Source organism: Pinus tabuliformis, chromosome 5_1 (assembly GCF_031772625.1).
Source record: "Pinus tabuliformis cultivar Carrire ecotype Pingquan chromosome 5_1, CPIR1, whole genome shotgun sequence".
NCBI classification, from domain to species: Eukaryota; Viridiplantae; Streptophyta; class Pinopsida; order Pinales; family Pinaceae; genus Pinus; species Pinus tabuliformis.
Genome location: NC_142305.1, coordinates 604,540,271 through 604,612,359, shown reverse-complemented (window position 1 = coordinate 604,612,359; position 72,089 = coordinate 604,540,271).

Sequence of the window (72,089 nt, the reverse complement as noted above, 5' to 3'; positions counted from 1 at the left end):
GAGACAGACTTCACGCGGAAGCCCTAGATCTGGAACCAGATGGGGAAAATACCCCATCTCGAACTTCAGAAGAAGCAGGGAGGGTGAAGGATGTGATAGTCAGAGAAGGGATTCAAGGAGAAAATCCCAGGGTAAAACGGAAAAATCAGAAAGTGGTAAAGCAAGCCCCAGAAGCAAATTTGATTCTTGGAGTGGACATTCAGATCGAGGAGGCAATGGAGGTAGCAGAAAGCACAATGGTGGGTCGAGCAAGAGGGAAGAGCTTCTCGGTACAGTTCATTCAGAATTGGGCCGAACAGCAGTGGCAAAAGAATTTGGGAGAATCGTTCAAAGTATCGGGCTTAGCGAAGGGTTGGTTTATGATTCAATTCGACAAGAAAGAAATGGTGGATTGGGTCTTGGAGCGAAACTGGGCTTTTTGCAAGCGACCCGTGCTCTTTAGGCGTTGGACTCCATTGTTTGATGCTCAGAGAGAGAAGGTAGACACCTTTCCAGTCTGGGTGAGGGCACTGGGGCTGCCACCTTCCTTTGGGTAGACTCTGTTTTCAGATCGATCGGCAATACTCTGGGTACTTTCCTGGAGGCAGACATATCGTTTGTAGAAACCAGGAATAAAGCCATGGCAAGGATCCTGGTAATGCTCAACTTAGAGGGGGGTCTCCCGGGGAATATGAAGATTCATTACAAAGACCTTGTATATGACCAGCTCCTGGACTACGAGCATTTGCCATATAGGTGTCATATCTGCCACGAGCATGGCCATCTGGCAAAGGATTGCCCATCCGGTTATCGCTGCAGGAGGAGACAAAGGAAATCTGATAAAGGGAAGATTTTGAAAGCTGATGAGATAGCCCCCAGTGTAAAGGGGAATCAAACAGGAATCGGGAAAGAACAGGAACAGTGTGAGAAGATTTCAGAACAAACGCAGAGTCCCTGCCAAAAATCAATTGAAGTCCCGATCACGAATCCAATAGAGGAGGACCTGGATGCCCCAGAAGAACTCGAGGAAGGCTCGAAGGGTACGCATTTGGTCTCTAACCCTTCTCCTTCGCTTTCTCAAAACATTGGAAATGAAAAATGCATTTCATCCAAAGTGCAAAATCTTCCATTAAAAGACTCTGAAGTGGTCGATCCCAAAATGCATTTTGTCCAAAAAATGATCTGAACTGTGATGGGGAAGCATTCAAAATCAGCAAAATTGAGACAAAAATCCCGTCCAAAATTTCCGATAGCCACTATAACCTCCGCTCCCTAGATAAAAGACCTGAGGCAGGAGATTCGATTGGGGGCATAGGAATGGAGATCCCCCAGGCCTCGAGAAAAAAGACAAGGGGGCGGAAGTCTTTATTATCAAAAGCTCAGGTTAAGGCAAAATATGATATGAAGGATGGGAATAAGATGTCAATCTCTGGGGTGCTTAGAGCGGTGAAACCCTATGAAAAGGTATCAAAATGATCTGTCTCTCATGGAACTGTAGGGATTTAGCCAGTAAACCCAAAAAACTGGCTCTAAAGGAGTTGATGCAGCGGTACAATCCAGATTTCATTATGCTGCAGGAAACTCTAGGATCAAGCTCAGAAGTAGAGAGGTCTTTAGGCGCTCTATTCCCGGGGTGGCAATTCCAAGCTTTGGACTCCCATGGTCATTCTGGAGGAATGGTTGTCGGGTATAGAGAAGGGAAAATTAAGCAACTGAACTCGTGGGGTTTTGCCAATGGATTGGGGATGGAGGTCTTAAACCCTGATCTAGATTGGCCATTGACCATCTTAAACATTTATGGGCCCTGTAAAGAGAGGGTTACGTTATGGAACAACCTTCTGGAAAAACCCATGTTGAAAATCCAAAATCTGGTAATTGGAGGAGACCTGAATTTCTCTATGGGGAGAGCGGAAGCCTGGGGTCCCTCAGCTAGGGAAGATCCTCTTTCAGAGTTTTTTCAAAACTCCCTCTCCTTTCATAAGCTGGTTGATGCAAACTTGCAAAAACTTAAGCCTACCTGGAGGAATCGAAGGATGGGGGAGGGCCGGATTGCAAAGAGGTTGGATAGATTTCTCTTAAGTGAGGACCTTGCTTACAGAGCCCCGATGTTTAGATAGTGGATTGGCAAAGGAGGAAATTCGGATCACTTCCCTATCTTTTTTGAACTTGCCACACCCCCAAAAAAGCCAACAGCCCCTTTCAAATTCAACGTTGCTTGGATGCAGGAGGAATCTTTCAAGAAGCTCTTCAATGAAACATGGCAACATCCAAACAGGGAGGCATTGGAAGACAAGGCCTTCCTGTTCATGGAAAACTTGAAAAGACTGAAGAAGGCCACAATAGAATGGGCGAAAAAAAGGAAGAAGGATCAAAATGAAGCCCTATTCAATATTGATAGGGAACTTGGGGGCCTTGAAAACCCCGCCGTACCTGGATACGAATCACAGGAATCAAAAGATAGGATTATGAATCTAGAAAAGCAGAGAAGCAAAATTTTATTGGACAAAGAAGAGGAATGGAGGCAGAAGAGCAAGGCGGTATGGTTGTTGACCGGAGACGAAAATACAAAATTCTTTCACAACTACGCAAAAGGCAGAAAGACTATGAATACTATATGGAAACTAAAAGATGAAGAAGGAAGAGAGGCAAATTCGTTTGAATCACTTTCTTCTTTGGGGAGGAACCATTTTCAAAATCTTTTTTCTGAACAGAGAGGGACTTCGCTAGCGGAAATAATCAGAACAGCGTTAAGCTTCCCCAGATATGTAGAAGAAGAAGAAGCAGAAGGGTTACAGGAGGAGGTTACTCTGGAGGAAGTGGAGAAGGTAATAAAATCCATGGCAAAAAATAAAAGCCCTGGCCCTGATGGTTGGCCAATATACTTTTTCCAACAGTTTTTTGAGCAGATAGGCTCAGAAATTACGGAGGTGGTGGAAGAATCCAGAAGGAAGGGTCAGATATATGCTCCTTTCAACGCCACTTTTATTGCCCTCATTCCAAAAAAGGATGAACCGGAATCCTTTGAAGATTTCAGACCTATCTCATTATGCAATTGTGTCTACAAGATCATAGCAAAAACTATAGCAGCTCGTCTTAAACCAATTCTGTCCAGATGTATCTCAAATGAACAGTTTGGGTTTTTGGATGGCCGACAGATCCACGAAGCTATAGGAGTGGCCCAGGAGACAATTCACAGTGTTAAGTTGTTGAAAAAGAAAGGAGCTGTGGTAAAAATTGATCTATCAAAAGCTTATGACAGAATCAGCTAGACCTACATCCGGTTGTTGTTGACCCACCTGGGCTTCAAAATAGATTTTATAAACTGGGTAATGGGTTGCATCAGTAGTGTCAGTTTCGCAGTGCTCATTAATGGGGCAGCCTCTCCTTTTTTCAAAGGGAAAAGGGGATTAAGGCAAGGATGCCCCCTGTCCCCTCTGTTGTTTCTCCTAGTAGCTGAAGGTTTAAGTCAGCTACTGTTAAAATCAAAAAGAGAAGGATCAATAAAAGGGCTGGAGGTGGCAGGAAACCTTTTCATCACACATCTCCTGTTTGTTGATGATATACTCCTTTTTTGCAATGGAAGTCTGAATGAATTCAAAAAGATAAAGGAGGTTATAGAGCTGTTCATGAGGGCATCTGGTATGCTTGTAAACTATAGAAAATCTCAGCTTATAACAGAAGGCCTAACTAGGCGAGAGATTAGCCAGCTTGTGGCCATTCTCCCTCTAGAGACTTCAAAACTGGGGGACCCCTTTAAATACTTGGGGTTTTCGCTGAAGCCTGACAATTACAAAAAGCAAGACTGGTCATGGCTAGTAGCAAAGATAGAAGACAGAATTACTCACTGGAGCTTCAGATGGCTTTCTAGAGCGGGGAGATTAACTCTGATAAAATCAGTCCTTCTGGCCACTCCTGTCTTCTGGGCCTCTTTGTCATGGGTACCCAAGGGGATCCTGGGAAAAATAAGAAGAATTTGCAGTTGATTCCTATGGGCAGGAGCAAAGGAGGAATCTGTTTTACCATGGATCGCCTGGGACAAATTGGCAAGACCCAAGGAATGGGGAGGATGGGGCATAAAATATTTGAATGCCTTTACAACATCCCTGGCAGCAAAATCAGGGTGGAGAATTGTAAAGCTCGAAAATCTATGGTCAAAAATTGTAAAAAGGAAATACATTGATCCATCCCCTTTGGAAGACTGGATCAGAAACCCAGAGAAAAAGGGTGGAAAGGTGTCCACCATTTGGAAAGCAACGATTGAGGCCTTCAAAGTTATTGAACAAGGACTGTCTTGGAAGGTTGGAAATGGGGAAAATATTCAAATCGGAAGGGACCCATGGGTGGGGTGCAGTGAGAATTATGCACTATCCCCAGGCTTGATAAGACACCTTGCTTCAAAAGGCATTGTTTATTTAAAACAGGTGGAAAAGATAGGTGCTTCATCTATATGGGGTCAAGCATGGAAGTTGGGCGAAGAACTGAATATCCACCCTCGCTGGTGGGATGAATGGGAGGCTTTCAAGATAGAACTCTCCAGGACAAATGTAAGAATAAAGGATGAACCAGACCAGTTGATTTGGGCCTATGCGGACACCGGAAGTTATTCTCCAAAATTTGGATACAAATTTCTCATGTCCAAAAAAGGATGGGGTGATCCGGAATGGTGGGAAAAATCGCTATGGAAGTTAAAATTCCCAGCAAAGGCAAAATTATTTTTCTGGTGCATCCTTAAAAAGAAAGCCCCAACCTGGGACATTCTCCAATCCAGACACAAACAAGGTCCAGGGAGGTGTGCTTTATGCAAAAATGTTTTGGAAACTGCGGATCATCTTTTCATTGAATGCCAAACAGCAAAAAAAGTATGGTCTGAAGTGTCAAAGCATATGAATTTAACTATCAAATGGGAAGGGCAGTCTCTAGCAGAAGCATGGAAAAATTGGTGGAACAAAATTTCTGATCAGAAGTTAAGGAATATGCCTCCCATCATCTGTTGGGGAATTTGGATAGCCAGGAACAGAAACATTTTTCAGGAGAAAGAAACAGAGGCAGTCCAAATTATGAATCGGTGTTTATCCATATATTCAATTATCTCAGATGCTGAGGATGAGAGGCAACCTCGGAAAGTGGCAGAGGAGCAAATTAAGGAAGGGGTTCCCTGGGCATATTTTGATGGTGCCTCCCAGGAAAATAAAGCTGGTGTAGGATTTGTTATACATTTAAACAATTCCCATACTATTAAAGTATCCATTGGACTAGGAAGTGGATCAAATAATTTTGCTGAATTATCTGCCCTCAAATATCTCTTATGCTAGTTGATTCATAAAAACACCCTCACAGTACAAATTTTTGGAGACTCACTAAATGTAATCAATTGGTTAAATGGACGTAGCAGATGCCAAAATTATGTATTACAACCTTTATTTGAAGAAATTCAGAATCTGAAAATGTCTTTTAATTCCTTGTCCATTCATCATATTTACAGGGAGCGAAATGATATGGCAGACAAACTTTCTAAAGACGGTATTGAACAAGCTGTGGGCAGCTGGAGAATAAGGGAGGAAGTGAATGGAGAAAGCTACGTCTCGGACCAGCCTCCATATGCAGAAAATCTCTAACAGAAACCAGTGGATCAGCATACTCTTTTTGGTTTTTTTGTTATTATAAAATACTGTTGAAATAGTATTTATGGTTTTTACAGTCGATTATGGGTGCGAGGTATATGTTTCCCTTTTGGATGCCTTATGATACAGCCAGCACAAAACAGGAAACAGGATGGACACATGAAAATCAAAGGAAGTAAATGACAGATCGTTGGAGAATTGATCTCTTCTCGGGAAGAGAAGTTTCACTCTTTTTTGAGCAATTTGTGCAAACAAAACTGTTATAACAGCAATAGAGCTGTGTATGTACATGCAACTTTTTATAATATAAAAAGTTCGTTTTTTTCTTTGGAAAAAAAGTATAAACACAATATAAATTTAAAATATAAAGAGGTTTACGAATACTCGAAAAAGAGGTATGGTAAATAAATATAAATATAAATAAACCAGAGGTATGGTAAATAAATAAGACATTTTTTTTTATATATTTGGTAAATAGCTAATAATTTAAATAAACTAGAGGTATGGTAAAAAAATAAAACCTCTTTTTATCTTTACCCACTAACCTCTTTATATTTATGAAAACTCAAAAAAAAAAAAGTATTTAGGAATCCTACTGGACAAATAATTAATAATATCATGTGCCAAATACCATATTTGTAAAAGAGATATGATAAATAAATAAATATAAAAGAGGTATGAAGATGTATGGGGTAGTAAGCTAAGTGGGCTTGATTGTGGGGAACACTCCACAGTTAAGCGCGCTTGATCCAGAGACGATCTGGGATGGGTGACCTCCCGGGATGTCCTGGTTACTGGGTGCAAGCCCCAGAAGTGATGATTGACGCTATGTGGTTCATTTCACTAGTTTCAATCCCACTTCTTCACCCCTATGAGCATCACCCGATGTAATGAGTGTTAAGTGAACTATTCAAAAATCATGAGAAATTAGTCAGTTACGACTAGCTCTCATGGAAATGGTCATACATGAATGCCTTACTTAACACAGTTGAATCCCAAAATAATATCTAAAATAAAAACATATCAAATAGGATTAGAAAATCAACATCTAATTATATACCAAGTCTATGAGTCAAATACCATGGTAAATAAAAGAGATATGATAAATAATTAAAGATATTATATACCATGTCTATGGGTCAAATACCATGGTAAATAAAAGAGATATGATAAATAATTAAAAATATAAATAAACAAGAGGTATGGTAAATAAATAAAACCTCTTTTTATATTTACTCCATAAACCTCTTTACACTTACTAACACTCAAAAGAGAGGTTTTATTTAGGTGAAGCCTATGGGCCAAATACCATGGGTCAAATTATTATTAATATCATTAGCCATAATATTAATATTAAAAGACTATTATTATTATTATTATTACTATTACATCTAATATTCATATTAATATATCATAATATTAATATTATTAAATTTAATAACTTTGTTTTAATCCAATATTAAATTTGTTATATTATAATATATATTAATATATCATGATATATATTAACTCTCTATATATGGAAGGGAAGAACAAAGACATAGAGTGATAGAGGTGGAGAGATGGGTGGAGTGACAAGGGAGAGATGGAGATAAACTAAAGGAGAGGGGAGAGGAGGAATAAAAGAGAGAGATGGAGAAGAATAAGAGAGGTAGCAAAGGGTAAAAGTGGGAGAGGGAGACACAAATATGGGGATGGGGGACGGAGAGAAGGGAGGGGGGCAGATAGTGAGAGGATTGTAGGGAAGAGAGAGAGAGAGAGAGTGACAGGGGAAGAGAGATAAATTTAGGTGATTAAGGGAGAGAGAGGAAGGATGAGAGAGAGGACTTGCGAGAGAGGAGGAGAGAGGGAGGGGTAGAGATATGGAGTTGGAAGGGGAGAAAGGGAGGGATGAAGAAAGGAATAGAGAGTGAGAAGTGGAGAGAGAGAGGGAGTGACAAGGGAGGGATGGAGAGAAAGAGTGTATGTTTAGGGGTGAGATAAAGAGACTTGGAAGGAGAGATAGAGAGAAGGGGGGAGAGAAGGAGACAAAAGGATAGAGGGAGGGATATAGTAACATAATTAGAGAGAGAGAGAAAGAGATAGAGAGAGATGGGGGAAGAGAGAGGGAGGTAGGAGAGAAAGGGGGAGAGAGGAAGTACGAGAGAGGAGGAGAGAGGGAGGGATAAGGAGATGGATTTGGAGGGGGAGAGGAGGAGAGAAGAAGAAATACATAGAGAGTAAGAAGTGGAGAGAGAGAGGGAGTGACAAGGGAGAGATGGAGAGAGAGTGTGTATGTTTGGGGGGTGAGATAAAGAGACAAAGAAGGAGAGCTTGAGAGAATGGGGGAGAGAAGGAGAGAGGAGGGAGGGAGGGATATACTAATAAAGTTGGAGGGTGAAGAGTGTGTGTGTGAGAGAGAGAGAGAGAGAGGATGTGAGAGAGTGGAGTGAGGGAGGGAAAGAGAGATGGAGTTCGAGGGGGAGAGAGAGAGGTAAGAAGAAAGAAATATAGAGAGAAAGGTGGAGAGAGAGAGAGGGAGTGATAAAGAGGATGGAGAGAGAGGGAGAGAGGAAAGAAGTAGGGAAGAGAGATAGAAGTGGGGGGGGAGAGAGAGAGAGAGATAGATTGAAGAAATAGAGTGTATGTTTTGGGGGTTGTTAGTGTCAGTCTTTGTAGCCTTCCTCCAGTGATCAAACTTGCTCTTACAAAGTGATTTTAAGGTTTCAAGGTCAAATTTTGTCATTTCAATGAGTTTGCAAGTAAAATTTGGTCACTAGGTATTAGGTCTAGGGTTTGCTTTTACCCCTTTCAAAGTTGTCCAAATGCCGGTCTATGTCACTATTCAGCTGAGTCTACCATCATTCAAAGGGTTTTCTTTATCATGTCAAGTTCCAATGGGTCATTTTACACCTTGTTCATGCTTTAGTTGCGCCTAGGTAAGGTCATTTCCCTCTCCTAGGGTTTTTAAGGCAATTTCTCTTGGACAGTCAAATCATCAGCAAAACTTGTATCCTGATGTTCATACACCTTCCCCTATCCTTAATGTACCTTATTAAACACTTCCCATCACTGAGATCCCCCAAATTCCTCATTTTCGCACAAACTGTAGTTTCTTGCTACAAACCCTATTTTCTAGGCTAGGCCTGTGTTTTTCCCTTTTGGACCCCTTCCCCTCACTCAATTTCAGAAATTCCACTTTCCCCTACTTCCTAACATCCCTCCCTACTTCCAAAAATTTTCCCAAGAATTTAGGAGCCCCTTATCCCCTTCGTTTCGCTTCATTTCGACAAATCCCTTGTTCCACACATCGGGGTAGGTTTTACTCAAATGATATTTATGAGCAATAAAAGATGAATTTTGGAAAACTGAGAGATTTTTTTGTCCACAACAGGCCAAGGAAGAAAAACCTCCTTCACTTTTTACACAGGTGTCATGGTTTTATAGAAATGTCAAAAATAAAATTGCCTCGGGAGAATTGATTCACCTCTGAAGTGACCTTGGAAAAATCAAGTTTTCTCCTAGCTTGGTTGGTCAAATGACTTTCTTGATGAGTAAAATGATAACTAGACACAAAGAGCTTTCCAATGAGCTATCATGAGCTCAATTTGGAGTTGAGAAAGGCATTCAAAAGTTGACTACAACAACACTCTACCTTGAGGCAGCCTCATTTGGCACATTTTGACCAGTCTTGGGAGATTTGGTTTTTGACAGGGAAAATGAACTCTAAATTGAAAACTTTTGGTTGGGTTGGAAATTAGACCAAATACCTTTCCAACGAGCTATCCTGCACCCAATTTGGACACCAGGAAAGCGTCTAAAAGTCACCTGAAAAAAAAGCGCGGCACACTGGGAAGGCGCGGCGCATTGGGCAGTAATTTTCAGTGTAAATTTACACTGGCGCGGTGCACTGGGAAGGCGCGGCACATTGGGCTAAAAAAACATGATTTCTCTCAAAAACTCCCTCAAATTTCCAAAATCACTCAACTCTTCTAGTGTGCAAGTAATTTAAGCCCTCTTCCTTGCTATTGAAGGATTTTTTCATGCAATTTATGGTGGTTGTGTAAAAGAAAATTCAAACCCTAATACCTTGCAATTTGTGCTCACAAACAAGTGCTTAGGGTTTGTAGTTGGTGTTTTGTTGCCAAATTCCATTCCCTCACTTCCACACTCTTTTTTTCCCACATTCATTTTCTAGTTTCATCCCCATATCCCTAATTCCCATGTCCCTAAATTCACTAACCCTATATTCCTAACTCCCACTATCCCAAACCCTAGCTGTTATCCCTAAAGCTCCCTCATTCACTCCTAAGCCCCGTTTTCCTATCCCTAAGTCACATCATTCCCTATCATTCCTATTTCCCCATCTCATTTGTAAAATTCCAAGTTACTCCAGCATTCAGTGGTTGTCCCCTCCGCCAAAGTTTGTCAAATCGTCAAAGGGCAAACTACCACTTGGCAAGACTTCATTGTTCCCACTGTCCCATTTTTGCCACAGTCCCTCATTTCCCTTTGGCACACATTTGGCATTGAAACAAGACACCAAGTTTTCATTTCTCATTCTCAACAAACCAAACATACACTTGGCATAGACTTTCAACACCATGGACGCGGGCACCGATACATTATATGACCAAGACAGTGACTTTACAACTGAAACTGCATGCACCAGGAGGACACTAAAACGTCGAAAAAGAGGATGAAGGACTTAAAATATTGGCTAAGGCTTCCTTGGCCTATCACAGCACTTGATAGAGATGACTCAGCCCAAATTTCAAGAAATTTGGAGCAAATTTTGCATTTTGGAAATTTTTTGCACAAAAAACAGGGTTTTTCTCCCTATGCGTCGCGCCACGTGGCGCGCGCTTTTGCTAGGGAGCTCCAAATCACAAAAAGTTTACATTTCTATATTTTTCATGAAAAATCATGGTTGCTGGTGCATGTCCAAGAAATTTGGGCAGGTTTTGAGTCCTCAGGAGGTCAAAAACACTCAAAAAATGACCTTTCTGCCCCTATTTTGACACACAGGAAGCAATCCTGGGAGATTGAAATTTTGGAGGGGTAAATGGACACCAAATTCAGGAATTCCACTTGGGTTGGAAAGTAGATAGGCCGGGATTTCCAACAAGCACACTTGGGCTCAATTTGGACTTCAGAAAGTGCCTTAAAATCAGCTCCAAAGTGTCGCAACGCATACAGATTTTGGCGCGGCGCATAGAGAATTTTGGCTTGTTTTTCACTGTTCAGCTCAGCAATTCGCTCAGTTTTGACCAGTTTTGCTTCTTGAAGCTATTCTTGACTTTTCATGATGTAATTTGACAACCATGATGTAATATTGGCACATTTTTACTTGTTCTAGAAGATTCATTCACCAAAAGGTGAAATGTGAGTGAATGAATCAGTTTCCTAACATATAGGGGTAAGTTGTTTGACTACCTAGTTTTAAGTTCCTTGTTTAGAATTGGTTCAAACAGCTCCTAGAATGATGAGCTTGACCCCTAGAGGCAAGGGAATAGGTTTGGCTTGTCTATATCATGTAATTCCTAACTCATTTTCAGGGTTGGACACTTGGGATTGCTTTGGCATATCATCGTACATTCTATCTCTGCATTTTGGCTAAGGAAAGACCAGGGTTTTGCAGCACTGTTTGGGATCCATGTGGCTTTATGTTTTGATGGTGTTCTTCTCTAAGTAATTGTAAGTTCATTAGTGTTATGTGTATCATTTTCCTGTCTCTTCTTCTCAATTTGAACAAATGAGTGATTAAGGTAGAATCCATTAACTGCTATGCTCTGCCTTTGAATTTGTTTAAATTTCCATGTTTTCATCTGTTTAAGGAGAATTCTTGAGACTCTCTTGCTCTCCTTAGCTCCTCACCAGTTTGATCTATCCATTCACTCAATTTAAAGCATCAAAACGACTGCCTTCCTTGCCCCAATCAGAACTCTGCAGAAACTGTGCCTCATCCACGAGGCTAATTTGCCTTTCCCTGTTTCCAACACAAAACCCCCAAAAACTCAAATCAAACCCTTGTACTTCATACCTAGCCTAAAATTAGCTTTTATTTCAGTCATCTTGAGCCCCATCGTTTGTCTTTTGCCGAGATCGACCCGGAGAGAGCCCTCTCCTGTCCTTGTAGGGCTAGCTATGAGGCTGAGCGTGGTTTGATGTGGACCTAGAACCTTGTCTTTTCAGCCTGAGGCAAAACTAGGCTCTAACAAGGGTGATATAGAGAGACAAAGGGAGATAGAGATATAGATGGAAAGTGAAGAGAGGGAAGAAGAGAGAGACAAAGAGAGGGAGGGAGGGATAGAGAGATTGATATATATGGAGTGAAATAGCGTGTGTGTTTGGGGGGTTGATATAGAGTGGAAAATAAGGAGAGATGGAGGGAGATATAGATATATATGGAGGGGGGAGAGGGAAGAATATTTCTTGCACTAGATGGATTGATTTCGGTGTAGATGGTGATTTCTAATCCAATTTGATTTCTTGCACTGGATGCATTGATTTTAGTGTAGATGTTGATTTCTAATGATATTTGATTGTTTTCACCAGATACATTAATTCCAATGTAAATGATTTCTAATCCTTTTTTATTGCTTGCACTAAATGCATTGATTTCAATGTAGATGGTGATTTCTAATCCTATTTGATTGCTTGCACTAGATGCATTGATTTCAATGTAGATGCTGGTTTCTAATCATGTTTGATTGCTTGCAGTAGATGCATTGATTTCGATGTAGATGTTGATTTCTAATCTTATTTGATTGCTTGCACTAAATACATTGATTTTAGTGTAAATGGTGATTTCTAAGCCTATTTGATTGCTTGCACTAGATGCATTGATTTCAGCGTAAATGTTGGTTTATAATCCTATTTGCTTGCTTGCACTGGTGCATTAATTTCATTGTAGATGTTTGTTTATAATCAAATTTGCTTACGTGCATTAGATGAATTGATCTGAGTGTAAATGTTGATTTCTAATCTTATTTGATTGCTTTCATTAGATGCAGTGATTTCAGTGTAAATGTTTTTTTCTAATCTTATTCAATTGCTTGCATTAAATGCATTGATTTCAGTGTAGATGTTGATTTCTGATTTGATGTAATTGAATGTATGATGGTACATTAATTTTAAAGTGATCAGATTAACATTGTGCATTGATTTCAGTGTAAGCACAAAAAATTATTGACAATGTACATTGATTTGTGTTATAATAATTCAACCCATTAATATTGGAGAGAGAGGGAGATATGGTATGATGTTTCCTATACTAGATTGAGCTAAAGGTTTAAATGTTTACGATTTAACTTATCATTTTCATATAATCGATATGAAAATATGACAATCGATATGAAAAGATGACAAAAGTAACAAGAGTGACAACAAGAATAATAGAAGAAATAGTTTGAGATTAACCACAATGAAGACTATTTGTAATTGACTATATTCTTATTATTCACATTTTCTATCATTCAACACTATTACATTGTCCATTTACATTCAAAATCTATATTTCATCATTGTTCACCATTAAAGTTATTATCATCACAACAAACTGAGGTAACTAAGTAAATTTAAAATTAAAATTACCAAATTAATCTGAGACATATTTTGCATATTTAAAATGATTATATTAATATTAGATGAATTTACATATTATTGATAAAATTAATCATATGTTTGGTAGATTTTCTTTGGTCGCACATGACTAAAACCAGCCTAGATCCATCTTAACTCCAGATCTATCAAGCACCGAGATGGATCAAATCTCTCGAGGTGCAAACCTTTCCTCAAGTTTTGCACTCAAAAAAGAGGTTTGCACCTCGAGAGATGTGATTCCTCTCGACGCTTGATAGATCCGGAGTTAAGATGGATCTAGGCTGGTGTAAGAATAAGTCATCTTAAATTGAAAATATAGAAGAAAAAAATTATAATTCATGAAAATGGATATAATAATAATAATAACAATAAAACAAAAAACAAAACAAATAGTAACTAACAAAAATGGAAGTTACTAAAGAGCCCATAATAATACCTCAATGAATCACCTTACAAATAAATAAATTTAAATAATAATAATAATAATAATAAATAACATAAATTAAATTCCCAATCTTAAACTATGGATAAGTGGCAGAATTTTTTTGTTGACAAACTAATACCCAGTGAAAGCAAAACTCAATTACCACTAAAAAATAATAATTTTAAACATTTGAAAAAAATAGACTTTTATCAAATAGATACAATTAAAAAAATGCACATTTCAGGACCTTTTCGCTAAAAATGACATGTCAAATATATAATTTTTATGGAAAATTTTGAACATGAAAAAAAATCAAATTTTACAAAACTTTTAAGAATTTTATGTCCAAAATGATAATATTTGAACTTTTTTTCCAAAAATAATAGTACACATAAAATTGTAGGTAAAAATAACCCAAAAAAATAAATTGCTTAAAAAGAATTAAAATAACTTCAACTAAAAAGAATCAAAATAAGACAATTAAAATAAAAATAAAAAGTGGGAAAAAAGTTATAGACCAATTTAAAAAAAAAAAAAAAAAAAATTAAATTAAAAAAAACAAAAAACAAAAAACAAAACATTTAAAAAAAAATTATTAAAATTTACCATTACCAAAAAAGGGAAAAACAAATAGAAGCATGACAAATTTTTAAATAAAAAACTATTAAAAATATTAAAAAACAAACCCATTAAAAAAAGGTACATATTAAAAAAAAAACAAATTAAAATATAAAATAAAGTCTAAGCCATTTAAAAAAAAGAGTAAAAATATATAATTAAAAAGAATATAGAAAATTAAATATTATATATATATAATAATTAAAAAAAAAATCTAGTTAATTGTCCCTTGCTCAGGTGGCACCAAGGGGTCGCGGGTTGGGTGGCTAGAGCAGCGGCCCACTCCAACCACCCAACCTATAGCACCTTGGGTGGCAGGTCAATTCCCACAATCAACTCGTCGCTCGCCCAGGTGGCGAAAAGGGGTCGAAGGTTGGGTGGTTAGAGTTACCCGCAGTTCCAGCCGCCCGGCCCGCTGCCCCTTGGGTGGCAAGTTGATTTCAAAAATTGACCTAGTCCATGGACAAGGTTGATTCCCTTAATCGACTCGTCGCCCACCTATGCAATGAAAAGAGGTCGCGGGCTGGGTGGCTAGAGGTACTTGCAGCTCCAGCCGCCCAACCCACAACCCATTGCAACAGCTTGCCTGAGTGGTAGATGACTTGGCCCTAAATTTTTTTGTTTAATTGTTTTTTTTCAATTTTTTTTAAATTATATATTTTTTATTTTCTTTAAATGGTTTTAATATTTGTTAAATATGTTTTCTTTTAATTATTTTTAATTTTATTTTTTTTAATTTGTTTCATATTAATTTTAAATTATTATATATATAAAGGTGGTTAAAGTCTATATATATATATATATAATTTTGTTAATTTTTTTTAATTATGTTTTATTTTTAATTTTCTATTAAAATGTGTTTGTTTGTTTGTTCATTTATTGTTTTTGTTTTTGGTTTTTATTTATATAAAATATTTTCCACACTAAATCACATACAAATTTTCAAGTCAACGCGTTTCAACCACTCACTGTGGTTCATCTAGTTCATTATGAGGACATAGATGGATAATTGAACTAGGGCTTAATATATAATAGAGATGCAACGAATAATCCCAAGAGTCAAAATATTTTATTAATTTATTTATTCAAATATCTATTATTTAATCATGATGCTCTAATGGCTAACCCAACAGGAACAATATTTTATTTAATTATTTATTCATTTATCAAAGGTAAATGAATAAATAATTTAGTAAAATATTATGAGTCTTGGGATTAGCAGTTGCATCTTTATTATATATGAATTCTCTAGTTCAACTCTCCAATCTTTATTATATATTAATTCTCTAGTTCAACTATCCATCTATGTCCTGGTGATGGACCAGAGTAAGTGGTTCGAAAGGTGTTGACTTGAAATTTATGTGTGATTATAAATCACAAAAGTCTGCATTATGTGGTTTTTATTTGTTTTGTTTTATTTTTATTATTTTCAAAAAAATGTTTTTGGTTTTCTTTTCTTTTTTTGAGGAAAAAAATATGCTTGAATTTTTTTCCCTTTACGGGTTATTTTTTTGTTGATTCGAGGAAAAAACTATGTTTATTTTCAATTTTTTAAGGGTTTTTCTTTCTTTTTTATTAAAAAATGTTTGGTTTTTTTTTCTTAAATTTTTTTTTGATTAATATTTTATTTTTATTTTTTTCATTTTTTATTATTTTTTTGTTGGTTGCATTTTAATTTTAACTTTTAATTTTTTGTTTTTTTTTTTTAATTATTTTTTTTTTGTGCAAGGTTTGTGTTGATACTCGACTAGCAACCTGGCCCCACTATGTGTTAATTTGATAACTAAATTTTAAGTTTATGTTACAATGAATCAAATCTGCCTCCATTGTGTGTCAATTAGATTGTTGATTTTTAAATTTTCATTGCAATGGGTCAAGTCTTCGCCCACTCTATGTCAATTTGATGGTTGATTTTTAAGTTTACTTTGCGATGTGTCAAGTTGTCATAGAGTAAGATTTAAAAGGAGTTATACTTTTAGCATTTAAAAGAAAAAAGTTAATCTTTATATAATGACACTTTGTTTTAGGAATTCATTGATGTAGTCTAACTTATAGACGAAATAGTCTTTTACACTCGAATCCGATGATACAATTTCAGGCAAGAATGTGATTTTTTGTTATTTAAAATACATTTTTAATGCATAAATGGATTCAGTGCCCTAAAGGACCCCTTGGGCACTTGAATTCTACATATTAAACAACATAAACTCAAGTTTTTATAAATATTTGACGGATTTTTTTTATAAAATTAACCAGAAAAAAAATGTCATGAAAAAGGTCATTTCGTCTATAAGTTAGACTAGGCCATTTTTAAGGTTTTTTTAGTCATAATATTTGGTCTCAGAATATGTTGAAAATTTAAGGTTTTTATTGTCATGATATTTTATATTTAACGACGTGATTGAAAAATGTCAAAATTTTTAGGTTTTTTAGAGTCATGATATTTATCTTTAACGTCATAGTTTAAAATTGTTGAAATTTTTAGGTTTTTTGGAGTCGTATTATTTTATCTTTGGCACTATCATTGAAAACTCTTGGAATTTTGCAGCTTCTCGAAGTCATGATATTTTATTTTTAATGTCATTGCTAAAAAATGTTGGAATTTTATCTATAAAAAAATGTTGATGCAGCATCAACACTTTCAGATTTAAGGGAGTTTTTCCATGTTTATTGCACAAAAAAAATAGTTTTTAATGTCATTATTATAAAAAATTAGATTTTCACACAAGGAAATATATATATATATATATATATATATATATATATATATGATGCAGCAGGAACAATTTTCATTTTTGGGGTGTTTTTTCATGTTGATTGCACAAAAAATTTTGTTTTCAATGTCGTTGCTAAAAAAACTTGAAATTTTAACCCGTTAAATAATAATAATAATAACAACAACAAACAAACAAAAAAACGTTGATGTAGAATCAACACTTTTCGTTTTCAGGGTGTTTTTTCATGTTTTTTGGGGCAAGAATAGGGGTTTTGGGGGTTAGAGTCCTCGTTTTGAGGTTACAGTTCTCGTTAAGATGGTAACTTTGTTAGAGTCAGTGTATGTTAAATTAATGCATTGCACATCTACAAAATAGGTTTCAGATAAGCTCCAAAACATATATGAAGGGGAAAAAAAGGTCAAAGAGGCCTAGATTCAAACTTTCAAAGGACAATTTGAGCAGCTAAGAATGAATGAATATGAAAATATTTCAACATATTTTCTCCTAGTTTATGAAGTAGTAAACACCATGCAAGGATCGAAAGAAAACAAGGTAATTGTTCGAAAGGTACTGAGATCATTTCCAATGAGATTTGACTCTAAAGTCTCTATATTAGAAGAAAGTTCTAACTTATAAAATATCAGCATGGATGAAATGCATGGAATACTTACAGCCTATGAAATGAGAATAGAGTAGGAGAATCCATCTAAGAGAGAAGTAGCTTTTACAATGTCTAAGAAGATATGGAAGAACAAGCAACAATCAAAGCTAAGCTCTAGTTTCAGTTGTCGCAAAATTTCAGATGAAGAAATAGCCAACTTTATGAGGAAGCCTATTTTATTGCTTGGACTAGATGCATTGATTTCATTGTACATGTTGATTTCTAATCCTATTTGATTACTTGCACTAAATGCATTTATTTCAATGTAGATGTTGATTTCTAATTCTATTTGAATGCTTACACTAGATGCATTTATTTGAGTGTAGATGTTGAATTCTAATTTGATGTAGCTAGTGTATGATGTACATTAATCTCAAAGTAATTAGATTAGTAGTGTGCATTAATTTCAATGAGTACATAAAATTTATTGATGATGTGCATTCAACGAAGAGAGAGAGAAGGGGAAGAGAGATAGAGAGAAGGGGAAGAGGGAGAGAGGGAGAGTTAGATAGATATGGAGAGATAGTGTGTATGCTTGGGGAGTGAGATAGAAAGACCAAGGAGAGACATGGGAGATAGAGATATAGATGGGGGGGAATGGAAGAAGACATAGACAAAGAGAGGAAGGGAGGGAGAGATAGATAGATATGTAGAAAGACAGTGTGCGTGTTTGGGGGTGAGATAGAGAGGCAGAGAAGGAGATGTGGAGGGAGATATAGGTATATATGGAGAGAAGGGGGGGGGGAGAGAGAGATGGAGGGGGATATACAATGTTACTCACTGAAATAGATGCATTGAGTTCAGTGTATATGTTGATTGCTAATCCTATTTGATTAATTACATTGGATGTGTTGATTTTAGTGTAGTTGTTGATTTCTAATCTTATTTGATTGTTTGCACTAGAGACATAGATTTTAGCGTAGATGTTTATTTCTAATCCTATCTGATTGCTTGCACTAGATACATTGATTACAATGTACATGTTGATTTCTAATCCTATTTGATTGCTTGCACTACATGCATTGATTTCAGTATTAATGTTGACTTCTAATTCTATTTGAATGTTTGCACTTGATGCATTGATTTATGTGTAGATGTTGATTTTTTATTTGATGTAGCTAGATATATGATGTGCATTAATTTCAAAGTAATTAGATTCATAGCGCGCATTTATTTCATTGTAAGTACAAAAGAAATTATTGATGATGTGTATTTATTCTTGTCTTACAATAATTCAAACATAAATGAAGTACTTGAGTTTTCATCTTAAATAAAATGTTCAGTTACCTTAAATGTTTTCTTCTTGAAGTTGTAAACTATTTGAAACTGACCACATTTTTATTATTCCATTTTCCATCATTCAATAGTGTTAGTCACTTCGCATTCAAACTAGGTAATAGAAAACAACCACTATTGAAACTTATTTGGGGTTTAACACTCCGTAAATCACAATGATTAACTTTGGAGAAAGATACTATTAATATTGGAGAGAAAGAGAGACATGGAATGGTGTTTTCTATAATAGCTCTAATTTGGGTTTATGAAGGAACAAAATGAAATAAAGATTTAAACAAAAACATAGATATATCACAAAACAGAACTTCAATTAATAAATAGCAACTGTTGAAAATTGTTTACATGCATAAAGGAAACAAACTAGCTCAAGCAACGGTAGCTTATCTCTGAGAAGAGATGTGATGGCTACGTGTCTTCTGAACTGAGTTACAATGAGACTCTCGGACCTTTTATCATCAAGAAACAATGGAAAATCCTAAACATCCAAAAACCTAACCCTAGGATATGAAGCGCCAAAAGTTGGTGGGCCCCACTAGGGTTAGTTGGAACGTCAACTTCACGAGGTTGTAACTTTGGCATGTGATCTTTGTTTTGTGTGCACAATAGACTATTATAAATTTCTATCTAAGGTCAACAAATTTCACCCACAAATGTATGCCACAATTCTTATGTTTTCCCGTTTCCACAAAAAACTTTGTTTAGCGCCTCAAAAAGACTCCAAAAGTTCAAGACCCAAAAAACTATCAAAAATAGAAAATTTCCGAAATAGGAAATTGTGTTGGAAATTAGGAAACTAAAAGGAAACAATGTTGGGGGTCCATAGATATGTAGAGGGACTGTGTGCGTGTTTGGGGTGAGATAGAGAGGCAAACAAGGAGATGTGGAGGGAGATATAGATATATATGGAGAGAAGGGGGGGGGGGGAGAGAGAGATGGATGGGGATATACAATGTTAGTCACTGAAATAGATGCATTGAGTTCAGTGTATATGTTGATTGTTACTCCTATTTGATTAATTACACTAGATGTGTTGATTTCAGTGTAGTTGTTGATTTCTAATCTTATTTGATTGTTTGCACTAGATGCATAGATTTTAGTGTAGATGTTTATTTCTAATCCTATTTGATTGCTTGCACTAGATGCATTGATTAAAATGTACATGTTGATTTATAATCCTATTTGATTGCTTGCACTAGATGCATTGATTTCAATATTAATGTTGATTTCTAATTCTATTTGAATGTTTGCACTAGATGCATTGATTCCTGTGTAGATGTTGACTTTTTATTTGATGTAGCTAGAAGTATGATGTGCATTAATTTCAAAGTAATTAGATTAATAGCGTGCATTTATTTCATTGTAAGTACAAAAGAAATTAATGATGGTGTGCATTGATTCATGTGTTACAATAATTCAACCATAAATGAAATACTTGAATTTTCATCTTAAATAAAATGTTCACTTACCTTAAATGTTTTCTTCTTGAAGTTGTAAACTATTTGTAATTGACTACATTTTTATTATTCCATTTTCCATCATTCAATAGTGTTAGTCACTTTGCATTCAAATGAGGTAATAGAAAACAGCCACTATTGAAACTTATTTGGGGTTTAACACTCCATAAGTCACAATGATTAACTTTGGAGAAAGATACTATTAATATTGGAGACCAAGAGAGACAAGGTATGTTGTTTTCTATAATAACTCTAATTTGGATTTATGAAGGAACAAAATGAAATAAAGATTTAAAAAAAAACACAGAGATATCGCAAAACAGAACTTCAATTAATGAATGGAAATTGTTGAAAATTGTTTACATGCATAATGGAAACAAACTAGCTCAGGCAACGGTAACTTATCTCTGAGAAGAGATGTGATGGCTACATGTCTTCTGAACTGAGTTACAATGAGGCTCTCGGACCTTTTATCATCAAGAAATAATGGAAAATCCTAAACATCCAAAAACCTAACCCTAGGAAATGAAGCGCCAAAAGTTGGTGGACCCCACTAGGGTTAGTTGGAACGTCAACTTCACGAGGTTGTAACTTTGGCATGTGATCTTTGTTTTGTGCGCACAATATCCTGTTAGAAATTTCTATCTAAGGACAATAAATTTCACCCACAAATGTATGCCACAAGTCTTATGTTTTCCCGTTTCCACAAAAAATGTTGTTTAGCGCTTCAAAATGACTCCAGAAATTCAAGACCCAAAAAACTATCAAAAATAGAAAATTGTCGAAATAGGAAACTGTGCTGGAAATTAGGAAACTAAAAGGAAACAATGTTGGGGGTCCAAGTGGAATAGGTGAGTGGCCACTAATATTCACTTGGATCAGTCCTCCCCCCTTAGGAAGTAATGGCCCCCTTTTGTTGAGTGCCTCCATGAGATGGGGAAACTTCTATTGAATTTGGTCCCTGGTGAGCCACTTGCCATGGTGCAAGAGTTGGCTAGCTTTGACAACCCGATACATATAGATCCTATGTTGGTGATTGTTTTTAATCTGTGTGTCCATGATCCAATTAGTTTTGGCATATTCAATGCAATCTAGATTAAGCTTTGTTGGTGTTAGTTGCTCAACAATTTCTTATGTGTCCAACAATGGTGGAAATTATAGTCAAAGACAGTCCACATTGAATACAGGGTGCAGGCCAAGGAATGGAGGAATACTTAGCTCGAAAGCATTGTCACCCACAACCTTGATGATAGTGTAAGTTCTATATCGAAATGGTTGAAGCTTCTAATGGGCTCCAACAAGGCATTCCTTCTATAGATGCAACTGCACCTTGTCACCCACTTGAAACTTATGTGGCACTCGATGTTGATCATGTTGTTGTTTATGCTTGGCATTGGCTTTATCTAGGATATCATGAACCTATTGGAAGATCTGTTGAATTCGTTCAATAAACATGGTGGCTTTATTAGCTTCGGGTTGTATATGTGCAGATTCTACCTATGTAGTCACAAGAGGCATGGCGACATTAATCAAGCACAATGGTTGAAATCTCAGGCTCGCTTGAAAGGGCTTGTGTCCAATCGAGCTATGAATAGCTCTATTATAGTTATGTTGCACATAGGGGAGACTCTCATCCCATGTATGTTATTATTTGGAGTTGTACACATGTAGTATGTGCATTGTCATCCTATTGATGACCTTTATCTCGCCAATAGTCTGGGGATGGAATGAGTCGACTTGGTGAGCTTGGTGTCCAATAATGACCAGAGGCTCAACTAGAATGCACTGAGGAACCTATTGTCTCGATCTGATATAATGGTTTGTGGGATCCCAAAATGTACTCACACTTTTTCGAAGAAGAGTTTGACATTGTCTTCTGCTATGATACTCTTCTTACAAGCAACCAATATAGCCAGCTTAGAAAATCTATCAATGACCACACATACACAATCATTACCATGCTTGGTAGAAGGAAGGCCAGTCATACAATCCATGGAGATTGATTCCAAAGGATGGCTAGGGGTAGGTAGAGGAGTGTACAAGCCTTGCTTCTTAATGGTTGGCTTGGCGATGGCACAGGAAATTCAAGATCTGATATATTTTCCAACATCCTCTCAAAGTTTTGGCAAATAAAAATACTTCTATAGTATTGCCATTTTTTTTTCCAAACCAAAATGTCTTACGACCTGATTGTAGTACGCCTCCAAAATAAGCTTGGAACGCTCGCTTGAAGGAACACAAAGGTTCCCTATGTAGCATAATAGTGCATCTTGGAGGTGGAATTTTGTTACTTTCTTTCCATCCATCAACATCTGGTATGTGGTGGAATTTGTTTTATCATTTTTATACAATTGCGGTCATCCAGAAGTCTCGTGCCCATAAGAGTTGAGAACACTGGCTAGTGCCACAACCGCGGACCGACTGAGGCAATATGCAGTGTTATTGGTGTTATCCTTCTTGTATTTAATGTTCAAATGAAATTGTTGCAGATATGTGCACCATTTATTATGGCAATCATTCTGCAACTTCCCTTCTATATGTATAAGCTGAATAGGTTGGTGACCTAAGGGATGATCGTCTCCTTCCCCAAAATGTAATGTTTCCATTATCGGCAGGCATTTACGATGGAATACATCTCCTTATCGTAGGTGGGTTACTTTTGAATCGTATCAGAGAGTGTCTCAATATGACAGCCCATTGAATGCCCTTGATGTGTGAGAATTGTTGAGAAATCTAGGGCAACGTATAGACTTGGTTATTTAGCTTGATTTCTCTTATACTTTGAGAAGTTCTTGTGATTATTATATTTTATCTTCATTATTATTATTATGTTATTTTCATCATCAAGAAAAATGCCAAATAATAAGGTCACAAAGACACCAAAGATAGGCACTCAGCCAAGGAAAAACCCCTCTTTGTGGGGAAAACCTGGTCAAACTTCTTCTTCAAACAAAATCATATCAAGTTTTCACAATCCAAGACTCTTTGACTTAGACCAAGACCTCCCTCCATCCATAAAGTCACCTAAGAAAATAAGTCATCTCTAGATTCAACATCAAACAACTCCTCTAAGGTCTCAACCCTTTTTGTCATTCAAATCTTGTATCCATAATTCAGTCTTGCACTCGTAATATACTTTGGTCCTACATCCATGCTAAACTTTGGTCCTACAATATTTAGGAAATTTCGGTCCTCCTCTTTTATTCTTTTCATAACTCTTCCTTTTATGCTCCTTCAAACTTCATTTTTTCTTACTCTTATAATGGGTTGAATCCATTACTATATATAGTTGTTGGAGGCTCCACTAATATGCCAACATGAACAATTGAAGAGGTTGACTTGATATGAGGCTAGGCTAACTTGATGGAGGAGAAACAGGGCCTAAAAATATTTTCTTTCTTTGTCATAATGAACGTAAGAAGGGCCCTTTTCATAATAATTTTGACTTTGACTTAGTACAAAAGTCTTAGAGCACACAATGTGTGCTTTGACCCATTGACCAATGACCAAAGCATGAAACCCATGCTTTAATAAGTCAATTTTCTTTCACAATAAATTTTCTTTTTCTTTATTTTGATAAATACAATTATGAAGACCAACACTAGTTACATTCTTCAACAAGAACTACACCAATAGCATAGTTGGAGGCATATGTCTCAATTGAAAATGGTTATTGAAGATTTGGCAATGTGAGTGCTAGCACAAAGCAAAGGCAATGTTTCAGGTCAATGAATGCCTTTTGTTGGGACTCGAAGCTAAAAATCTTTGCTTTTGCTCCACCCTTGGTAACTTGAACCAAAGGCCAAGTGATATGAGAGAACCCCAACATGAACCTTCGATAGAAATTGGCAAGGCCCAAAATATGCGAAGCTCTGTTAGAGTTTTCGGGGCTGGCCAATCCTGAATGACTTGGATCTTAGCTGGATCCACATGCATGCCTTTCTCATCAATGATCTAGCCTAGATATTAGACCTAGTTCATGCCAAAGGAATATTTATCCAAGTTGACACATAGTTTGTGTTGTCGCAGGGTTTGAAGGACTTGTCGAATATGTTGCAAGTTCTTTGCCCAATTCTTGTTGAAGATGAGGATGTCATCCAGATATACAACCATGAATGAGTTGGTGAAAGGCTATAAGATGTCATCCATCAGCCTCATGAAAGTTGTAGGGAAATTCATCAACTAGAAGGGCATGAACAACCACTCAAAAAGGCCCTCGGATTTTAAGGCAGTGTTTCATACATTTATGGGTTCTATTGGAACTTTGTGATAGCCAAACTTCAAATCAAACTTATTGAAGGACTTGGTCACCTTGAGTTGGTTAAGAAGGTCACCAATCCATGGGATTGGATACCTATTCCTAATAGTGATTTTATTCATTGCTCGATAATCAATGTAGAGTCTCCAAGTTCCATACTTCTTTTGTACGAGTACAATTGGGCTCCCACAATGTGAGGAACTTGGTCAGATGTGCCCTTTTTGTGTCAATTCCTAGATTTATTGCTTGATTTCCTCGTTTCCATAAGAGAGTGGTGTTATATTGGCCCATTGCGTAGAGGTGCTCTGGGAGTCAGATCGAACAAATGCTTGACATTATAGTGCAAAGGTAACCGTGTGGATGAGGAAAAGATGTCCTTGTACTCTTCCACGACCTTATAAACTTGCTTTTGCTGCACAAAGGAACCCTTTCCAGGCTCCATGGATGTGGCCATGACCTTCCCCTTAATTTCAGAGTGAATAATAAAGAAAACAAATTTCCTGGTCTGGGAGATGGTTTTACTACATTGCTTAACATAGATCAAAGAAATAGTGGTAAGTGGGGCTACCTCCAGTATCCTGTATAGTTTTTGGTATAAAGAAATAATAACAGTGTGATTTATGGACTCATACACAGCATGACACTTTCATAAGTATGGTTGGCCTAATAAAACATCACAAACCTCAAGATGAGCAATATCACATAGTACCTTGTCCATGAAGTGCTTGATCTTGTAGGGAAGGTGACACTATTAGCTAACGTGGAGATCTCATCCTTGGTGGATCCACCCAATGGTGTATGGTTTTAGGTGTGGTGTGGCCAGTAGTCCTAACCTCTTAATGACCTATACTAAGATGAGATTATTTTGGCTCCCATTATCAACAATGAACTTCCGCAAAGAACCCTTCACCCCATCTATGAGTAAAAGAGATGTTCCCCCTCCTTTGGATCATCGGAATCTATCTTTTGGACCTTGGTGGTGCCAACAGTGGCACTGGGTTCTGAATCAATAACATTATTCCCCTTATTGTTCCCCTTATCGATCTCTGGTTTAGATTCAAAACATGCATCTGACTCCAAAGCTTTTAGCTCGTCCACCAAGGACTATTTGGGGTGACACCCATTTATGTTGTGGATGGGGCTCTTATGGAGCTCACACCACTTTCCTATGTCCTTCTTTGTCTTCATGATGCTATTCTTTGCTTGCAAATTTGATGGGTTTTCCTAGGTCACTCCACCTTGTGTTTGTCCTTTGTTTCGCAGTTTGGAGGTGCCTTTTACTTACTTCAAATTCAAAGATCCAAAGTCTCGCTTCTTCTATTTAAATCTCTTCTCAATCTTGAGAGCATATCGGTATACTACGGTAAGTGAGGAGATGTCCAGGAACTCCATTTCTGCCTTGATATATTTGTGTAGATAACCACCGTACTTGAGTACCAAATGTTGCTTTGAGTGCTTGATACCCATCTTTTTGAGTAGAGTACGAAAAAAAATTATGAACTCCCACACATCTTGGTCCCTTTCCTACTATAGTGTGGTCCATTTTATGTACCTATCTTCATAGCTCCCAACAGGGTAATATTGTTCCTTGATGGCATCTTAGAAATAATTCTAAGAGGGTGCAACTGAAAGTAATGAGGGTTCCTCCTCATCCCTCTACTCATAATAAGTTTCCCTCCAGTCCTTGACATCGGGGGTGGCATTGAGGAGTGAAAAAGTAATATTTTAACAATCGGAAAATTTATGGACCGAAAAATATCCTTCCAACAAATTTAACCATCTATCTAGAGCATCTGTGTCTATCGGTCCTTCAAATATAGGAATGGCAAAGTTAACTTGTACCTTAAATTGGATGGTGCCTCTAAAGTAAATGTTGGATGAATATGCTTCACTCACTGATACCTGCCAAAGGATATAGGAAAAATTATCCATAATCTCGTTCCTTTTCCGTTCAAGGGCCTCTTTGCAGAAAAATTTGAAAGGATATCTTGCTCCCTCATCTTTCTTTTCTTTTTCCATGGGAGGTCGTTGGGGTCAGCAAGGTCGGTCTTGTAAGAGTTCCACAAGTTCAAGTCCCAACTCCTTATACCTCGACTTCGTTGGGGCCCATTAGGGAAGTTTTAAGGTCTAAAATGGGCCTCCTAAGAAAAATGTACAACCAAAATAAACTTTATAAGAACCAATAGGATTCAAGATGATGATGTCAACCAAGGGGGATGATTCACCATTTTTGGAGTAAAAAAAGTAAAAATAATAAAAAATAATAAACTACATTTTCAACTCGTATTTTCAACTTATATCCCTAATTTTTTACCCAAATTTCGAGCGAGAGCATTTGTTGGATGCAAAATTTAATTACTCATCCAAAGAGTACCCATGTTTCATACTTTCGATGGACCCTGCTACATGAAAAATGAGAAATACATGAAAAAACGTGATTGAAATCATGTTTTTCATGTATTTCTCATTTTTCGTGTGATGGGGTCCATCAAAAGTATGCAACATGGATACTCCTTAGATGAGGAATCAAATTCTGCATCCAACGAGTGTTTCCGCTTGAAATTTGAGTAAGCCCACAGGGAGATAAGTTGAAAATACGAGTTGAAAAAATAGTTTTTTCATTTTTCCCTCTAAAATTTGATGATGTAATCAAATCTTGTTTAATTATTTCCACTATTGTTTTATAATTTCCTTAGGAGGTCCATTTTAGACCTCAAAAATTCACTAATTACATGCACAGAAAAATAGAGAAAGAGCATATCACTATGATACCATTGATCTGAATTTATGAATGAATGAAATGAAGTAAATATTTAAACAAAAACATAGAGATACCGCAAAACAGAACTTCAATTAATAATAGAAATTGTTGAAAATTGTTTACATGCAAAAAGGAAACAAACTAGCTCGGGTGATGGTAGCTTATCTCTAAGAAGATATGTGATGGATACATGCCTTCAAAACTAAGTTAAAATGAGGTTCTCGGGCCTTTTTATCATCAATAAATAATGGAAACCCTAAACATCCAAAAACCTAACCCTAGGAGATGAAGCGCCAAAAGTTTGTGGGCCCCGTTGCGATTAGTTGGAACGTCAACTTCCTGAGGTTGTAACTTTGGCATATAATCTTCGTCTGGTGCACATGATAGCCCATTAGAAAGGTTTATCCGAGAACAACTTTTAATTGCAACAATACGCCATAGGTCTTACGCTTTCCTATTTCCACAAAAAAAAATGTCATTTAGGGCCTCAAAATGGCTCTGAATGTTCAGGACCTGAAAAAATGCCAAAATGTAAAATTGTTGAAATAGCAAATTGTGTTAAAAATTAGGAAATAGAAAGGAAACAATGTTGGGGGTCTAAGTGGAATAGGTCAGTGGCCATCAATATCCACTTGGATCAAGCTTGAATTAAATATTTGAATGGTCTACGGTTTCAACCGCCCTTTTCATATGATCCATATGAAAATATGGCAAAACTAACAAGTGTGACAATAAGACAATAGAAGAAAATAGTCTGAGATTGATTACAATGAAGACTATTTGTAATTGACTACATTCTTATTATTCACATTTTATATCATTCAACATTGTTACATTGTCACTTTGTATTCAAAATTTTTATTTCATCATTCAAGTTATTAACAGTCTTTATCATCTCAAAAAACTGAGGTAACTGAAAAAATTGAAAATTAAAGTGGCCATATTAAGCTCAGGCATATTTAGCATATTTTAAATGATCAAAATAATTAGATGCTTAACATATTTTACATGGTTGAACACGACTGAAACCAACATAAATCCATTTTAACCGTGGATCTATCAAGCAATGAGAGGGATCAAATATCTCAAGGTGTAAACCTCTTTTTTGAGCGTAAAACTTGAGGACATGTTTGCACCTTAAGAGATTTTATCCCTCTATATGCTTGATAGATCAGGGGTTAGAATGAATGCAGGTCAGTTATATTGATCTAAGTGGACATTAAACATCATCATCATCATAAATCTAATTTAAATAATTTTTGTCCTAGCTTTCCCGTAACCATCTCGTGCTCTGTGCTTTATCGAAGCAGAATGACTGATGACGCATGATCGGGGCGTAGCACGTGTTTATAATAGCATGTTATTTATTTAAAATGATGAATGAATGTGGTTTCAATAGAAAATTTAAATGAATGTGGTTTCAATAGAAAATTTAAGAAGTGTTGGAAGGGACCATCTATACTTCAAGAAATTTGATCTCTTTTAATATTTAAAATAAAATAAAAACCACAAACAAAAAACACAAAAATAAATCAATTCAATTAGCATAGATAGAATACACAAATTACATTTATATTTTAAATGATAAGAGCATAATTAATCCACCCAAATAAGCTCTAAGTTAGGTGCAACTAACTATCAAAGATGTCTTGAAATTGTATCCTCATGCATTTTAATTGTAAAAAATAAAACAAAATTAAAATTAAAATAAGAACAATAATTATTATTATTATTAAAACACTTTGAGTTGGAAAAATTACATAAAAATAAAAATAAAAATAAAAATAAAATAGAATAAAAAATTAATAATTAAACCAACCTAGATCCATCTTAACTTCGGATCTACCAAGCACCGAGAAGGATCAAATATTTTTCACCCTAATAAAGGTTTGCATCTCAAGAGATTTAATCTCTCTTGGTGCTTGGTAGATTCAGAGTTAAGATGGATCTAGGTTGGTTTAATTATTAATTATAATTATAATTATTAATCATAAATTACCTTCTATAGAATTGGAGTTTGGGCTCAGGGGGGAGCGGGGCGAGCGGCTAACCCTAACTTCTTTGCCACTGTAATCTTTCTTCCTTTCCACTATGATTTTCCTCTGCAGGTTTCTAGTGTTGGTATGGTTGTTGTTGCGTCATTTCTAATTTAGGGTTAGTTGGAGTTTTGAGGGGATGAAGCTTTAAGGGCTTCTTTTCGTACCTCTACCTACTAGATTGGTTGCCTACACAAGGAATGGGCCTCTTGTGGTGATTTGTCTGTTATCTGCGAGTTCTGCCGCACACAACTTTTCTCATCACCATTCCATCTACTATGGTCATCGACACTGCTCCTGCAAGGTTTCAGGGTCTTTTTGTTGGGCTTTGCGAGCCTTTTTATTTTTCCCTTTCTATCATGGAGTTTTTGCAGGGATCTTTGGTTTATGAGTGTGCGTTTCTGAGATTTTGTTGCGCCACAAGTTTTGTGATTAGTTGATGGGATGGGGTTTTTAAACCCATTTTCATGCATTTTCTTAGCATTTCAATACAAAGACTTTGAGAAAACTCCCTTGAGGTTCATGATCTATTTCATGGAGCTGATGTGGTCTCTTGTGGTGGGTCTCGAGCCCTTTTTTAAATCTTTTTTTACAGCCTCGTTGTGTGACAGTAGATTGTGTGTTTTATTTCTTTTGCTCCTGTCATGGGACCTTAGAGGGCTTGCGTGCCTTTTAATTTTTTCATGCTTATTAGTTTTTGGCCTATCAGATCTTTTGCTAGACGGGCTAGCGTACCTTGGATTTTCTACATTTATTCCTTATAGGTTAGGGTTTTTGCTTGTCGAGTTTCATTCCCTGCTCCTCTAGTTGACAGATGAATGCTTTTGTATAAAATTTGAATCTCAATGCTACACACTCTGTGTGTTTAAAGAATGTAATTTTATTCCCTGTTTTTACACAATAAAATTACATTTTTTTCTCTGGAAAAAAAATTATAATTATAATTATTATTTTTATGTTTTTTATTCTATTTTATTTTATTTTTAATTTTATTTAATTTGACCAGCTTAAAGTGTTTTATTGGCAAGTGCTTTATTGACAAGTGCTACATAGTAGCTAGTCCCTGCCACTTAGTTTCAATATAGCTACATTAAAGTAAAAAATAATAGGTGGATTTACCATGGTTGACCATTGTATAGATGGTTTGACCATTATTGGGCTCATTTGACCATGGTTGCCAATGTGTATTTATATATGTATGTGGTTGACCATGTTGACTATGGTTGATTGTGTTGACCATGTAAACCATGAATGACCATGGTTGAATATGGTTGAACTCGTTAACCATGTTGTACTATAGTTATGATCCCATTGATTTAAGCTAGATAAATTTCATCAATGGAACATGAATTGGTTGTGTTGGGACTTTAAAAAGGTCTTTATTTTTGTGCCAAATAGAGCTTAAATTAATGATATTCGTGATAACTATATTAAGCTTAAAGTTTAATATTAATACAACTTTAATATAATAAATAAAATTATATTATATTATTTATATTAAAGTTAAACATTGAATATTGTATTAAATTAAAAGTACATTATTAAAATAAGTTTTAAAAGGAAATCTAGTATGCTCACTTGACCTTAATGAATATGGAAAGAGGTGGTGACCCTGCTTTGCCTACACGCGCGCCCTTAGCTGGTCTACAACCATCGCTGTTGTGGGGGCTCCCCCCCCCCCCCCCCCCCACTTCTCCCCAGAGTAACGAGAGCATTGCCTTCCAAGCGATGGTTTTAGCAATTGAAAAACGACCCTGGAAAAGATATCTGAATGCAAAGTTTGTTAAAAAATCAAAATTCATCTCAATGGTAGAGTTGCCATTAGATGTGAGAAGAACCACTGTCACTTTCTCGAATCGATCCCTCATAGGGAAGTTCATTTGGATGTGGCCATCCCCAAAATCAATGGAGGTATGGATTGAAAAAACCTGGAGATCAATCATGATTGGTAATATTAAGTTATATGATGTTGGTAATGGTTTTTTGCCTTCCTATTTGAGAACAAAGAAGACAGAGATATGATTTCCAAAAACGAACCTTACTTCTTCGGAAATAGGGGGATTTATTTCAATAAGTGGACACTGGAATTTAACCCAGATGAAGACATTCCAATTGTAATCCTAGTTTGTGTAAAACTGCCCAAACTCCCCTTATCCTGTTGGAGAAAAGACTTCCTAAGGGAAATCAGCAATGGAGTTGGAAAGTATATCGACCGGGCAAAAGCAAAAGGTTCACAGTTTGCATGAACAAAAATACGTGTGGAGGTTGACCTTGAAAAGGCGCTTCCATCAGAAATCAACTTAACTCTAGGGCATTGGATCCATTGTTAGTCGCTGGACTAGGAATAGATCCCTTTCAAATGTCGATATTGCCATGAATATGGGAACTTTGCAAGGCACTGTAAAGGGTCCCCTTCTAAAATTGCATGGGATGAGCAAGTGGATCAATGGAAAACTCAAAAGAATGGAGGAAACAAGAACATACGAGGGACCAATAAAGAGTAAAGCAATAAGGAAAAGAGTGGGACATCAGCGTCTGAAAACTTATTCGAAATACTCTAGAATCATGAAGGGAATGACGGCATAGAACCTGAAAAAAAAATGACCAAGAACCTAAGCCAGATGAGAACCAGGGAGAAGAGGTGGGGAATGAGGAGAATAAAAGTCAATAGATTGAAGAGGAGGCTATGCTTACTACTCAAGATCTTACTCCATATCTGGACATGTTGTAAAATAGAGCAGAAGTTGAAACCAACATGCCAACAGGGGTTTCAACTTGAACTAAATCACAAACATTGATTTTGGCTGATGAAGGAAGCAGTCTTGAAACAAAAAGTAGTAAAAAAAAAACACCAAGGAATACCGCCTAAGAAAACTGTGAGATAAAGGGAGGTTGAGCAAAATAAAAAGCTTGAGATTCAATTTGTTCTTCAAGAAATCATCAAGTCAAAAAAATTGAAAGGTGCGGAAAGGAAAAAGAAGGTGGAGTGACTCTCAAAACTCCCTCTCTGAAATGATAGTTTTATCTTGGAATTTAAGGGGAATGGGAGGCCCCCAAAAACTCCTAGCTCTAAAAAAGATAATAGGAAAGGAAAAGCTTGCAGTTGTGTTGTTGCAGGAGACAAAACTTGAGATTGTAGTATCAATAAAAACCCTAAAAAAAATTTGGAAAAATAGATTTGGAATTGTTCTAGACTCGAAGGGTGTGTCAGGAGGATTGGGAGTTTTCTGGGATGACACAAAATTTAAAATGGTGGACAGTCTTAGCACGCAACATTAGATAGTATCTTTGTTGGAGGAAAAAATCAATGGAGAACGAACTCCAGTGGTTTGTGTATACGGGATTATTATATATGGTAAAAAATTGGAATTTTGGAATTCCTTAGGAAGAATAAGGGAGAATTTTGGGCCTAATAACTATGTGTTGGGAGGATATTTCAACATAGTCTTGAAGGTCGCGGAGAAAAGAGGAGAATGCCCTATTTGGGACCCTTTTCGAGAATGAATGGAAGATTTAATTTTGGAGTGGGACTTGGCGAATTTGCCACCAAAGATGGAAAGTTTACTTGGTCAAATAAACGCAATGGAAATAGTCATATTGCAACTCATCTAGATTGGTTCTTGATCCATAACAATTGGTTGGACAAACGTATGGAGTGAAACATGTTTATTCTCGCTCAAGGAGAGTCAAACCATAAACCAGTTGGGATAGATGTATCCCCTATTGAGAACCTGGGACCAATACCCTTTCGATTTAACCTGGCCTGGCTTAAAGAAGAAGGCGATTTGGAGTTGATCGCTCAAGCCTGGAAAAGGTCGATCTCTAGTTCACCTTCTTATGTTTGGGAAAGAAAACTAAAGGCAGTATAAGAAATTGGTTAAATACAAAATATCAACCTCTAGGGTGGAAGAGACATGAGTTGCAAAAGAGGCTAGAATCTCATCAGTGGCAAATGGAAAATGAGAAGGCAACTCTGAAACATTTATAAGCATAAGCGACCCTTACAAAAGAAATCTTTGTTGAAGGCAAAAAGGAAGAACAACGTTGGAGGTTGAAATCCTGAAGTCTTTGGCTAAAGGAGGGAGATCAAAACATAGCTTACTTCCACATAATGGAGAAATATAGAGAAGCGTAGAACAGGGTCAGAGAAATTACTCTGGAAGGAAAAGATAAAGTTTCCTCCATGGAAGGTATCAAGCAAGAGGCTTACAACCACTTTTGTAGGTTGTTTCAGGAAGAAGGAGATTTGGATGAGGAGAAGATTGTTGAATTCTTGAACCCAATTGAAGCATCCCTTTCGATGGAGGACAATCACTAGATGGTAAGAAAGGTAAGTGAAGAAGAGTTGGCTAAGGCAGTTTGGGGTTTGGCTACAGATAAAGTGCTTGATCCTGACGGCTTCTTAATCTGCTTCTATAGGGCATTGTGGATCCTGATTAAAAAGGATCTCCTCCACATGGTTAACAACTCAAAATCAAAGGAAATATTAGGAGGTGGAACTAATTCCTCCTTGCCCTCATCCCAAAAGAATCTAATCTGGCAAGATTTGCCATATACTTTCCTATTTCTTTGTGCAATTCTTCCTATAAGATAATCTCATAAATTATAGCGACCATGCTCAAAAATTTTCTTCCCTATTTGATCTCTGAATACCAAGGGGGATTCATGGAGAAGAGACAGATAGTAGACAGCAAAATTTTATTGTAGAAGGCTATCCATTCTAGTAAAGAATCAGGAGCAGTAGGTATGGTAATAAAGGTGGACATGACAAATGCCTTTGATAGAGTGAGGCATATTTTTCTATTCAAAACTATGAGGAAAATAAGCTTCAATGAGAAGGTTATCTGTTGGATTTTAGCTTACATAAGCTCCCCCTAGATACCCTTGTTGGTGAATGGAAGATCTGTGGGATTTTTAAAGCAACGAGAGAGCAGAGGCAAGGTTTCCCCATTCCCCCTTGTAATATATCATTTTGGAAGAACCTTTTAGCATAAATTTGGAAAGGGACAAGCTGGAAGAAAAATTAGTTGGGCTATGCATTGCTCGTAATGTCAAAAATCTTAACCACTCCCTCTTTGCAGATGACACCTTCCTATTGCGAGAGGCCTCTAAAATCGTTGTAGGAAAATTTCAGAAGATAATGAGTAGCTACAATGAGTTATATGGGGAAAGATTAACAAGGAAAAGTGTCACATCTATGGCTGGAATAGTAGTGAAGAACTCTTGACTGAATTTTCAAGGGATCTTTCCTTCTTGATCTGCAAAGAGTGGAAATCATTTAAATATATTGGACTGCCAATATCCACAGGTGTAGCTCATAGTGATGATTGAAAAGGGTTGATCCAAAAAATTAGGGAAAGAATTTTGAATTGGGGAACTCAATTGATTAATGTTGTTGGAAAAGTTGTTCTTATTAAAGTTGTGCTTTCCTCCCTACCTCTCTATTCAGGGATCATGGTTCTTTTAGATCCAAAGGGAATTTTGTCCAAAATTGGGGTGAATATCAGAAAGTTGTTGTGGAAAGTAGGTAAGTCTAATTAAAATAGATTCCATCTAGTCAGTTGGAAAATAGTCAGGGTTCCCCACCTTTGTGGGGGCTTAGGTGTCAAGGATCCTGAATTAATGAACATAGCTATGGGTGCCAAGATTGTGTGGAGGATGATCTCTCCTACCTCTGAATGGTGGAAGTATGCCCTCCTCCGAAAGTACTTTCACAAAAGTCGACTTCTAAGACTTGAAAGTGAAAATTTGACTAAGAAGGGATCAAATATTTGAAATTTCTACAAGGGAGTCTCTCCCCTAATAATAAACCATCTAGGATGGAAAGGTGGAAATGGGAAAAGGATTCAGTTATGGAAGAAAGGTGGAAATGGGAAAAGGATTCAGTGATGGAAGGATCACCCTCCTACAAAATAGATTCTGAATGAAAGCCCCAAAATGTTTGAACTGGAATATTGGATGAAAGCCCACCAATTAGTTTTTATTATTGATCTTTCATCCCGAGATGACAGTGGATACTGGAGAGGTTGGATTTGTCCAGCTATTCCAGGACATCTATTGACTAAATGAAGCTTGATGATTCAGGATTTAAAAGGGTGTGCTCCTATCAACACAAACCTGGTTGATGAAAGAATTTGGATTGCCAACAAAAACCATTCATGTTCAGTTAAAAGGGGATACGAAGTCCTGATACACAATCGAGGGACTTTGTCAACTGTAGGGTTGTGAAAATCTGTCTGGAATGTTGATGGATTTCCCAAGGTAAACATTTTATGTTGGGAGCTTGTTTTGGGGAAAATCCTCGTAGCAGAAAATTTAAAGAAAAGAAAAATTCAAGGACCATCTAGATGCGTCCTATATAAAGAGGAGGAAGAGATAATTAAACATTTGTTCAAGAATTAAAATTACACATAGTCTGTTTAGCAGGGAATTTTCAGAGAATTAATGGAGCTAGATGCTTGCACTGAGACTTGGGAAGCGATGTATTTAACCTAAACTCAAAAAATTGCAATTGCTCAGTTCTAGAGTGCCCTCCCCAAATATATTTGTCGATTAATATGGCTAGTGCATAACCATGCAATTTTCCAGAATAAAGAATCACAACTGCCAAAGTAAAACAGTTAGCAGCAGAGGCAATAACAGCTAATGGTTTTCATCCAACTGATCTTTTAATCATCCAAGAAGAAAAAAGGAATTGGTGCAATCTATGCTGGAAAATACTGGGGGGGGGGGAGGAGGGGGTGTGAATCAGGCACTTTTAAATATTTTCAGAGCATTAATTAATCTTCAATTATCATTAATGTTTATGCAGTAACAACAGTGAATAAAAGAACACAGGAGGCACAAAAGTTTTAGGTGGAAAACCCCCTCTGGGTCAAAAACACCGAACACTTTTCTAATAATTCTTTAATATTCAACTCTAATTGAAAAGAAAGCTCCAACTTCCTAGAATCTAGAAAATCATTCTTCTCCAGCTCCCACTAGATGGACGCTCTAACGCCCGAGATTCTTCAATAGTCAACTGAACGGATGCCCCAACACCCAATGAGCTACAACTCACCCTAGCACCATGCTACCACCCTGTAGTTTTCATAGGCTTGAATATGTTGATGACTTCATGCACTAGCCTAGCACCACCCTACCACCCTATAGAAGAATAAAAGAAGAATGGACTCCCGTACCAAGGAAAATGGTCCACTTTACAATGATATAGAATGATGTAGAAGAAGAAGACACACTAGACCATAACCCCAACTATAACACAACCACCTAATAATGATCCTAGACCTCCTGACACTGTCTCTTCAACTCTTGGCAGATATACACTTGTACAACTTTTACAATGATGCTTTTACAATGACTCTATACAATGATTGTATGCAGTGCTTCCCACTTGAAGACTTCATGTGGTGAACTTCTTGCTGTTGTTCTGCACCTTGATTGTTGCTCTTGTCATGCTACCCTTTCTCACTCTTCAAAACATTAGATTATGCATTGAGTCTTCTCTTGATGAATATATAATACCTGCAAAAAGTCTTCAAAGAAATACCCATGACATGATAATAGAAAAACTTACCTCATCCTGCAGATCATATGTCAGTGCTAAACAAAAACAACAAATTAGAATACAAAGAAACTAACACAATTAAGAGATGAACATGCATATATAGAAGATACTTTCCTGTAGCTTACCTCTGCTGCATCATTTTGTTGCACCTTGCTCTTTGCTGCCCTAGAAAGTCTGGTCCTTTGCACCCCTTGACAACTGACTTGACCTAGTTTTTATTTCCTTCTAGGAGCATGATATTTAATCTGATGTATCTTTGTGATTTTAGATCCCCAACATGTGATCTTTGGTCCTTTAGAAGCCCACTGAGTCTTCTTTCCAATGCCACAGGTTTGACCTGATTTGGACTCTTCAAGACAAAGTTATGCCCAATCTCTCACAATGACCTAATTATGGATTGGTTCAGTAGAGCAAACCTGTACAACGTACCACATGTCACTGTTTCCTCCTTCGGCTCTGAAATTGATATACAAAAAACTATAGTCTGTGCATTGTCCGCCACTTATTACAGAATTCCAATCCTCTTCTCTGAGAGAGAGTTATGACGATTTTCCCAAGGTCACTTCTTTAAGATGAAATTCGGCAGCGTGCAAAAACCCTAACTTCCACAGATCATATCTTTGAAAATATAGTGAACCAAGATCTGAAATTTGGTGACAACATTCATCAGGATTTCGAATCAAATGGTTTTTAATTTTAGAATCTAAGACTTTGAAGAAATGAAGTTATAGCGAAAATGCCACAATCACTACATTTTGAGGATATATGAGATTTCTTTTTATAGAGTTGAGAGGGGCTCTATAGAGAATGTTGGAGCGATTTTAGGAGCTTAAAAATTTATTAATTATTGACTATTCAATGACCAAAACCAATTATGAGTGCCATGCCACAACCCCATAGGGTTTTAGCCCACTAACTGGGGTTACTAACTTCAAACATGAATATCTCTCAAACTGTGAAGAATTACTTGGAGTGCCATATATCAACGGAAACATCTCGACGAGTAGAATCTATATACAATATCCTTGACTCAAAATAGAATAAGTTTTAAAGTCAAATTTTTTGAAAATAACAACAAGAAATGATAAAAATAGAATCCAGAATATTCCAATTTAATTTGTCCTTGAATTAAATTGTGAATTAAAATCAAATTTAGTCTCACCAGCTACTTGGAAATAATTAATTAATTCATTATGGATTAATTAGTTGGAGACATTCAAGTTAGAAGTCTTTCAGAAGTCATGCAACAATTATCCATTGAATTAAGGAGATAAGATTGAGTTATATTTGAGTTGTAATTAGTTAAATCAGTTTACTAAGTTAAGTTAGTTAAATTAGTTCCAAACTGTTTGAGGAACTAATTGTGAGTTATCAGTTAGTTGATGCATGCATGGATCCAACTAGTGTACTCCATATAACTAAAGATTACCTCATCAGAAACTCATGCATGTGTATTCTGAGAAAGACCCAGTTGAGATTAAAGTCAAGGACAATGTACTATCAGTTGCATGTGTTCTCTTATAAAGAAAACTCATGCATGCAGAAGGAGAAAATTCCTTGAGATTTGCGCAGTTCTGATAGGGTGTGAGATCAGTTTTCCACTTGGTTGGAGGAGATCATCCCAGAGGAACAACGCAAGGAAATAGGAGCTTGGAGGGCAGAGAGGAAGGTTGAAGAGCAACCAATTTTTCCTGTGAGCATCTGTGAGGATTGTACTGAGAGTTGGCTAGCTGTGAGAGCTAAGGCTTTGTATAATTCCTATGTATTTCCACCTTGTATGGTAATACAGATAGTGGGGTTTTTAGCTGAGGCTTTCCCCAAAGTATTTTCATGTGTATGTGCATTGATTCTTCTTCTTCTGGTTATATGTGTTTAGCTCGATCTTTAAGCTTCCGCAAAACTTTATTAGTAGTAGGTTATAGTATTCTGCTTTGATTTATATTGAATTATCGAGTTAACCTACAGCAGATTTTCTACATGTAGGTTTTAACCCTGTACAGAAATTACCTGCATATGAATTCTAAAACACATAAAGTAAACAATGCGAGAGCATAACACATAAAACACATATACACAGAGATTTTCCCCTAGATCCCAAAACTGGGACTACCAGCTTGATTTTTCATTATGTTCCTTTCAATGTTATAATACATATTTATACATGCCGAAGCAACCAATACCATGGACTGAAAGCCATCGCGTCCAATACCATGGACCGAAAACCATCGCGTCCAATACCATGGACAGAAAAACCATCGCGTCCAAAATACATGTGCGAAAATCATGCACAAAACCATAGGTGGGTCCACCCAACCTAACCCAGGGTCCAAAACCAAAATTTTCTGGGGCGCTGCCCCAAACCCCATAAAGTGGGGTTACGGGTGCCCTTCAAACCCCCTATTAACTACGTGGAAAGAATATAACACAACCCAACACTACATGTTCTCAGAGAGATAGATCGGTAGAGAAATTTCTACATGGTATCAGAGCTATGAACAGTATACTAAGAAGAGAATTCAAAGTTTGAAGTTCAGGGTTGCAGGTGCAAATCGAATTCATACCATACTTCAAGGTTGGCCAATGGCAAGGAAAGGGAAGGGGAAGGCTTCCCATTCCAAATCGAATTCTTCTCATGGAGGGAAGAAAGGTGACTTGTCTTAAGTGAGATGCTTTAATTGTCACGAGATGGGACATTATGCAACTAATTTCCCATCAAAGAAGTCCAAGAAGGGATCCTTGGAAGGATCGGAAGGTGAGGCATTAGCCTCTCAATTCGAAATGGACTTTACCCTCATCGCATGCATGGTGTCATCGATGATGGGTTGTGTTTGGTATCTTGACAGTGGAGCCTCATTCCACATGACCGGTGATAAAATTTTATTCAGTGCCTTGGAGGAGAAAGACCTCAAGATGCGCATAGAGATGGGTGACGATGGAAGGTATAGTGTTTTAGGAGTGGGCACGGTTGCTTTTCAGAGGGAGCATGGAGCTCCTATCACATTGACATATGTGATGTATGTTCCTGGACTAAAGAAGAATCTTGTTTCAGTCGCGGTATTGGAAGACTATGGCTATGATGTGTTTTTTAGTAAGGGAAAGGTTTTCCTTAGACACATCACCACGAGACAGGTGAAACAAATCGGTTCACGAGTTAAGAACTTGTATGCTCTTGAGGTTCAAGATGCATGCAAAGCCTTGAGGAGCAAGGAAAATGTTAGAGACTTGGTGGTTGAGATGTAGGAATTTACAGGGTAAGTTCCTCAGACAGAACACCAAAGGACACCGCTCACAAACAGATCACAGATCAATACACCAGTACTTTTGACATGGTTAAAACCCTCAAAGAGGGAAACAGTCCACGGCCTGAGCCAACGCGGCCACTTCAGGAAATTTATTAATAAAAGAATGAAAATTTACATAAGCTTCTCTCATGGACGGTTTAACCTACAAATGACCCTCCATGCTCTTTAAATAGAGATCATGGACCAATTGGGTGTCAAGCCACGGATCAAGTGTCGGTAATATCGAGGAGAGAATGAACCGTTGGATCACTACATATCGTGACCGTCAGATTGTAAGTTACAAAATGTACATAGTAAAGAAACACACTTTACCTAACTCTATACTAGACCAAGTTATACTTAACTATTTCCTATGCGTCAGAATATCCTAACATCCGCCCTTAAGAACAACTTGGGATAGGATTGAAGGATTTACAAATATGACACAATAGGAGAAGGAAGGAGGCACTAGAGCCTATCCCCCCTTAGTGACAACTTCCTAAACTCCAACCATAAATCGAAGTTTAGTGAACTTCGCCTCTGTGAGAGCCTTTGTAAAGATTTCTGCAACTTGATCATCTGTTGAACAATATTGCACTTCAAGAACATGGTCGTGAATGAGCTTTCTGATGAAGTGCATGTGCAGTTCAATGTGTTTGTTGCGCTGATGTTGGACTGGATCTTTGCATAGTTGAATGGCACTTTGATTATCACACCAAAGTGTAGTCGGATGTTGTTGCTGAAAGCCAAACTCTGACAAGATCTGACGAAGCCACAAGGCTTCCTTACTAGCTTCTACGGCACCACGATACTCTGTTTCTGCTGAAGAAAGAGAAATGGCACCTTGTTTCTTGCAAGCCCATGTAATAGGTCCTGAACCAAGAGTGAACACATAACCTGCAGTAGACTTCCGATCATCAGGGTCACCAGCCCAATCGGAATCAGTGAAACCAACCAATAGAGGAGATGCTTCGGCACTGTAATGAATCCCAAACTGAACTGTACCTCGAACATAACGAAGTATTCTTTTAGCTGCTTTCCAATGACTTTCACGTGGGTTTTGCATAAACTGAGCAACAAGGCCAACAGCAAAGGAAAGGTCAGGACGAGTATGGGTTAGATACAAAAGTTTTCCTACAAGTTGACGATATAAGGTAGCATCAACTTCAGGAGAAGTACAAGTGACTGAAAGTTTGACTCCAGACTGAAAGGGAGAAGAGGCTGGCTTACAGTCTTCCATGTGAAAATGGCGTAGAATATCACAGGCATACTTGGACTGGGAAAGGGAAATACCTTCCTTGGATTGCAAGACTTGAAGACCAAGAAAATAATGTAAGTGTCCTAAGTCTGTCATTTCAAACTTCCTTTTAAGGCTAGTCTTCACATGGTTTATAAGGTTGGGATCACTACCAGTCAGGATAAGATCATCAACATAAAGAACAAGAATGATAAGAGACTTGCCCACTTTCTTGGTGTAGACAGTATTGTCAGAATGACACCTAGAAAATCCATTTTCTAAAAGAAAGTTATCCATTTTGACATACCAAGCTCGAGGAGCTTGCTTGAGACCATAAAGGGATTTCTTAAGCCGACATACAAGGCTGGAGTCTGTTTGTATAAAGCCAATAGGTTGTTCCATATAGATTTCTTCATGCAAGTCCCCATGCAAGAAGGCGGATTTAACATCCATCTGATGGACTTCCCATTTGAAAGAGGCAGCAAGGGAAAGAACAAGGCGGATAGAGTTCATTTTGGCAACAGGGGAGAAGTTTCAGTATAGTTAATGCCTTCAACTTGTGAAAAAACCTTAGCAACAAGACGAGCTTTATGTTTATCAACTTTCCCATCTGGTCCATACTTGGTTCTGTAAACCCATTTGCATCTAACAAGTTTTCGTCCCTTTGGTAGAGGAACAAGATCCCATGTATCATTTGCCAATAATGAATGATATTCTTCATTCATAGCTACTTCCCAATCTGGATGGCCTGAAGCTTCTGCAAAGATGTCAGGATCATAATTCATTGAAGCTTGAGCCAGTAAAGAAGAGGCTCTATCAAACTGAGAACGTGTACGTCGCTGATCTATAGGATCACTGGCAAGATCACCTGCTGCATCCCGAGTAGCACGGACCCATTTTGGAAGCTGAGGAGCTGGAGGATCCTGAGAAGGTGGGGGAGGATTTTCATCCTCGCTTTCATCATCTGAAGAAGAAATATTTTCAAAATTAGAAGAGATAGGGAGAGGTGGCACATCCGCCGAACTAGGCTCGTAGGCCAATATATTTTCAGCAAACTTTACATCTCTTCTAATGATAACATTTTTGGACTTAAGTGGAATAAGTCTATATCCTTTGACATCTTCAGAATATCCAACAAAAATACATTTTTCACTCTTAGGTTCTAAAGCTTTATGTTTCTCATCTGGAATATGGGCCCATGCTTCACTTCCAAAAACACGAAAGTGACTTACATCTAGTTTAATTGAGCTCCATGCTTCTTCTGGAGTGATATTCTTTAAAACCTTAGTAGGAGTGCGATTTATTATGTAATTTGCACAGTTAATTGCTTATGGCCAATAATTAAGACTAAGTCCTTTAGATTGAAGCATACAATTAGCCATTTCCTTTAAGGTGTGATTCTTCCTTTCAGCTACACCATTTTGTTGTGGTGTATATGGAACAGTATGTTGCATTTGAATTCCATTCTTAGTGCAAAAGTTGATGAATTTTTTGTTAACATATTCTCCGCCATTATCAGATCTTAGTTTAAGAATTTGATGTCCAGATTTTTTTTCAACAAAGGCCTTAAAGGCCAAGAACATGTTAAATACTTCACTCTTGAGTTTTAAGAAGTATACCCAAGTGCGTATGGAGAAATCATCAATGAAAGTTAAGAAATACTTCTAGCCAAAGAATGAAACAACTGGAAGTGGACCACATAAATCATTATGCATGAGCTGTAAAGGGGCTGAGGCGTGCCAAGAGGCACGTCTTTCAAAACTGTCCCGATGATGTTTTCCGAGTACACATCCGGAACAAACACCATCTCTGCAAGATACCATTGGAAGACCTGTCACCATATTTTCTTTACATAGATTCTGAAGAGAGCGATAGTTTAAGTGACCAAATCGCTCATGCCAAAGTTTGCTCACTTCATCATTATGAGCAACAAATGCCGAGGGAAGATTTGAGGACCCAAAGTTGTAAAACTTATACAACCTTGTAGAATCATCAGTAATGCCAGTAGCTAAAATCTATCTAGGATCTCTTAGGTCCTTAATTACAACATCGTGAGGTGAAAATTCAACGATTTTACCTTCACCTGAATGAGTTATCTGATATACAGATAGAAGGTTGCAAGATAAGGTTGGAACACATAATACATCATTAAATTGACCATTGTCTATATGAACAGTTCCAGTCCCTACAACACTAAGAGATCTATCATCACCAACATATATATTTTTGGTGTTACAATCATTTAAAGAAGAAAACATGGCTTTGTTTTTGTCCATGTGATAAGAAGCTCCAGAATCAATGAGCCACTCATGAGAATGAGAAGAAGAAGATACATTTAGTGCATAGCCAGATCGAGATGCTTGACAACCACATGCAGAAAGTGCCATTCCTGAAGATGAAGTTGAAGTTGAAGAGTGCTCCAAATGGATATTATGCTTCTTCATTGTTGCTTCCAAGGCTTCCATCTTCTTAAAGCATTTGGATTCTAAGTGGCCATCTCGATTACAAAAGTTGCAATGTCTATCAGTCTTCTACCCTTTGTTTCTATTTGTCTTATCATTTTGTTGAAATGATTTTTCATTTTGAGGCTGAAATTGCTTAGGACCCTTGTTTGGTTTAGGACCATTCGTTTTAGGATACAACTTCTTAGGATTCTTTGAATTTGGTTGCTGTTGGGCGGCTAACGCTTTCTTAGAAGAGTTTCCAAGATTAAGAAGACCAAGGTGTAAGAGTTTTTCTTGTTCTCTTATTAAAGAATCACAAAAGGAATCAAAGGAAGGGGACTTGTAGGCTTGTCCTTAAGAAATGAAGGCTTCTCTTGTAGAATGGAAGGTGGAAACAAACACAGAATAGGTTGGTCCCAACTTAGTAAGAATGGAATAGATAAGGCTACTATCTTCTTTCTTAACCTTAACACCTTCCAAGAGAAGTCTAAGGGTCTTGAACTTGGACAAAAAATCTTCAATGCAAGAAAAATTATTGGGGTCTAATGTAAGCAACTCATTTTCGAGTTGATGGGCTTTAAGTTCATTTTTAATTCCAAAAACTTTAGTGATCTGTTTCATTGCTTCTTCAGGAGTATCAAGTTCTGCAATATGGAATCTATGATCTGGAGAAATAGACATCCCTATCAACCCACGTGCTTGATCTTGCCTATTTTCCCATTTAACTACCTTATCTTCATCTTTTGGTTTGGTTTCTTGGCTAAGGCTATTCTGTAGAGACCTTTACTTCTAAGTAAATCCACAATGTAGGACCACCATCTAAAGTAGTTGGTGTTGTCAAGAATAACTTGGCATGGACTTTCCATTTTAACAGAAACTAAAGCAATAGATGCTAAAACTAAGTGTTCCAATGGAAAGATCTCGAAAAATTAGGCTGGTTAAAAAAAACGGCTCTAAAAACGGCTCTAAAAACGACTTCCAGATGAAGAAGTTATGGCTTTTTTAAGAAAATTTGATGAAGATGCCGACGAAGTGCGGGAATGTGCGGAAATGAAAAATCCGCTCCCACAAAAAGGAGACTTGAACTCAAGACCTCTACTCTCATAAATTAGCTTTGGACCAAGTGAGCTAAACAAAAAGTTTGAGAGAGAGAGAGGGGGGGGTTGAAGCTTTGGGTTGCGTGCTTGCTTTGAGAAAGCTCTTTTTCCCTACAAAACAAAAAACACAAAACCCAACACAGACATACAAAAAAAAGAACCTTGCGGCTCGAAGTTAGCTTTAGCCGGAAACTAAATATTTTCCTCAATGTTTCTGATTTTCCGAGATCACACTAAGGCGCAACGGAAAAGAGCATACGCATGAGAAAAATCCTTCCTTTCTGTTTCTGATTTTCCCAGATCGCACAAAGTCGCGGGGCAAAGAGCATACGTAGAAATGAAAGGTATAGATCCGGTAATAAAAAGGGCTAAATAAACCGAAACCGAAATAAACAGAGAGAAAATAATTGTAACTGCAAATAAACACTATATACCTCCAGATCTTAAAAATGACGTAGCTAGGGCTACCGGAAACTTTTTCGCATGAAACAAAAGGGGTTCCTCACTAGAATAGATGCTCCCAACACAATAGAGCAGTACTCTCGGCCTGAAAGTAGTCAGAAAGAGTAGATCTAGGAAACAACAGTTGGATGCAGTTCTTCCGACTTCAGATTTGGATCACCAACGGACACGGCCCTCAAATAGCTCTGATACCATGTAGGAATTTACAGGGTAAGTTCCTCAGACAGAACACCAAAGGACACCGCTCACAAACAGATCACAGATCAATACACCAGTACTTTTGACGTGGTTAAAACCCTCAATGAGGGAAACAGTCCATGGCTTGAGCCAACGCGGCCACTTCAGGCAATTTATTAATAAAAGAATGAAAATTTACATAAGCTTCTCTCATGGACGGTTTAACCTACAAATGACCCTCCATGCTCTTTAAATAGAGATCATGGACCAATCGGGTGTTAAGCCACGGATCAAGTGTCAGTAATACCGAGGAGAGAATGAACCGTCGGATCACTACATATCGTGACTGTCGGATTGTAAGTTACAAAATGTACATGGTTGAAGCTTTGGGTTGCGTGCTTGCTTTGAGAAAGCTCTTTTTCCCTACAAAACAAAAAAAAACAAAACCCAACACGGACATACAAAAAAAACGAACCTTGCGGCTCGAAGTTAGCTTTAGCCGGAAACTAAATATTTTCCTCAATGTTTCTGATTTTCCGAGATCACACTAAGGCGCAGCAGAAAGAGCATACGCATGAGAAAAATCCTTCCTTTCTGTTTCTGATTTGCCCAGATCGCACAGAGTCGCGGGGCAAAGAGCATACGCAGAAATGAAAGGTATAGATCCGGTAATAAAAAAGGCTAAATAAACCGAAACCGAAATAAACAGAGAGAAAATAACTGTAACTGCAAATAAACACTGTATACTTCCAGATCTTAAAAATGACGTAGCTAGGGCTACCGGAAACCTTTTCGCATGAAACGAAAGGGGTTCCTCACTAGAACAGATGCTCCCAACACAATAGAGCAGTCCTCTCGGCCCGAAAGTAGTCAGAAAGAGTAGATCTAGGAAACGACAATCAGATGCAGTTCTACCGGCTTCAGATTTGGATCACCAATGGACGCGGCCCTCAAATAGCTCTGATACCATGTAGGAATTTACAGGGTAAGTTCCTCAGACAGAAAACCAAAGGACACCGCTCACAAACAGATCACAGATCAATACACCAGTACTTTTGATGTGGTTAAAACCCTCAAAGAGGGAAATAGTCCACAGCCTGAGCCAACGCGGCCACTTCAGGCAATTTATTAATAAAAGAATGAAAATTTACATAAGCTTCTCTCATGGACGGTTTAATCTACAAATGACCCTCCATGCTCTTTAAATAGAGATTATGGACCAATCGGGTGTTAAGCCACGGATCAAGTGTCGGTAATGCCGAGGAGAGAATGAACTGTCGGATCACTACATATCGTGACCGTCGGATTGTAAGTTACAAAATGTACATAGTAAAGAAACACACTTTACCTAACTCTATACTAGACCAAGTTATACTTAACTATTTCCTATGTGTCGGAATATCCTAACATGAGAGGGAGAGTAAATTACCTCTCAACATGCAGCCCCAAAAGAAGTCTCAGACAATTGTGGAGGAGCCACAATTGGAGAAGTAGAGAGGCAACCAAGTGAAGAGATCCACTCATGCAGATACCTCCATTAGGGGGGGATTTCAATCCAAGTGGGTAGAGGGATCACATGCAGCCATACCTCCATGTGTGAGGTGGGGCGATGTGAAGTGATAGTCCCAAGAAGGCTGAAATTGGGCAAGGTCCATTGAGAGGTTTTATCTCATGGATCATACCTTGCTACGAGAGCCCAAAGTACATAGTAGCAGGAGGAATCAATGGGATTGATGCAGTCATAGATCAAAGTGACAGAGGCTAGAGCAGTCAGATACTAAAGAGTGCAGAGAAGGATTGACAACAGTGCGGAAAGGCAGAGTCAGCAGAAGCACAAACTTTTCAGTTGATAGAGGCAATAGCAGTCAGAGACATTGATGACAGATGCATCATACTAATTCAGGTTGGATTTTTTTTTCCTTGAAGTTGCTGGAGCAATAACACTAGAGAGAAGTTTTGCATGCATAACATTCCAAAGGTTCACGATCGGGATCGAGTTGAATTCCTTTCTTGTTGAGAGGGAGAGTTGAAAATAGTAACAAGAAATGATAAAAATAGAATCCAGAATATTCCAATTTAATTTGTCCTTGAATTAAAATGTGAATTAAAATGGAATTCAGTCTCACGAGCTACTTGGAAATAATTAATTAATTCATTATGGATTAATTAGTTGGAGAAATTCGAGTTAAAAGTCTTTCTGAAGTCATGCAATAGTTATCCCTTGAATTAAGGAGATAAGATTGAGTTATATTTGAGTTCTAATTACTTAACTCAGTTTACTGAGTTAAGTCTAGTTAAATTAGTTCCAAATTGTTTGAGGAATTAATTGTGAGTTATCAGTCAGTTGATGCATGCATGCATCCAACTAGTGTACTCCAGATAACTGAAGATTACCTCATCAGAAACTCATACATGTCTATTCTGAGAAAGACCCAGTTGAGATTAAAGTCAAGGACACTATACTATCAGTTGCATGTGTTCTCTTATAAAGAAAACTCATGCATGCAGAAGGATAAAATTCCTTGAGGATTGCGCAGTTCTGACAGGGTGTGAGATCAGTTTTCCACATGGTTGGAGGAGATCATCCCAGAGGAATGGTGCAAGGAAATAGGAGCTTGGAGAGCAGAGAGGAAGGTTGAAGAGCAACCAAGTTTTCCTATGAGCATATGTGAGGATTGTACTAAGAGCTGGCTAGCTGTGAGAGCTAAGGCTTTGTATAATTCCTATGTATTTCCACCTTGTAAGACAATACAAATAGTGGGGTTTTTAGCTGAGGCTTTCCCCGAAGTATTTTCATGTGTATTGTGCATTGATTCTTCTTCTTCTTCTAGTTATATGTGTTCAACTCAATCTTTAAGCTTCCGCAAAACTTTGATAGTAGAAGTAGGTTATAGTATTCTTCTTTGATTTATATTGCATTATCGGGTTAACCTACAACAGATTTTCTACATGATCTCAGAGAGATAGATCGGTAGAGAAATTTCTACAAAAATTCCCTTGCAATATCAAGGTAGCCCCTAGTTCTGCTTGGGTTGACATCAATGACAACCTCAAATCATCTTTAGATCAACAATCTCCCCCTTTGGCATTGATGGCAACACAAGTACTCCCCCTGCGATCAGGGCACCTCTTCCTATTGCCTTCTCTCCCCCTTTGACATCAATGGCAAAGGGTAACTCCCCCTGACACACAACCATCCTGTGAACCTGTACACACTTCCACTCCCCCTTTATTTTATGAATAAGGAAAATCTAATGAGAACTTGGGAGAATCCCAAGCTTCTGGCGAAGATATTCAAATGCTTCATGAGGTAAAGTTTTAGTGAATATATCAGCGATTTGTTCTTTTGTACCAACATATTCAAGTTTGATATTGTTTTCAGTGACGTGTTCTCTAACAAAATGACATTTTATCGGAATGTGTTTTGTTTTTGAATTCATGACAGGATTCTTGGAGATGCTGATGGCACTGGTGTTATCACAGAAGATGGGAATAGTCTCATTGAATTGCACTTGAATATCTTGCAAATTTTGTTTCGTCCAAAGGACTTGAGTACAACAAGTTGTCGCTGCAATGTATTATGCTTCTGCTGTAGATAACGAGATTGAGGCTTGCTTTTTTCTCAACCATGATACGAGACAACCACCTAGATAGAATGATGCTCCACTAGTACTCTTACGATCATCAATGCTTCCTGCCCAATCTACATCTGTAAAGGCTTGAATAATGAGATTGTTGCCCTTGGTATACCACAAGCCATATTCTGTTGTGCCCTTTAGATATCGAAGAATTATTTTGACATCAATAATATGTGATTCTTTTGGTGCTGCTTGGAATCTTGCTACTTGTCCAACTACTTGCATAGCATCTGGTCGGGAAGCTGTTCCATATAGAAGACTACCAATCACAGATCTGTACAACCTCTGATCACTACAACAAAACCCTGTGATTAGCATCCCTTTTTGCTTCCTTTTTTGCGTCTAGAGACCATTTTTGGTGCTATTTGTGTCCATTTATCAAATATGGTGCAAAACTTGATGCAAAGTTTTCACAGAGTTTTGCACCAAGTCTTACATCAAGTTTAGCACCAGGTATTGTAATAGGTTTTGCACCAGTTTTTACACCAAGTTTTACGCCATGTTTTATGCCAAGTTTTGTGCCATCCTTTGCACCATGTTTTGCATCAAGTTTGGCACCCAATTTTGTTTCACCATCTTTTGCATCCTTTATTGCATCCACTTTTTGCTCCTACACTTGCATCAAATTTTGCATCATCTCTTGCATCCTCTTTTGCATCATTTTTTAAATCATTTTTTGCATTCATTTTTGCATATTTTTTGCATCCCCTTTGTGCCAAGTTTTGCATCGAGGTTTGTGTCTAGTTTTTCATCTAATTTTGTATCTACTTTTGTTGCATTGACTTTTACATCTTTTTTTGCATCCATATTTACATCTTCTTTTTCATTTTTTATTGTGTCCACTATTGCATCCATTTTTCTTGTGCCATAATTTGCACCTAGTCTGACACCTCCCTTTGTACCCTTTTTGTTTCTAAATTTGTATCCACGATTGCATCCTCATATACATCTAGGTTTTCATCAACTTTTACATCTATTTTTAATCCCTTTTTATATCCACTTTTGCGTCAAGATTTGCATAAGGTTTTGTGCCTCGTATTGCATCTACTTTTGCATAGAATTTTGTTGCATCAACTTTTGCAACCTATTTTACATCCATTGTTGCATCCATGTTTACTCTCACTTTTACATCCCTTTTTGCATCCTATTTTTCATTTTCATTTGCTTCTTTTTTTTCATCTATCATTACATCCACTTTTGTTGTGACACAATTTGTGCAATGTTTTGTACTTACTGTTATACCCATGTTTGCTTCCAATTTTGCATCCATATTCGCATCCTATTTTGCATAAAATATTGCATCTATTTTTGCATCCACTTTTGTGTTGGGTTTTGCATCTCATTTTGTATCTTCCTTTTCATGTACTTCCATTGCATCCATATTTTTCATCTAGTTTTATTTCTCATGTTGCACCCGTGTTTGCATCCACTTTTACATCCCTTATAACATCTTGTCTTGCATCTAAGTTTGCATCTTTTTTTTGTCTATTATTACATTTACTTTCTCATCCACTTTTTCTGTGCTATGATTTGTGCCATATCTTATGCCTATCATTTCAACCCACATTTTCTTCCACTATTGCATCCACATTTGCATCCTCTTTTGTGTCCAAGTTTGCATCAAATATTGTTTATGTTTTTTGCATCCCATTTCAAATCTACTTTTACATCCACTTTTGATTCGTCCAATTTTGCAACTAATTTTGTGTCCACTATTGCACCCATGTTTGGCCCATGTTTACATCCCTTTTTTCATCGAAGTTTTCCTCCTTTTTGCATTCAAGTTTGTGTTTTTTTTTTTAAATTCATTGTAGTATCCACATTTGTTTCACCACAATTCATGCTACGTTTTATGCCTACTATTGTGCCCATGTTTTCTTCCACTTTTTCATCCATTTTTGAATCCTTTTTTGTGTTCAAGTTTGCATCAACTATTGCATCTACCCTTTCATCCACTTTTGTGTCAATTTTTCTATCTTGTTCTGCATCTACTTATGTTGTGTCCACTCTTCAACAAAATTTACATCTATTTTTACCCCCATTTTTTTGTTCAATTTTGCATCCCTTTTCCAACACACATTCATATTTTTTGCATTGATGATATTTCTTATGACATTGAAAATTATGAACACCTGATGACAATGTCAATAATTATAACAATGATGATAATGAAGATGATGACGATGACATGAATTGCGATTTTTATGATAATTATGATGATAAAGATGATGGGAGTTACAATGATAATGATGATGATGATGCTAATGACATTGGCCATTCTTCCCAATTTTTAAATGTTGTCATGGTCATAATCATAATAATTATATTTGGCACCATCTTCCAAGTCATCATCATCTGATCATCATTATCATTATTTTATCTTGGTCATCATCAAGAACAGTAATGGCATGAATGATGATTATGATGTTCATGATGAAGATGACAACAATTATGATAAAAAATATATTAGTTATGATGATGGGGATGATGACAATTATAACGACGATGATAATGGTAGTGATGATGATGATCATCGATCATCTCTAAAAGATAAAGTTGTTATTTTTCTTTCATATATCATGTGTCCTAACAACCCTTTTTGAGCACTCGTAACATTTTTTAGGTTGATGATATTTCTTATGATACCTATAATTATGAACAATTGACAACAATGTTTATAATCATGAGGACAATGATGATGATGATGATGATGACATGAATGGTGATTATGACGATAATGAAATGATGACAATAATGATGACGGTGATGGTGGTGATGATGGCGATAATGAAGTTTATGACCCTCCCTCTAAACTAGGGAGGTACTCATAATGAGACAAAAAAGTACTCTCAAGTTGAAATATTCATATAAGAAGGGATCTGGATTGATAAGCATCAATGGTGATTTACATCATCATAGCCAACATTGTCAAAATTGTAAGGCCTTGACTAACAAGTTTATCTCTCCATTAGATCAGAGCACAATGTTGGGAGGCATAAATTTGGACACCACTGCTTCTCTAGGCACTTACCCCACCAGGATGTTCACAAGGTATGTCCTCACATGATCATTTCCTAATCCACTATCATAATATTTGACACCAGGAAATGTCAACCTCATGACTATTGTTACCTTGGATTAATGTACTTGGCTTATGGTGATTAGTCCTAGTCAAAGTCCAAATTCTCAAATAATATTGGTCTGAGATGTTTATCCAATCCACCATTATCCCTACTAGTGTCTTTACCAGACTTATGACTGTTAGTCCTGGCCCTAGTACATCACACATGGATTATATGGTGTCTACCCCCACTCCCTCTTAACCAAAGAGGAGACATCCACAAGCATAAGATTTTCTCAAGAATACCCATCATTTTCATAGAGAATAACATCATTAATTTGTTTTCATCACATGACACCATTATGATTAAGCATTCATAGATTTGTGGAAAAATATTTCCCCTTTTGTCATTTGTGATGAAATAAAATCAAAAAGTGAAAGACAAAATCATTAAAGATACACTATATTGATTTATCTAAGTCTAAACTCTAAAGTTGAAGTGAAAATTCATGTAAATCTTATATCTATGAGTTGTGCCAAACATATGAAAACCTTATTCCCTGAGTCCTTTATATAAGAAAATGAAAAAGAAAGAAAAATAAGGCCCAATGAATGGTAACTCATGTCTTCACTCGCTCTTTGAAAAATATATAAATATACACTCCTAGTCACACTTGATCACATGCTTGTGATGGTTAAATCATGAATTCCTCTTTTCTCCTTGCATTTTCACTTCATCATTTAAGCACCTAATTGAGGATCTAGGGAATGTTTGTTGCCTAAGGATTCATGTCTACTCTTGGTTTACTTATGTCACACTACTGTCAATTTATGTGACGGAGTGAAATACATAAGTTTGTGGAGTTATTAGAGCAGTGTATTAAGTTAGTCACCACACACACATGTATTACATCTCATTGATCCACATGTGTGGGTTGGAGACTCATTGCTTGACAACTTTAATGGAGACTACTTTATGGCTTTAATGGTATAGCTTACAAAATATCTTGTTAAACATTGTGATTCATCCTTTCTTTTCCTCGAGACACTTGATAATATTGAAGTCACTCCCAATAATCCATGGAGATGGGGAGTATAAATTACTTGTGCTAGAAATAGAATTGAGAAATAGAGGTTTTCCATCTGAGATATTGGAGTCATAGACATTGGATACATGGTAGTAGTCCTCGATGTCAATTAACTAAAATTGTATTGTCATAATGTGAATAGAGGTAAACACATTGGCAACCTTGATGTCTTGAACATTTCAAATAATAACCATTCCACCCAAGTATCTCTAAGCATAAACCACTACTACTTGGAAATTCCTCCCCCATTTTCTAATTAGATGAGGTAGAACCTCACTTAATATTTTTGCTTCTTATATCAACATTATTGATGGGTGCTTTGCATAGTATTTTTCTTTTATGAGTCTTTGTTTTCCTTTATTATTGAGACCCCTCATGTTCCATGAGACTATTTTCATTGAGAATTTACATAGAAAGGAAGTATAATGTGACTAAAAAAGCATGTCTCAATATTGAAGTGCTTGGAAAATTCCACTTCATGACTCCTATATTTCCTTAATCTAGGACTGAATGGTGAACTTGATGGCCTTAAGGGAAATTTACCAATGAAAATCTAAAAAATAGGTGACTTTTGACTTTATGACATACAATTTAATATACTAAAAAAATATCCAAAACAATTTCATCAAGCAATGAATCATTGCATTATAAAATACAATCTATAAACATTTTGGGAACGTTTTTCTAAACCATGCTAAAAAACCAACATATTTAATATTAATATTTAACAATAATATGGACAATAACACATTTTGATAAATTAAATAACATATTATCAAGCCTAAAACATGTCACTAACAGAAAACTATAAAGCATGCACCTAATGGAAGTGACCACTCAAGGCCACCATAACACAATTAATCTATTAAGACCAAGATTAATGGGGACAAAGATCTACAAAGGACAAAGGCAAACTTATTTTAGCTTTATTGTTTTATTAACCTAGTTCAAGATGAACATTTCAAGATATCATGAAGAACATAATTAGTTTTATCGCATTAAGAAAACCCAAGCACAATCTATAACTTAGCAAAGAAGAGATGTATACCACCCATCTCAACGACACAACACATGGAATTAAGTTACTTTTTTATATATAATTTAAACTCCTATCATAAAATCACAAATTTAGCATGAATTGAGTGTTTAAAATCCATTTTTATAAAAACAAAATATAATTTTTCTTATATAAAAAGAATACCAAAAACTAAATATATTTTTTTATAAAATAATAAAATACTAAAACTAAAAATATATTAAAGAAAAACTAAAACATAAGCAAACTAGAATTTGAATTTGACACTCTTGTTCACTTTCGGAAAATCATATGGTGGAATGTGATCTCTTTATCCTCATATTTAGCTTTTTCCTAAAAAATAAAAGCATACAAAATCGAGAAAGAGCCATAAAGCATGGCGAAGCTTTTTCCTAAGCACAAAAGCATCTAAAAAGTGGAAAAGGCCATTTTTATATGAGGAAACATTATTCACCCAAAAGATTTTTCCCAAATTGAACTAATGAGGAATTTATGAAATCTTCATAGCCTTCACTTTTCTATATATTGGAGGCTTGGCCATTGAAAAAATGATGGGAATTCTTGTATTGTCACGCTACTGAGATCTATCTTGAGAGGGAGAGTTTTGGAGCTACGATTTGGGGGAGGTGATGTTGCAACTACATCTGATTGTTGTAACTTCCCTCCAACTCCTTTATAAATCAGTTGTTCTTCCTTCCATATGTTTCTATTCATTCTTTACTTCTTCTATTTAACTAATGGATGTATGGGATTTTGGTTTATATTTATTTATTCAATAATATTTATATGTTTCTGATAGTTTTGATTATCAAGATATTATGATGTTAAGGTTGCTTTATTCTCTCTCTTATGTGTAGGACCAAGCTTTGGAGCTAGCTAGGAGAGTTTCCTAGCTATACTAAAAACTCCAAGAAGACCTGCATGCAAGGACTCACAAGAATTCCTTCTCTTTTTCTTAATCTATACTCTACATCTTGATCTACTAAGAATCCTAAGCCTTGGAACAACCTTTCTCTTAATTGGTTTGTCCTATGTTTTCGAGATAAATTGAGAGGGTTTTATTTTCATCTAACCGTGCATTAAATCCTACAGCAAAATGATATTTAGAAATTTTAATATATTTCACTATGTAAATGAACATAGTAAAATGAACCCATAGAGGGGGTCATAAATGGAAATAAAAGTAAAACTCTAAACAAGAAGCGAAAAGTGGATTTAACCATGGATGCAAAATTGGGAGTAGAATTGGATGTTAATCTAGCCATCAAAATAAGATGCAAACAATGACACAAAAAGGGTTTTAAAGTAAAATTTAAAAGGGGTGCAACACTAGACACAAAGAAGGGAACAAAATAGGGCATACGAAAGGATACTGAATTGGGCACAAGCAAGGATGCAAAAATGGACACCAAAATGAGGATGCAAAAAGGATGTAAGAAAAGACACAAAACAAGATGCAAAATGGGACTAAAAAAGGGTGAAACCAAGGATGTCAAAAATGATGCATAACTAGATGAAAATTCAAACTAAAATTTAGGTGCAAAATGAGATGAAAATGTGGACACAAAATGTGGCAGAAAAAAGGATGCAAATATCGAAGCCAAATAGGATGCAACATTAGATACCAAAAAGGATGCACATTTGGACATAAAAAATGGTGCAAAATTGGACACAAAAGAAGAAAAAATGGTGCAAAAATGGGAATAAAAATGGTTCAAATTTGGATGCAAATTGAGATGCAACATTGGATGTAAAATGAGGTGCAACAAATCATTCAAAACTTGGTGCAAAAACAAATGCAAAAGTAGACCAAAAAAAATGGCTCAAAATTGAACATAACAATAGACACAAAATGGGATGCAAAGGTGGATGCAACATATGGCTCAACATAAGATGCAAATTTAGAGGCTCAAAAGGATGAAAAATTGGATACAAGAAATGGTGTTAAAAATTATGCTAAATTGGATGCAACAAATGATGCAAAATTAAATGCAAAATATGGTGCAAAATAGGATGCAAAAAAAGGAGACAAATAAAACGCAAAAGTGGATGCAAAAAATGGTGCAAAAATGAATGCAACATTTGGCACAAAATCAGATTCAACATATGGTGCAAAATTGGATGGAAAAAATGGTATAAAAAAAGGCACAAAAACTGGCACAAAAATAGATGTAAAAATAAGTACAAAATTAGAAGCAAAAAATGGCATAAGACCATGTGCAAAAATTGGCACAAACTGGATGTAAAAAAAGGCACTAAATTAGATGCCAAAGATGGTGTAAAACTCGATGCAAGTTATGACACAAAACTAGAAGCAAAGAATACCACAAAAGAGGAAGCAAAAATGATGCAAAAAATGGCACAAAATTAGAAGCAAAACCTGTTGTAAAACCACATGAAAATCTTGGTTCAAAATATGATGCAAAAAATGATGGAAAAATTGGCATAAAAAAGATGCAAAATTTGGTGCAAAAAAGGACGCTTTAAAAATTGTACAATAGAGCCAAATTTAGCGCCAAGCTGCTCATCTCAATTGAGAAAAAATTGCACTAAAATCTGGTGCTAAATCTGGCGCAAATTGCCTATTTTGCTGTAGTGGATCCACATCCTTAGATGAGTCGTCTATGCTCAATTTGAAACCTGTTACCATCAGAGTAAGGACAAGTTTGAAATCTTCCATTTTGAATTTCTTGAGCATTTCCTTGATGTACTTGGCTTGACATATAAATATTCCTTTCTCTTGCTGATATATTTGAAGCCCTAAGAAGTATGTCAACTCACCAAGTAAAGACATCTCAAACTCACTTTGCATCTTTGTAGCAAAGTTCTTACTTAGTCGATCATCATTGCTACCAAAGATTATATCATCCACATATACCTCAACGATTGTTAAATTATCCTTATCTATTTGTACGTAAAGATTGTTATCAGCAGTACCTTTCTTGAACCCTTGTTGACGTAGATATCCGTCAAGACGAGCATACCATGCTCTAGGAGCCTGCTTGAGACCATACAGAGCCTTCTTTAACCTGCAAACATAGTCTTCTTTTTCTGATAGTAGAAAACCTTCAAGTTGTTCGATGTAAACTTCTTCTTCTAATTCTCCATTCAGAAATGTTGACTTAACATCCATTTGGTAGAATTTTATTTTTCTTGAGCATGCATAGGCAAGAAACATCCAGATGGCTTCCATTATGGCAATTGGTGCAAATGTTTCATCGAAATCAATTCCTTCCACTTGTGCATAGCCTTTGCAAACCAATCTTGCTTTATTTCTGGTAACTTGTCCATCTTCATTCAATTTGTTCCTGAACACCCATTTAGTCCCAATGACATTTTTATCTTTTGGTCATGGAACTAATTCCCAGGTGTTATTCTTCTCGATTTGATCCAATTCTTCATTCATAGCTGCTACCCAATGTTCATTATGGCTGGCTCCCTCAAAACTACTAAGCTCAAAGGTTGCTAGAAAAGCAATGTGAGCTTGTTGTGATGAACAAAGCTGTCTACCTTTTCTTGTTCCAATTCCTTCATTTATGTCACCAATGATTTGATTTGATGGATGGTTCTTTTGAATCCATTCTTTTGTTCTCTTTGGAGGAGCTTCTTGTTGTTGTTCCTGTATATCTTGTTGATCATTATTTACTTCTTCCTGGTTGATAGTTGCTTCTTGTTCTAGAATTTTCTCTATAGCTTTTTCAACCTTGTCTCAAGTTTGAAAGATTCTAGATCCTCATCATTATTTGTTAGAACACTATCTTCTTCAAATGTAACATTTATGCTCTCAACTATTTGTTTTCGTCTTAGATTATATCATTTACAGGCCTTTTTTTTGCGTGAGTAACCAACAAAGATACCTTCATCAACAGATCCAAACTTACCCAACTTTTGATCTTCTCTTTTGATATAACATTTGCTTCCGAAGATTCTGAAATATTTTACATTAGCCGGTTTTCCTTTCCATAGTTCAGATGGGGTCTTATTGCAATTATTTCTAAGAAGACTTCTCTTGATAATGAACATTGTCGTATCAATTGCTTGAACCCAGAATTTTTCATCCAATTTTGAGTCCTTCAACATTGTTCTACCCATTCCTTATACGGTTCTGTTCTTTCTTTCAGCAACTCCATTTTGCTGAGGTGTTCACGCTGTTGAAAATTGTCTTTTTATTCTCTTTTCGTCACAGTATTGTTGAAATAATTTGGAAGTGAATTCTCCACCATTATCTGATCTTAGACACTTTATTTTTAAATCAGTTTCATTTTCGACCAACTCCTTGTAGATCTTAAAGCACTCAAATGCTTCATATTTTTTCTTTAGGAAACTGACGACTGTCATCCTGGTATAGTCATCTATAATTAACATGAAATATAATTCTCCATCTAAGCCTTTTGTTCCCATAGGACCAAATAGATTAGTATGTATCCATTCCAATGGATGTGATGCAAAGTGTTCTTTTGTTTTAAATCTGCATTTTGTCTGCTTGCCGTGCCGACAGGCCTCACATAGTGTGTTGGAAGGTTTTGAGATTTTCGGCATTTCTTGTACTGCTTCCTTTTTGCTTATCCTGACAAGATTGTCAAAGTTTATGTGACCCATTCGTTTGTGCCATAACCAGTTTTAATCTTCTTTAGCTAGTAGACATGCTCTAGTTGCTTCATCCAAAACATATATGTCGTTTGGAGCTCAACTTGCTGTAGCCACAATTTTACCATACCTACCTTTCCTGATTTCACATTTTGTGGAGTTGAATAGCATTGTGTGTACTTGATCACACATTTGTCCAACACTGAACAGATTGTGATTCATGTTTTCAACCAATAGAACATTCTTGGCTAGAGCATCTTTGTTTCTGAGACTGACGGTACCTGATCCTATAACATTTGAAGATCCATCATTTCCAAAGGACACGGTTCCATCCTTCTTCTCTTTTAGAGATACAAATTTCTTTCTATCTCCAGTCATATGCGTTGAGCAACCGCTATCAACATACCACACATCTTTGTTGTTTTGAGCCTTGAGAGCAAGAGCACAATTATCATTGTTCTTCTTCTTCCATGTTCGTACGTTATGTGGCTTCGAAAATTCTTCTGGAGGATTTTCAAGTCTGCAGTCTCTAGCTATGTGTCCAAAGTTTCGACATTTGTAACATTCAATATTACTTCTTAAATGTTCAAATCTATTAATGTTTCGTTGAGCCCTGGGAGGTTCATATTTGACAGATCTCCTGGAATTGTATTGGTTCCTAGGGTACGTGCGACATTCTACAGCTTTATGACCAAATTTTCCACATGAATAACAATAGCCATGAAAAATATGTTGGTACCTAGATGGAAATCTTCGTCAAGGAATTGTCTTCCAAGGTTGTTCTTGCGAATCTTGTCCAATGAAGTCTACATGCCTGTCAGATCTCATAGGTTCATTGTATTTTGTTGTAGAAGGTCCTACTTCTTCTTTGTAACCGAGGCCAGTTCTATCATTGTAAGATCGTTGATTGTTGATGAGTTCTTCCAACGCCCTTGAGTTGTTGGCATAGTTTTGGACAGTTTTTCCCTTCTTCAATTCCTTACGCAGCGAGACTACTTCGGCTTCTAACGCTTTCCTTTCTCTGTTGCTTTCTTCCAACTTCTTTTGAAGTGACTCTTCAATACATTTGTGTTCTTCAACTTCAATTTTGAGACCTTGAACTTGTTCTTCAAGAATGTTGGAATGGATCTTCTCAGCCTTGAGCTCTTTTATAAGCTTGATTGCATCCTTAGAAAAAATTTCTATGGTCAACCCTTCTTCTTCATTCTTTGATACCTCTTGTTTATTGTGCTTGGCCATAAACAATACTCTCTCATTGGCTTCTTCTTCACTGTCACTGTCTTCATCGGATGATGAGCTATCTTCTTTAAAGAGAAAGTTCCTTTTGAATCCTTTCTTCTTGCCTTGCTTGTTGAATTTCTTAAAGCCTTTCTTTCCTTTTTAGTTTCCATCACTTCTGTTCGGAAATTTTGTTGCGAAATGCCCAACCTCACCACAACCGAAACATATCAATGGAAGTTTACCTTTGAATTTTCCCTTACCAATTTTTAGTTTTCTCATAAAGTAAGCATATTCTCCATCTGAAAAACCTTCTTCATCATCTTCCTTTTATTGACACTTGCAAGTGCAGGTGCAGGTCTTTTCCTTTGAAGGTTGTTTGTCCTTATTGGTTTTCTTAGATGCAGCGAACGCAGTTTCTAGATGCGAAGTACCCTCTTGCTCATCAAGTCTCATTTCATATGCTATGAGAACTCCATGTAATTCCTCTTTGCTGAGTTTTTCGAGATTTGCACTGTATTCTAAGACCGATACCTTTGGGTTGAATCTTCCTAGTAATGTTCTAAGAATCTTTAGTATAATAGTCTCCTCGTCAACAGGCTCTCCCAATCCTTCCAGAGTGTTGGTTATTTCATCAACGTGTTGGAAGTATGCAACAATGTTTTCATCTTATTTCATTCTGAGTTGCTCAAATTTTTATATGTAGATTTGAAACTTTGTTTCTTTGACATTTGAGTCACCTGCATATATATTCTCAATCTTGTCCCATACATTTTTTGCGGTTTTACAACCCAACACCTTATGATAAGTAGATTCAATAAGTCCACTGATAATAATATTTTTTCTTTTGCATCATTTACCAAATTCTTCTTACCTTGTTCATCCGCAATTGGTGTAAAGCCATTCTGAACAATGTCCCATACTTCATAACCTTGCGCCAAGAGATAGACCTCCATTCTTCCTTTCCATAGTGCATAATTATTTTCACTGAATAGAGGTACATCGTTCTTGGTATGCTCCATGATCTCCTTCCAGTTGTTAAACTACTATTGAAGGAACAAAGCTCTGATACCAATTGTTGGAAAATAATGAGAGGGGGGGTGAATCAGTATTCCTTAGCAGTTACCTCTTTTTAGAGCATTAGTTAATCTTCAACTATCATTAATGTTTATGCAATAACAACAGTGAATAAAAGAACACAGGAGGCACAAAAATTTTAGGTGGAAAACCCCCTCCGGGTCAAAAACTACAGAACATTTTTCTAATAATTATTTAATCTTCATCTCCAATTGAAAAGAAAGCTCCAATTTCCTAAAATCTAGAAAAGAATTCTTCTCCAGCTCCCACTGGATGGATGCTCCAACGCTCAAGATTCTTCAGTAGTCAACTGAACGGATGCCCCAACACCCAATGAGCTACAACTCACCCTTGCACCACCTTACCACCCTAAATTTTTCATAGGCTTGGACCTGTTGGTGACTTCATGCACCACCCTACCACCCTATAGAAGAATAAAAGAAGAATGGACTCTCGTACCAGGGAAAATGGTCCACTTTACAATTATATAGAATGATGTAGAAGAAGAAGACACACTAGACCATAACCCCAACTATGACACAACCACCTATTGATGATCCTAGACCTCTCAACATTGTCTCTTCAACTCTTGGCAGATAGACACTTGTACAACTTTTACAAAGATGCTTTTACAATGACTATGTACAATGATACTTTTACAATGTCTGTATGCAGTGCTGCCACTTGAAGACTTCATGTGGTGAACTTCTTGTTGTTGTTATGCACCTTGATTGATGCTCTTTTCATGCTACCCTTTCTCATTATTCAGAACATTAGATTATGCATTGAGTCTTCTCTTGATGAATATATAATACCTGCAAAAATTCTACAAGGAAATACCCGTGACATGATAATAGCAAAACTTAGCTCATCATGTAGAGCATATGTGAGTGCTAAACAAAAATAAAAAATTAGAATACAAAGAACCTAATGAAATTAAGAGATGAACATGCATATACAAAAGATACTTACCTGTAGCTTACCTCTGCTGCATCATGTTGTTGCACCTTGCCCTTTGCTGCCCTAGAAAGTCTGGTCCTTTGCACCCCTTGACAACACTTGATCTAGTTTTTCTTGCCTTCTAGGAGCACGATATTTAATCTGATGTATCTCTGCGATTTCAGATCCCCAACATGTGATCTTCGATCTTGTAGAAGCCCTCTAAGTCTTATTTCCAATGCCACAGTTTTGACCCGATTTGGACTCTTCAAGACAAAATTATGCTCAATCTCTCACAATGACCTAATTATGGACTAGTTCAGTAGAGCGAACTTGTACGGCGCACCACATGTCACTGTTTCCTCCTTCAGCTCTGAAATTGATACACAAAAAACTACAGTCCGTGCAATGTATGCCACTTTTTACAGAATTCCAATCCTCTTCTCTGGGAGAGATTTATGATGATTGTCCCAATGTCACTTCTTTGAAATGAAATTCGGTAGCCTGCAAAAACCCTAACTTCCACAGATCATATCTCTGAAAATATAGCGAACCAAGATCTGAAATTCGGTCACGAAGTTTATTAGGATTGCAAATCAAATGGGTTTTAATTTTAGAATCTAAGACTTCGCAGAAATGAAGTTATGGCTAAAATTCCACGATCACTACATTTGGAGGATATATGAGATTTCTTTTTATAGAGTTGAGAGGGACTTCTATAGAGAATTTTGGAGGGATTTTAGGAGTTAGGATTTGATACTAGGCTTACTAACTTCAAACATGAATATCTCTCAAACCGTGAAGAATTACTTGGCATTGCATATATCAACGGAAACATCTCGACAAGTAGAATATATCTAGAAGATCCTTGACTCAAAATAGAGTAAGTTGTCAAGTCAAAATTCCCTTGCAAGATCAGGGTAGCCCCTGGTGCTGCTTGGGTTGACAACAATGACAACCTCATATCATCTTTAGATCAACAATCTAGATCTTCCTATCTCTCAATTTGTTCATTGTACAAATCCTATCTACTTTCCTAACTAGAAGATGTGTATGGAGGAACATGAATTAAAAGATTGGAGGAAGGGAAAGCACAACTTCTTCCTGTGTTTCTATGGGGGCATCTAAAGGAACTCTGGGACATGTAGGAGGAGGTGGGGTGCTTACAGATACCGACGAAGATGAAGAAATAAAGTATGCATGGGGGCTTAGGATATCTACAAATAATGAAGCGAAGTTCCTAGCCCTCTTCCAAGGTCTGAGATTGGCCAGGGAAAATGAAATCAAAAGACTGGTTATCATTGGCAACCCTCTCTTGGTTATTCAACAAATGAATAAGGAAAAGATTTGCAAGGATCCTCTTAGAGACTCTTTGCAATGTCAAATAATCCATCAATTGGAAACATTTGAAGAAGTAGATTTATTTCATGTTATAAGAGATCATATCAAAAATGCAGATGAATTGGCCAATCTGGGTGTAGCACTGCCCCAAAGAAACCTGTTGATCAATGGGGAGCTTAGGGGCAACCTTCCGATCCCATGGTCATCGAACAAATCAATCTCCTTCAGGTGGATACTGTGCAAGTAAAACTAGAACCTTGCGTGGATATAGTAAAGATCTCAGCTAATATGACAATAGGGGACCTCCCTTGGATCCCTCCATTGGGATTCTCTCTTGATGACAAAGACTTAGTAGTGGATAAAGAGTGCAGCCCATAAGAAAAGGTGGATAAGTTCCCATCAAAGAAGAAGGAAGCAGGTGTTAGCCTCATCCCATCTTTAAGCATCTAAATGAAATGCAAATATGTAGTTTATGGTTGTGTCTTTTGGAGGATTTACAATTCTAGTCAAAGCGGAATTTGCAGCTTAGTTGAAAAGTAAGAAGGAAAAAATGCGTTGTTATAAGATTAGGAATAGGAAAAGTAGCCACTGAATTCTCTTATAAAAGGTTTCGTCTTTCCATTAGACAATGCCCTTTATAAATTCAAATACATGTTCCGTGGAAAAAAAATAAAAATAAAAATTCTTAAAATTATATAAAAGTAAAATAATTACATTAATTATCATTAATAAAAAAAATTCATGGAAATTATCATTATTAAGTTACTATACCATTATTATTAATTATTAAGTTACTATACCATTATTATTATTAAAAATATATTAGAAAAATAAAAAATAGAGAAAATTATAATATTAAATTTATATTATTGTTATTTTTTCCCAGTTAAATTATTTTATTATTAAAACTAGATTATTAAAACTATTATTAATTGTTATTGTAAAATTATTAATATGGTTCAATTTAGTGTTTTACGATACAATGAGGTCCATTTGTAGTTGTATTGTGAGATTACACGGAAGATCATAACATTTTTTTAATCAAAAACCTGGCACAAATATTTTCAAACCATAGCAGAAATATGTTCTTACATCTATTTGTCATGGTCACAAATGATGTAAATTGGACTAGCCATTAGACTTGTGAGATTTTTATTATTCTTTTTAATCAATTTTAATTACTTCACAATGGACAAAACATTGTGCCCCTAAGATTTTCTTTTATTTCTCACTGTTTTCTAGTTAAACGAGAACATTATTGATGTGAGGGAGCTAGTCTTACGGTAGGTTATACGGAAGAAAACAAGAAAACAAAGAATACAACTCATAAATTTGGTTTTCTCACAAGATGTGGGGATCGATGATTGCAACAGAGACGAAATTGGACTAGGATTACTTACCAAAATTTAACATTTTTGTTATAAAAGATAAATGTTTAAAGTTAAAATAGAAACATCAAATGAAAAAATGGTTGTATTTTGAAAATGTATATGAAATATTAAATTATTCCATATTTAGAAATATAATTATATCGGAGGCATTTTTTACTGTGGGGTTCGGGTGGGTAAATATTGTTTACCCCAACTAATAGAATGTCTTCATTTTCGTTGTCCTCTCTGCAATTAAAATTTGACACTTGACTTTGTCATTATTTGCCTCTGTCACCGTCTACCTCCAGGCTTTGTGACTGTTTGCCTCCATAACCATCTCGATTTGCTGCAACACACACTGATATATATATATATCCATTCCTCTCCCCCTTATTACTCCATTTCGTCTTGACAAGGGAGGTCTGAGAATAAATATGTTTAAGGCGTTGTTTGATTCATTTTGTTTGGCCTTTATGACAATGTTTATGCATTGTTCTTCCCATGCCCACTCGATAATTGAACACTGGACCCGTTCGAAGTCGTTGGGTACAAAATGGTACATTTTAGTTAAGATATCTTGTTTATTTAAGTATGGGGGATTTACGCAGTGCATTATATTAGATATCATTTTTGGGATTCAACTGCGTTAAGTAAGTCATTCAAAGTATGACCATTTCCATGAGAGGTAGTCGTAAAGTGACTAATATCTCATGATTTTTGAATAGTTCACTTAGCACTCATTGCATCGGGTGATGCTCACAGGGGTGAAGAAGTGGGATTGAAACTAGTGAAATGTGGAGAACGAATCACATAGCATCAATCATCACTTCCGGGGCTTGCACCCGGTAACCAGGACTTCCCAGGAGGTCACCCATCCCAGAACTCCTCTGGCTCAAGCGCGCTTAACTGTGGAGTTTTTCCCCACAATCAAGCCCACTTAGCTTGCTACCCCATTTGCAAAACCTTAGCAAGTATTGTGCCTCATGAACCATTCAGGTAGAGATCCCTTGACTCTTTTTGAATTTAAGTATGGGGGATTTACGCAGTGCATTATATTAGATATCATTTTTGGGATTCAACTGCGTTAAGTAAGTCATTCAAAGTATGACCATTTCCATGAGAGGTAGTCGTAAAGTGACTAATATCTCATGATTTTTGAATAGTTCACTTAGCACTCATTGCATCGGGTGATGCTCACAGGGGTGAAGAAGTGGGATTGAAACTAGTGAAATGTGGAGAACGAATCACATAGCATCAATCATCACTTCCGGGGCTTGCACCCGGTAACCAGGACTTCCCAGGAGGTCACCCATCCCAGAACTCCTCTGGCTCAAGCGCGCTTAACTGTGGAGTTTTTCCCCACAATCAAGCCCACTTAGCTTGCTACCCCATTTGCAAAACCTTAGCAAGTATTGTGCCTCATGAACCATTCAGGTAGAGATCCCTTGACTCTTTTTGAATTTAAGTATGGGGGATTTACGCAGTGCATTATATTAGATATCATTTTTGGGATTCAACTGCGTTAAGTAAGTCATTCAAAGTATGACCATTTCCATGAGAGGTAGTCGTAAAGTGACTAATATCTCATGATTTTTGAATAGTTCACTTAGCACTCATTGCATCGGGTGATGCTCACAGGGGTGAAGAAGTGGGATTGAAACTAGTGAAATGTGGAGAACGAATCACATAGCATCAATCATCACTTCCGGGGCTTGAATGACTTACTTAACGCAGTTGAATCCCAAAAATGATATCTAATATCTTGTTTATGTTTCTCAGCTGCTCGAAATAATTCACTTTTGATACAGTATAGAATCCAGAATTTAATTTATAAGCACAAAGGGTTTCAGAAACTATCATAGATGTGATGGCCCTAAGATTCAAGGGTTTCAAAATAGGGGTTTAGGGTTTTGTCTGAAAGGATAAGATTCTGAAGAAAAAAGAAGTGAGATAGATTTAGGGTTTTTTCATCTAGAACAGGAGCAATACAACTTAAGCCAATTACCTTAGAGATATTGTTAGTCTTAAGAAAGCGCTTATCGAGGCATCATAGTAAGATCTATACCTCATGAAGCGAAGGAGCGAGTATGCCCTATCCAAGCGCAGTAGCATTGTGAGTAGCACTGAGTAGTTAGACTTGGGCTTTCATGTCATTGCTTCATTCTTGGGAGCTAATCCGGATAAACAAAAGCAAGGGAAGGAGGTAAATTAGTCTATTGAGCTAAACAAAGGTGGCAGTTACTTCTGTATATGAAGTATTGGTAATATCATTTGGTGCAGGCTAGCCTCCTTAACTGCGTCTTTTCCAATCTTGTTATATATTTTTAGTGCTCGCGATTGAAGGTCTGGTCTAAGGTCTAGTCTTTGGTGCTAATGGTAATAGTGTTTGGTGCAGGGGCTAGGCTCCTTAACTATGTCTTTCCCAATCTTGTCATATATTTTTAGTGCTCACGATTGAAGGTCTGGTCAATAAGGTCAGGTATTTTGTGTTAACGTTTGCCTGTCTTTGGTGCTAATGCCCAAAGTAATACATTGACCGGCTCACCTTAGATACGTTCATCAGTATAGATGCTCATCCATTGCTAAAAGTAAGATTTCAAGGGTTTAAAAATAGGGGTTTAGGGTTTTGTCTGAAAGAGGATAAGATTATGAAAAAAGTGAGATAGATTTAGGGTTTGCAATGTAGGGACTGGTGGAAAATAGTAAAATGTTCGACGGAAAATAGTAAAACATTGATAGTGATACTTGGGTTTTTGTTTTTGAGTCTTTGAGGGTATATATTTTTGCTTTTTTAATTGTTGTTCGAATTTTATAATATAGTATTCATTGTTGAAAGGAAACAGGAGGGGCTTTTTTTATTGGAAAACCTAAAAATGGTTTCTTACTTGATAAGGGGGATGGAATGCCTTTTTAATTGTAGATTTGAGTTTCTCAAGGGTAACCAATAACTACCGGCCAAAGAATTTTTAACAGTAAAATATACTTGGAAGTATGCCTTCAGATCTGAGTATTGATGTATATGCCAATATAAAGTACTATTAATGTTTACCTGCTCGGTGATTATTGTTTTCCCTTTTCAAGGGCTATGGTTATGGAAACAGATATCATGTTTAGTTTACTGGGACGCCGAACTTATGTCTGTCAACTTGGTAAATTTCTACTTGCACATGTCATCTATGCTAATGTATCTACTTAGTTTCTCTATCTATATATAATGTATATAGAGAGAGATACATAGTGTATATCGAGAGAGTATATAGAGAGACAACCCCAGATTATATATATGTTATCTATTTTCATTATACAATATACAAAGATACAATAGGGTATACTAACCATTATACTTGCCTTTTGATTGGGAGGGATGCAACTAATAAAATATGTAAGATTGGAACATCCATGCAACCACTATAATGCAATGCCCTGCAACACGCCACTGAAGGTGGAAACATGCCCATTTCTGCCAGATTATAGGACCAATCAAGTCTTGAATGTAACGTTATGCCAATTAGTCACTCACTCTAGTTTTATATCTTATCGTACCCTGCTGACATGTATATCTGATTACAACCTAGTGCCATGAATTTTTTTATCTTTAGTCCAATGTTAGAGTGCAAATTCTTAAGCATGCCTTATTGAAAAATCTTAATCTTCTAGTGGAGTTTCGATTTCAATCCTCGAAATGATTGGTGGTTATTGAAACATTATGTTCAGATGTTTTTAGAATGTTTTTTTGTGGTGGTTCTATTAGTTCTTATATAATTAACAACATTTTAGCATATGTTAAGGATTGGAGATGGATAGCATTCATTAACATACTGCAATGCTTTTCATGTGTGGTATTTCCAGGTGCTTTCTAATGATATTGACTTGCTTCATCCCCGAGTTAAGCTAGAAAAGCGAAAGCACAAACTGAAAAGGCTTGTGCAATCTCCAAATTCATTTTTCATGGTACCAACTAGCTTGAGTGTTAATTGTTGTTTTCACATTAGTTTTTAGATGCCTATTTTCCTCAACTCAAAATTTATTTTGCAAGATGTAAAGTGCGAAGGTTGCTTCAACATGTGAGTAGTATCTGTTGATTGCTTTGTATACTATGATTTCATTTAATGTTGTGTTGGAATTTGTGTCATCTGAACTTGTAAAGTTGTGCTAATATTTACTCTAAACATCTTAATGGTTGAACCACACAACACTATTGTTTTCAGTCATTCACAGACGGTTGATGTATGTGGGAGTTGCCAAATTATTGTATGTCATCCAACTATAGGAAAAGCATGACTAACTGAAGGTTGCTCTTTCAAAAATAAGGGTGATTGATTGCTTTACTCTTTCACAAAGGATTACTTGTGATGGGTACTTGCTAAATGTGGTTTTTACTCGAGGAATTAAATTCTTGAGAGCGGAGGAATTTTGCAATAGATTGTTCAATTAGATTGGTAGTAACTAGATAATTTTTGAATCATTGTTTCGTATGCTTACCATATGTTACAAGGTGAGTATGACTTATGCTATGTAGTATAAGTTTCAAAGATACGTAAATTTTTTATGTTGCTTTAAATATCAGAGAACAAAATCCACACTGAAAGCTTGATCGATTCATTACTAAACATGGCAATTTATACACATTTCTAGCTACGGATGAACAATAACTGTGCCGGATGACATTGACACTAGCCGACTATTGAACAGTGATCGGCGTCGTCTGAACAGTGAGCGGCGTCGTTCGTGATTAATACCTGACACCTCCCCTTAATCACGATCTACATGTTAACTTGCCTGCTGGTCTAAGTCTCAGCTAGGCTTACAACATAATTTGGATTTTCTACAATGCACAACTTACTTCTACACATTTCAAATTTAGCCTTTCCAAGAGGCTTGGTGAATATGTCAGCCACATTTTCATTTGTATTACAATATGATAAGTCAATTTCTTTTGATTGCAATTTTTCTCTTACAAAATGATGTTGTGTGTCAATGTGTTTTGTCCTTGCATGATATATAGGATTGTTTGCCAATTTGATAGTGCTTTGATTGCCAGATCTGATTACTGTAGGTGCTTGTTGTATTTCTCCAACATCTTCAAGTATCCTTCTAAGCCATATTGCTTCACAGGTAGCACTGCATAATGCTTTATACTCAGCTTCAGTGGATGACAATGAAACAGTTGGTTGTTTCTTACTGCTCCATGATATTGGTCCTAAACCAATACTGAACACGTATCCAGTAGTAGATTGCCTATCATCTAGATTTCCGGGCCAGTGAGAATCAGAATAACCTGCCAATTCAACATCAAATTCATCAGTATACATAATACCAAAATTAAGTGTTCCTTTCAGATATTGAAGAACTTTCTTTGCTGCTTTCCAGTGGTTTTCACAAGGCTTAGCCATGAACTAACTAAGTATGCTGACAGAATATGCTATATCTGGCCTGGTAGTGGTGAGATAGTTCAGACTTCCCACCAGTTGACAGTACATAGTTCCATTCACCTCTTTGGTTCCATCATCACTGCACAATTTGACATTATGTTCTAAAGGAGTAGATGTTGCCTTGCATTCAATCATATTGAACCTTTTAAGGATTTCCCTTGTATATTTGTTTTGTGTGATTATTGTCTTACCAGATTCCCTCCAAACTTCAAGACCTAAACAATAATGCAATTCACCAAGATCCTTCATCTCAAATACATGTGACAACTGATTTTTAATTTCTTCAATCAACTTGCATGCATTTCTTGTTATGATAAGATCATCAACATATACAGATATTAAAGCAACATTCTTGGCTTCATCTTCCTTGATGTACAAGTTAGGATCATTTTTGCTTCTCATAAAAGAAAGAATCAATTTTCACATACCATGATCTTGGTGCTTGTTTCAAACCATATAAAGCTTTCTTTAACCTGCAAACTAGATGCTCCTATCCCTGTTTTACAAACCCTTCAGGCTAAACCAAATAAACTTCTTCTTTTAACTCACCATTCAAAAATGCAGATTTGACATCTAACTGATACATTTTCCAATTATACTTTGTAGCTAATGCAATCATGATTCTAATTGTGTTCAACTTAGCTACAAGTGCAAAAGTATCTTCATAATCAATTCCCTCCTTTGTGAATATCCTTTTGCAACCAATCTAGCTTTATGTTTATCAATACTTCCATCAACATTAAACTTGGATTTATAAAGCCATTTGTGTCCTATGGGAACTTTGTTTTTAGGCAATTCTGTTAATTCCCATGTGTCATTCTTCATTATAGAGTTATATTCTTCATTCATTGCATCTCTCCATTCCTCATATTCTTTAGCTTCCTCATAGCTTGAAGGTTCTACAACATTCATAACAAGAGACATTAATGCATAATCTTTATACCTTATAGGTACCTGACTTTGACGTGATGACCTTCTTGGAGTTTTACTGCTTTCATCTTTCTTTCTGCTTTGTGGAGTCTCCTCTCCTCTTCTTGGAGTGTCATGACTGCTTGATGCTCCTTGTTCTTGAACTTGTACCTGTTCCTGTGCTTGTTCCTTTTCTTGTTCAACACTTGTATCTAATTTGACATAATCATCAGTATCATGCCATACACCAGTATTATTCATTTTATCACCTTCATTTGCATTCTCATGAAACACCACATCCCTACTTGCAAGCAATCTATGAGTACTGGGATCAAACAACTTGTATGCTTTCTGATCATCACAATAACCAATAAATATGCACTTAATTGACTTTGCATCAAGTTTTCTTCTTTCATCTTTTTGGAATATGAGCAAATGCCTTGCAACCAAAAACTCTTAAATGACTCACTTTTGGTTTGTACCCATAAAATGCTTCAAAAGGTGTTTTAAGCTCTAAACTTTTGGTTGGACTCCTATTTTTCAAATAAATAGCAGTATTAATAGCTTCAGCCCAAAAACCATTAGAAATATTTTTACCTTGAAGCATACTACGTGCACATTCAACTAGTGTTTTGTTTTTCATGTTGATATTGCAACAAGATGATGGAGCTTAGTGAAAAGAGTCGCCTTCACTAAGTGGGCCCGCAGGCAAATTATGG